Raw genomic sequence first — 58,756 nt, 5'->3', positions numbered from 1 at the left:
GGGCAGTCCTACCCAGCAGACTAGGTGGTAGAGGTGGGATCCTCAGAGTCAAGGCCACATTCCCTGGGACACATCTTAACATCTTTCTTATTTTTGGTTATTTTGCTATCTACCTCTTGCCATTTCCAGACTACAACAGTATATTTTTGTGTTCAATATAAACATTTGAAACATACCACAAATATCTGAAGCCTGTCTTGGCATTTCATTTAATACCAGCATCTCACAATAAGCAATACTGCTCAAGGCCAGAGGTTAACATTTCCTCTAGGAACTTAAGTACACACAGAGAGGTTAGTCCCTGCATAAGTGTCCTTTCAAGGCCATGGTCAGTTAAGACAAACCAAGGGCAGCCAGTAGGGTGGAGTTGGGGGCGGGGGGTGGGCAGTTACCATCTGTTTTGTGACACACGCCATTTCTGCAGTTTTCAGTGTGTCCAACCTGGGCACACAGAGGAGCCTTAGACAATACTTCCTTTCGGCTATTCCTTTTCAAAAGAACTTCCAAATTCAACTCTTGCCCCATTACTTTTAATTTGCACCAGATCACCATTTTTCTACCTAACTGCCACAAGCTTAGTCACTGCATCTGATCGTATCATCTACTGCCTCTGGGAGATCAGGAGAAAGGCTGAATTCAGATCTATTCACTACGATGCAAACTGATTTAGAGACCACCAAGGCTGTCATCAACACCATCCACCCATCCCATCTGACCTGAGGATAACTGAGGGTAAAGAACAGGCAGGGGCCCTGGATTGAGCAGAGGCCGGGAGGCCATGAGCACTGCCTTCAGCTGCCTGCTCTGCTCGGGTATTAATAGGCCTCACATTACAACCCCTTACAAAGAAGAAATCTTTAACTAGCCCACCACAGTCGCTAGGAAACAGTACACAGAGGCATTTATCGCAGTTACCCTCAAGGTTGGAAGCAAAAGTTTAGTAATCACCGTATAAAAACAAGAGAAACAAGTTCTGCAAAGAAGGCAAGGCTGGTGAAGGACAGCTGGGCAAAAAGCAAGAAGGGTGACGTAGGAAAGGAAGCCTAGAGTGTCCTGGGGGAACCGAGGACTGGGGTGGTGGCAGGAAAGGCTCCTCTACCTGCACACGTGATGTCCACTCTGGGCAGAGCCGTGAGCCCCAGAAAGGCGGTTTGCTGGCAGGCACCTAACTCTGGTTTCTCAGTAGCAAACACGTGAAGGTTCATGAGAACCCAGGAGACCAGGCAAATAGAACGCATCCAGCGAGGACAGCAGCCAGTCCCCGAGCTGCTCTCGGGGGAATTTAGGTCACGCTCTCCCACCCCTTGGTTTTGTCATAGCACTTGCCTGTCTTACTTCAGGTCTCATGTCCCCTTCCCCGGCAAGCTCCCCTTCCCACTCCCTTGGAAACAAAACCCTCCTGAGCAGAGGCTGGCAAAGGTTTCCATTCTGAACCCAGAGTTTGCCTCCTGTGAGGCAAAACCTTCTGGCCTCAAAAGCTCAGTACAAGAATGAGCTCCCAGGGTAAACACTGCTGGGCCTTCTCCCCACCCACTCCCACTCCAACCCAGGACACAAATTTGGAGTCATAACTCATACTCTGGATTCCAAGTGCTTCCACTCGCATCCTTTGCCTGCTTAGCACAGGACTTACACAATTGGGCCCAAACTCTTTTGTTACTCACCAAAAGAAAAAAACTTCAGCCAAAGTCAAATTCTTTAGTAAATTTAGAGAACTGTGTGCTTAAACCCAAATCCCAGATACATTCCAGCCTCCCAAGATCACAAACAAGTCAAATACACATTACATGTCTGCTATACTCCTTAGATTATTTCCTCCAAGCAAACAGGAATAAAAAACAATGCCATTTGGAAACAGAACCACGTAAAATTCCAGGATATTTACAAAGTACTCCCCCACCTTGACACTAACCATTTGCTCAGTGGTTTGACATCACAATTTGCACAACCATCATGAACTCCAGTGAGCAGAGCTTCCTCCCCACCTACCAGGTTGCAAACCATTCAGGATATACCAGTTCTGTTTGAGGTCACCATACCACTGAATGGGCTCAATTTGGAGCTACTGAAGAGTGAAACTAGACCTAAAATCTACAATATGAAGATACATTCAACTTCATTATGAAAGCAAATGAAATACGCAAATATGAAAAATATAACATAGCAATACAAACAATTCTAATGAGTTTAGAACTCAAACCTTTATTTGTGCTGGAAAGGGGAAGAAAAACAATTAGTAATCGTGTACATGATGCAACAGGACGGGTTCCAATCATACAGAGCAACACACGTACTTGTCTCACCTGCTTTTACAGTTTCAGTTTCACAACAGCATACCAGAACTATTTCCCCATACATGCATGACTCATGTCCTTTAAATTCCAATGACGTAATTATATCATGCGCAAGTCACCAGTTGAGAACTTAACTATTATGTCAACATTATTTTTTTAAACATTAAAAAGGACCCAGAAAACAGAAAAATCCCAAGGGCAAAATCTACTGGGCCTTTAAAATGTTCACATTGAAATTTAAGGGGAAGAGGGATGTGATAAATAGCCACTGGGATTCCTTCAACAGGCGCACCTCAGAAACAAGTATCATAAAGGGTTTTCAGATCTTTCCCTGAATTTCTACGGAACATATTAGTAAAACACATCCTCACCCCCGGTCTTGCTCTTATTTCCCAAACTGATTTTGGTTGATAGTTCCCCCTTTAGTACCAGGTCACTTAAAAAGCACAAACATTCAAATTAAAGATACAGTGGATTAACTGTAACCTTAGCAAGGGTACATGGATTGTTATCAAATATTACAGTAAATTTACAGTGATCAAAGTTATCAGGTTCTCCTTGTTACAATGACAATGAAAAGCTAATAGTAAAAACTTGTTACTAATACCCATCACAAAGACAAGATGGATTTATAAGGCCCAAAGTAACATACAAAATCCCTTTAGAAATCACTGAATTTTCACTTTGCTAAGTTTCAACTGCAAAACCCAGAAAAGTATATTTAATCTCAAGCGCACAGCAAAAACCTTAAATTTAAATACTTTAAAGCCCACAATTTGGGTATTTAGTGTCTTTTCCAAGATTGCTCCTGAATATTGCACACCTTTCAAGCTTCAGATAAACCACTTAATACTGAAAAGCAGTGAAGGCTGTTAACTTGCTGAGGTAAGTTTCTGACACCAATCTTTCAAGTGACTGATACTCAGGTTTTCAGTTACCTTCTCAGACTTCCCCATCTTGCAGCAAAGCAAAACAATTTTGCATTTTCCCCTGTACTTAGCAGAGTACTAAGCATTTTAGAAAATTCCCAAGCAACCTGTGTATCCGAGCAACACTTTAACTAGCATTAACAATTTACAACTAGTATTTCCTCTGCCCATTGAGCTCTATTCAATTCTCCAGAGCTCTGTGTACTGGTGATTCCCCACCAATCCCCACCCCCACCCCCTGAAACCCAACCACAACCCTCTCCCTTTTCTCACCCCAGCCCCTCCCAGCAGAAACAGCGCCAAGCTGTTTCCTCCCCCAACACACCCTCACCAAAGCCCTCCCACTTGAACACTAAGATTACTTTGAAATCTATGTAAAATCCAACCTAAAAAGCATTTAGGCACAAGATGAATCAAAGATCACTATCATCTGACCATTCCCTTTTCCTAGTAATCTGCAATCTAATGCAGAAGCTAGACCTGCCATTTCTATCACAACTTGGGCATGACCAACTTGTACCCTCCCAGACCGTAGCACAACACAATGACCCTTCAATTTGCCAGTCTGTTTCATCTAAAAATTGGCCTAAGACGTTTCAAACTTGAACACTTCCCAATACACAGGTTTTATCATCACACTAAGAATTCCTCCGACCAATGCACAGGCAGGCAGGCAGACAGGTAGGTGAGAGGGTCACTGGGCTCCATCTGCAAGCTCCATATACAAGGCATCACTCTGCGTTGCAGCATCAGCGTTAAAATGTTCTACTGCTTAAGAATCTTCTGGAAGCAAAGTTTGTAGCACAAAACTAGTAGTATGACAGGAGGCTCAATTTAGAAGATGCAGCATCTGAAAACCACCCCAGAACAGGAGGGATGCCTGCTGGCTTTGACGTGCCCATAGGTTGTTGCTCCCGGATCAAACATTCAAAGCAACACATCTGCTGATGGCCCCGGATGCACCTCATTTGGACTTTAAAGATTGCCCCTTCATAAGCCCATCTGAAAACCTTAAAGGCTCCTGAATAAAGGGCTTCCTGAGCAAGGCCTGGAACCATGACACTGGAGAACTTCCTCCTCCTAAGCCTCTGGAAATTCAATCTGCAGACATCAATTTAGGCGGGCTCTCTCCTCCAGGGTCTCCCCTCCTGCTCTGCTACGACTCACACTGGCCAGGGGTTCCATTTCTCCCGGTGCCATCTGATCGCCATGATGAACACTATAGTAACAAACCACGGTCTATGAGGCATTTTCGTAGCTTTCAGCTGGTAAAATGGCTGCGGGCCCACCCAAGGGTGCACATTCAATCCCCACCCTCTCCACGGGGAAGCAACACCAACCCGCCCACCCAAAGTCTCAGCAGGGGATGCCTTTCCTCCTTCAGGATTACCAACAATACCGACTCTGACAGGGACTTCAGCAGCTTTCCCAGGCTTACCAGATTACCAGAAGCAATGTTTTAAGCGAATGGATAACCTCGAGAGAATTAAAGGGAGGAGGGGCAGAGTGAGCTCACAGAAGAGGTTAGCACGGAACCTAGAGGAAAAGTCCAAAGGGAAGCACTGCCACCTGGAAAATAAAGTGTGGGTCAATTTTCTCCGCCTACAGCCCCCGCCTGTCAAACACGTGAGGCGCCACACTAATAACGCACCTTACCTCCTGATCACTCCCTAGACCACCCTCACCTCCGACCAGAGGTCTGGCCTCACACCCAGACCTGGGTTCCACCAGGCTGGGCCTGGCTGGACCCTGTCCCGGGCCAAGCCAGAATTACATACCGCCCTGGACCAGAGCTGTCAGCCCCACGAAGCTAAGTTCAGTTTCCACAACACCAGGCCTCATCCCCAGGCGGGCTCACAAACCCTTCGTCTGGAAAAAAAGGGGGCTGCTGGTATTAAGTTCAAGTTCCGCCCTCCCAGCCCACCTGCGGACCTGCACCCTACTGCCTTCCTTCCTGTTCATTTTCCGGGAACCGACTGTTCAGTTACGCCTCCAGCAAGGATGGCAAGACCCTCAGTCTCCTCCACTTCCTGTCTCCGTCTTCCTTCTTCCACACCAACCACACCTGCTTAGGCTGAGCGGCCCCCTCCCAGAGGTCAAATTCCCCTTCTCCAGTGGGCAGCAGCAACAGGCAGGCCTGGAGTGTTGTCCTCCCCCTGGGTTACTGCGGGTACCTCTGACACAGCTCTCCCCAGCAGTTTCCCAAAGATCTAGTCTCCCCATTAACCTTTCTCTTGGCACCCCCACTCAGTCTCATCTAACTCTGCCATCTCCCCCATCTGTCCCGAGAAGCCCTATCTGGCCACTCCTCCCCCACAACTAAACCCAAACCCGCAACCCTCCTTATAGCTAACTCCTGCGGGACAGGATACAACTTTGGCTTTTATAGCCCTGGTTCGCGTCACCAGGACATTGCTCAACGGGACGATTCCTCCACTGCCACCGGAAAAAGAGTCCCTCCCTGACCCTGCCCAAGGAGAGGACGCGCGGTGGTTCCCTGTCTTCCCGGGGTGTCCGCCCTCTTACATTCCCCGATTATTCCTGCTTCGCTTAGCAGTGCTTCCAGAGATTGAGGACAGAACTCAAGGTCACATCTGGGAGACGGATTCCAACGTGGGGTGGAGTAGAGGGGTGGAGAGAAGGTCTTTTCTCCTGGTCTTGGAGCCGGGGGTGGGTAGGCACCTTGTTCCCTGAGAGAAGGGGTGGGCTGGGAAGATGGGTTGGTCCGTTCTCCCGCGTGGGCGAAGGCAAACTGCGGGGGTCGCTTCAGGTCACTCCGCCCCAGGAAGTCTGAAAGAAGAGCCGGCAGAGCGTCTGGAAAATTCCAGGCGGCGGCGGAGAGATCTCTGCGGAGGGCGCATCACACCCCAGGCGCCAGCGGCCTTGGGGCGGGGCGGCAGCGCGTGACTCCTAGGGCGGTGGCTCGGCCTCGTGAGCGCCGGTGACGTCAGGGCCTAGGCGCGCGGGTGGGTTGGGGTGGGGGTGGGTGTGGTGTGATGGCCCGAGTTCCCGGGACTGCAGCCAGGATCCTCCTGAGGGGAGCGCGGACTGTCTGCATGTTGGCACTCAGGCAGCCCTTAGAGAGCTGTACCCAGAGCTGTGCTTAGTGTCTCTGATTAAGAAACGTGCTGTGGTTTATATTTTTTAAAAGTTGATTAAGAAGTTAAGCCCCCGTGTTGCCACCTGTTGGTAGCTGATGAGCATGACTCATGACTTTGTTATTCTCTGTTACCAGGGGCCTAGAGGTTTGAAGTATGTAATCAGAAAAGATGTCCATGCTGGGATAGACTTTTATGATTGTTCATTATGTATTAAATGGAAAAAAGCAGTTGCAAGGTAATGAAAAGCACATCTTGTTTGTGCAGGAAAAATACATGTAATTCCGTGACAAGAAAACTGAAGGGGTGTAGATACTAAACTCATTTTATTTTGGGGATTGGGAGGTGGGGGAAAAATTTTTTGGAAGGAAGAACAAATTTGTCCAGGCCTGTTTACAGCTTCTGGTGGGCTTCAGAGAGCCTGTTTGATGACTGCTGGGGGCACTGCCCACTGGCTGCCCACACGAAGCAGGCCCCCAACCTGGGTGTCCCAACAGCGAGAGAAAAGCAGGTGAACTCTTATCCCCTCCATCAAGGCCAGGCAGGAACTGTGTGCTTGCTGAGAATTTTGAAAAGGGTAGTTGGCATCTCCCTTGCCACTGTGGGACCAGAGTGAGGAGGAACCACAGCCCCAGACCCCCTGTGTGGCCTGGTCTCAGCCCTGGACCCCAGCAGCATGGGGTGTAAGGATGGTGATCAGAGTAACCATAACTGAGAATAGCTTCTTGTACCAACTCCCGCCAGGAAATCTCCCAGGGTAACCACCCACACTCCAAACAAAACCTCCTGTGACAGCAGGCCCCCTTGGTAACAAGGGGGAAACTAGGGAAGATTTTTTTCCCCCTGCCTCTGTGAGATGCCATCTGCGGGTGGGCCAGGCCCAGCTGCCGCACCCTCCCTGCGTTCTGGGAAAACTGATGACTCTCATGTGACCCTCATCCCAGAAGGGCGAGTCTGTGGCAAGCCCAGGCTTGTTCACAGGGCTGCTCAGCCGCCCCTCTTCTGCCACGGAAGGATTCTGGCAGCTCACTCTTCCCCAAGATCTGCCTCATCTGTCTTGTCCTGACAACATTTCCAGGGGTGGGTTGGGGAGACTTGGCCTGAAAAAACTGTGGAAAAAGGGAATTGCCTGTTAGAATGTTCTAGAAAGGCTAGGAGGTGTGTGTAATACTAAGTGAGTGCTTTTGCTGCTGCGTCACAGTACCAGGCCTTTATTTATCTACAAGGCGCCTGAGAGGAGGTTGTCCCTGCTGTCTGTCCTCTTCCTAGGCCCAACCTGATGTCCTAGTTTTCTATTTTCTACCTCTGGCTAATAATCTCCCTCATTTACACATGTCATTTCTAAATCCCAGAAACGAACTATCTTAGATTTTATTTTTCAAAAGAGCAGGAGTAGGTGGAATTAGCCACACACAAGGCATTAGGATTCTATAAAGCTTAGGACTCTCCAACGCAAAAGGAACTAAGGCCCTTCTTTGTGTCCCTGCGTCTGGTGTAGCCCGGCCGCACATTCCATTTTAAAGGACAAAGTCACCCAATTTCAGTGGGTCTTGGTTTAGAAGCTCTCCTGGCCTCAGAGTTCCACACAGCTAGTTTTCTCTGGAGATTTAATGTATTTGAGGGGAGATGAGGGTGGAAAACCACATCCTGCCATAGGGGAGCTGAGGCAGTGCTCACAGTAAGGTGGACTAATGTGGAACTTGGGTTCTGCCTCTTTCTCTGCAAATAAGGCTAAAAATAACTCCATCCTCACAGAGCGGGAGGGCAGGGTGGCCAGTGCGTCAGCAGATTTCTCTGGATCAAAACAAGCTGTTCCAGGAAACAGCAGTAAACAAGAGGACCTTGGGTCCCTGGGTGGGGCTGGGTGGTGATAGATCTGACCCACCCCCAGGTGGGTGGCCGAAGCCTGCTCTTTCCTGGGCAGCCCACTTAGGGCCTCAGAGTTGGAGGGGAAAGGACAGGAAGCCCCCCTTGGGCAACATCTGGATTTCAGGGGCAGGGCGGGGGCTCCAAGTCCTTTCTCACAGCCATGGTCGCCTCCCCATCTTGTTCTGAAGCCCACTTAGCTCTGTTGTTTCCAAACATGCACACCAGCGTGGGCAAGGACCCAAGAGGGAGAAGAGGGATGAGAAAGGGATGGACTTCAGGTTCAAGATGGGTAGTATGATGACAGTATTGTTGCCACCAGCGAATGTGCCAGAACCTGTGCCTATCCCCCACAGCTCCAGAGCCGTGGCTTCTGGGTCACCTTGGGCTCTCTGGTCACAGGAGACCTTCGGCTGGGGCCTTTTCCCTCTGAGCCCTGAGCCCCTGGTTTCAGGGCCTGGATGAGGAACTGTGCAGTCACGGTGTGCTGGCCCAGAGCCCTTCCTGCCCTGGCTGGTCTCACCGCAGCCCTGGCAGGAACAGCAGCCTGGAACTCCCCGCCCAGTCCCCACTGGCCTCCCCTGCCCTGGCAAGAAGCTAGCCTCAGCCTGGGCTCCGGCCTGGTCGCCCCCCACCCCATGACCCTTGGCAGGCCCTCAACCTCTCCCAGCCTGCTCTCCTCGTTCCCACTTCCTAATTCTGATAAAAACTCTTCTGCCTGGAAGTGCTTCACCCAGTGGCCACCTAGCTGAGCCCTCCCTCAGCTCCTTCCTGCCTCTGCCCAGAGGCCACCTTCTCTGTGAGCCCCCCACCCTGCCCTCTTGGGACTTTAGCTCCTGGAGGAAGGGTTTTCTGTCTGTTTTGTTCTTCACTGGATCTCTGCATCTGGCAGTCCCTGAAGTGGTCCTGGCGTGGAACAAACCTCGTTAAATGTGTTGACCAAACAGTTATGTTTTGTAAAGTTCACTGTCCACCTTGAGGCTCTCAGGAAATATTTGTGATGTTTGTGGACTGACTGAAGGAAGGAAATGAGTTCCCAGGTCAGCAGCAGGCTCACAAACTTGATGATAGGCCCAGTTCGGGGGCCTGTCCAACCCCATGCCCCCAGAAAGGGGGGCTGCTCGTACAGAGTGTGTGGTGCAGCTAAGGAAACCAGAGGAGCCTCTCTCAGTCGAAACTGGGAGAAGGCATTCGAGGGAGAGGGCATCAGGAGTGGCTACTCCCAGACCCTGGTTTATAAGGCAGAGAAGGATGTGGGCTGGGCCATCTGCATTTCATGCTCTCATTTTGGGGGCCCATGTGTGTTAAAAAGAGAGAGGGGGAACAAGGAGGGCATTCTAAGTTAGGAGAGAATTTCTCACACGTGGGATTTATGCCTCCTCTGGGGGTGGTAGGGCCTGTGGCTCTGGGTTCCTGAAGCCCTTCCCTGGCCATTGCCGGGCAGGTCCAACTGAGAGCCTCCCCACTCCTAGGGCCAGGCTTCAGGCCTCAGGTCTCGGGCCATGCCTCCAGGAAATAACTTTGATGGTGCCACTCTCCTGCATCCGGGTCTTTGGGACTTCCTGCCACATACAAGGCCTCTGGTGCCCCAGCCCTCCCCCCAGTACCCCCCCTTCCCTGAGCCTGCCTCCTCCCTGGAGCTCGCACAGCCCTTCTCCTGCCACCTCCTTACTGGCTCCTGGTAACATCCCTGTGTTCTGAAGCCCCAGCTCCTACGTGCTCACCAAACTTCCTTGTTCCCCACCCCCTCCATGCTGAGCACTTGTGTCCCTGCTCCCCAGGCCCCACCCGCCAGCAGAGGGAAGGCCTGTGGAACGAGGGACTCGGTCCCACAAGCCTTCTTGCCTCCTCTCCCATTGCTGCCCACCAGTGGCCCCCAGACCTCCTCAGCCAGGCCCGCTGTTGCTGACTAAGGAAGTCCCAGCTTTCGTAGGCCTGTGTCCATCTTACTAGCCTCACCCCAAGCCCCACCACCAGGAGTCTTGGTGATGGCTCCTTTGGGTCAGGAACCGGGCGGTGCTGACCCCCACCACCTCCCATGCCTGGGTCTGCACAGCCCCCCAAGAAACCCTCTCCCTTCTCCGGGGCCCGCGTGTAGCCCCTGATGCCCGAGTCCACTTCTGCTACCATCTCTGCTGACGGACCGTCTTCAGGCCGAAGCCTCCACTTGCCCCCACAGTGACCCCCACTGGACAACAACCAGTGGGTTGTTCAGACTGCCCTTGAACCTCTGAAGGAGACTTTTCTGTTCTGACCCTCCCTGTCCTGCCAGAGTGGCATCCGTGGGAGAGGCGTGTGTGGTGCCCGGCTTCTGTGGCAGAGCGAACCCCTCTGAGTGCTTCCTTCGGCCCCTGCAGGCTGCTGACCTTGATGCTGTGAGGGAGGCCTGGGCTCTTCCTGGCCCAGAGAGTCAGCAGTCACCACCCCCTCAACATCAAATGCCAAGATCAAAAGGGCAGGGGACACAGAAGTCCTGGGAAGAGCTGGGACTATTATTTTCCCGCTTGCAAATTATACCTATGACAAGTAGTTTAAAATAGCTGGAGGCCTCCGTGGTGGGGGAGGGGAGGTGTGAGAGAGGGCTGGACTGCTGGGAAGGGGAGGGGTGGGGGCCGTCAGCTTCCTTAGGCAAGGGGCGGGGCGGGGCAGGAGGGAGGGGACTAGCTCCGTGGTGTGCGCCCCTCACTTCCTGGATTCCCCCAAATAGCCTCAGTTTAAAATATTTTGACTCGGTTGTCATTTCACCAAAAAACAAAAGACATTCCAAAGCAGAATCCTGATCTTCGGAAAATATAGGTCCTCACACCAACTGGGGAACGCAAGGGGAGCTCTGTATCTGGTGCTCTTGGAGGTCCAGGACCCCAGATCATGCACCAGAGGAAGGTGGCGGCGGTCAGGAGCCAGCGCGCCGGTTCTGAGATCGGCTGGGCACGCAGCTTCAGACCCAAAGCCCCAGATTCTGCCCTGGTGCGTAGATCCACGCAGGAGGTCCCACTTCACCGCCTCTGCAGGGAGAGGAAGGGGCGGCCTCAACTGCCCCCTGCTGGCCACAGCCAGACCAGCAACGTAGGGCAGTGACCATGGCTGACTCCCCTCCAAACTGCCCCCAACCCTGAATTGTCAACTGGTTGGGGGCAAAAAAAGCAGCAGACCATGGGGCACCAGACTTGCTGCTTAAAACTGAAGTCCTAGGGCAGGTGGGGGTATAGCTCAGTGCATACCTCCATTGAAAAAAAAAAGAAACCAGCTCCTGGAGTAACGGAAATAAAAGCAAAAATAAACAAAATGGGATCTAATTAAACTTAAAAGCTTTTGCACAGCTAAGGATACCATCAGTAAAACGAAAAGACAACCTACAGAATGAGAGAAAATATTTGCAAATGATGCGACCAACAAGGGACTAATTTCCAAAATACACAAACAGCTCATACACCTTAATATCAAAAAAACAAGCAATCCTATCAAAAAATGGTCAAAAAGCCTAAATAGACATCTCTTCAAAGATAGACAGATGACCAACAAGCACTTGAAAAGATGCTCAATATCACTAATTGTTAGAGAAATGCAAATCAAAAACGACAATGAGGTATCACCTCACACCAGTCAGAATGGTCATCATTAAAAAGTCTACAAACTATAAATGCTGGAGAGGGTGTGGAGAAAAAGGAACCCTCCTACACTGTTGGTGGGAATGAAATTGGTGCAACCACTATAGAGGACAGTATGGAGGTTCCTTAAAAAACTAAAAATAGACTTACCATGTGATCCAGCAATCCCACACCTGGGCATATACCCAGAGAAAAATATAATTCAAAAAGACACATGCACCCCAGTGTTCACAGCAACACTATTTACAATAGCCAAGACATGGAAACAACCCAAATGTTCATCAATAGATGACTGGATAAAGAAGACACGGTATGCATATACAATGGAATACTAGTCAGCCATAAAAAAGAATAAAATAATGCCATTTGCAGCAACATGGATGGAACTGGATATTGTTGTTCTAAGTGAAGTAAGCCAGAAAGAGAAAGAAAAATGCCATATGATACCATTTACTTGTGGAATCTAGGAAAAAGACGCAAATGAACTTATTTGCAAAACAGAAAGAGATTCACAGACATAGAGAACAAACTTATGGTTACCAGGGGGTAAAGGGGGTGAAAGGGAAAATTGGGAATTCAAAATTTGCACCTCTTGGGGAGTGATGGAAATGTTCGCTATTTTGTGTGGTAGTGGTTTCATTGGTGTATACATTTATTAAAATTCATCAACTTGTACATTTAAAATACGTGTAATTTACTGTACAGGAGCCATACTACAATAAAGGTGTTAAAAAGAAAAAAAGCTGAAGTCCTGATCCAGGGTGGTCCCAACACCCCAGTTCTGGGTGGTGTTGGGTAACCTGATTGCCTTCTCCGAAGTGGGCTGATGTGGGCAGGGAGAAAGTGCCAGGTGACGCCAAAGCATCCTCTGGCTTGGAAGAAAGAGGAGCAGTGAGAATCCGTCAGGAGGTCTGCACTTCCTTGGCTCAGGGCTTTCAGTGCTCATCGTCACAGCCAGGCTTTGCTTGGCTCCCCTGCCCTGCCCCCTTGCCTTCTCACTTGGCTCCACTTGTCTCTATCCTAGAACCTTTCAGGCCCCCTCCTCCAGGAACCCTTCCTTGATCACTCACTTGCAGATGTGTGCAGAGCACTGTGTTCTGCCTTTGTGGGTGATGAGCATCATATTTCCCTCACTAGCCAGAAGAAGTAGGTCTTACCATCCCCATTTTAGAGATGAGGAAATGGAGGCCCAGAAAGGGGATCTAATTTGCCTAAGGCTGCACAGCAGGGATGGAGGAGAGTTAAACAATGAGTAGAGTCTTAGCCCTCCCGGAGTGACCGGGTGACCAGCCTGTTCCCAGGGGAACATTGACTTCCAGTCTCCTGGGCCAGGGCAAAGGGAATGTGGGCTGGGGTGTGTTGGGAAGCCAAGCTAGGGAGGCAGTTGGAGAGTGTGAGGAAAGGCCAGAGAAGGGAGATTGCAGGGTGCATTCTAGAAACCAGTGGAGCCAGTGTGCCTGGTGGGCAGGGACCAATCCAGGACTTGTGTAGCCTGAAGCTTAAATAAATGTAGGGGCCTCCTTTAAAAAAATAATTATTTAAGTCCTACTTTTTCAAATTTTACAAAACCATTGAACACACTGCTAGGCTCTCCCAGGGACTTGGAAGGAGCTCCTGCAAAGTGAGAGGGCGATGAAGCTGGAATTTCATTCATTCCAGTGACTCAGCCTTTGGGCAGGCCCCCGTCTGTGCGCAGAGGATTGGGGAGGGAGGCCTGGAGTTCAGGCTGCTACCCTCACTGCCCCATTAGACATTGCTGACCACCCTCTGGGAGCCTGGATTTGGGCCAGTGCTGCCTCACAGGGATGCATAAACCAGGGCCCCGACCTCAGGGTGGCTGTGGAAGAGGCAGTGGGAAAACATCCGCTTCACAGTCCAGGAAGCTGACTCTGAGCGGACCTTCCAGCAGCTACCTTGCTGGCCGTGCAGAGCCAGGTTCCCCACCAGGATCTGGTTCCCAGCGGGGCTCCCTCACCCGGCCCCTTTGACAAGCACCCAAGGGTGCCTGGAATTGGGATCACAGGCCCCAGGCCTTCATGGAACTGAGTGGCTTCCCCATCTTTGCAGCTGCAGGTCCTCCTCCAGGACACAAGGGGTGGTTTCCAGGGCTTGGCCTGTCTCTCGCCTGGAGCCCCAGGCTTGGCCAGCAGTCTGAGCAGTGGAGCCAGGAAGGCTGAACTAAGTCCAAGGGGAGGGGGCAGGTAGTGGGGAATGACACACAAGGAGATGGTCTGAGTGGGCAGTGCCCCCTTCTGTCCCTCTGCCAGGCTGGGTGGGCACAGGAGAGCACGAGGGCCATTCTGTGGAGGACAGCCCTCTGACCACGGAAATGCTGTGCACATGCGGGGCTGGGGAGACATGTCCTGAATTTCTGGACAGGCAGCTGCTCCGGCTCACTCAGCCGCCAGGTCACAGCTCAGGGAGGCCTGTTTAGAGACGGGCAGAGAGGAGGCAGCAGCACTGGCCGGGAGCACAGAGCAGGGGAGGCCGCGGCAGGAAGGGTGGCAGGGTTGGCAGAATGAGGCCCCCCAAGATGTCTGTGTCCAACCCCGGCAGAGCCTGTGGATGTTAGGTCACATGACTAGGGGAATTAACATTGCTAATCAGCTGACTTTAATAAGGAAATCATCCTAGATTATCTGCCTTGGCGCTGTGTAATCCCAAGGAAGAGGAAGGCAGAGACTCAGAGAAGAAGCGAGAGGGAAGGGCAGACAGTGTGCTGCAAGGACCCTTCACTGGCTCTGAAGATCAAGGAAGGGGCCACAAGCCAAGGAAATGGATTCTCCCCGGGAGCCTCCAGAGGAATGCAACCCTGCTGACACCTTGACCTCAGCCCAGTGAGACTCATTTCAGACCCTGATGTCCAGAACTGTCAGATCAGGAATGCAGGTCGTAGTCATTTGCTATGGTGGTCCTAGTAAACTGCCATGGGTGGCGAGGGCAGACGGGCCTGATGCGAGGAAGGGCCCCAGGCCTGCCAGGCCCGGGCAGTGGGTGCCCCCTGCCCCACCAGAGAGCGTGTCTGTGCCGTCGGCAGCGCCTGGCCTCTCAGGTGGATCCAGTTCTCCCGCCCAGCTTTCCGGGTACAGAACTTCTAGAGATGATGAAAAGAGCTAACACCTACTGAGTGCCTAGTCAACGCCAGACCGTAAAGCATCCCAGCGACCCTGGGAGGTGGGTACTATTATTATTCCCATCTTGAAGGTCAAGAAGTAGAGGCTCAAGGTTGGTGTCTCACATAAGTGCCCACGATCGTGGCATCCTGCTGCTTTCACCAGGGGAGGACCCCGTCCCTGTCACCAGTGCCCAAGGGGCGGGGCCCTAATCCTGGGACCTATTATCAGGACACATGGCTTGCTCCTTTCAGCTCCTGAAATGTTCAGAGTGAACCCCAACTCCCCTCTAGAGCTTTCCATCCAGGGCCAAAGCCCGCAGTTATCACTGCTGCTTCCTGTGGGGCTCCTGGTGCTCCGAAGGGTGGGTCTGATGCCTTCCTGCCCCCAACAGGGCCTGTGGGAAACAGATGGCCTCCTGGCCAGGCCCAGGGCACGAGATCTCAGGGCTGGCAGGAGAATCACCCAGGCTTTCTTGGTTCTCTGGCCTCCCTCCTGAGGCACTGGTGTCCAGACTGGGCCCTGGGCCCCAACCCCAGGGCATGTGGAGGAAACTGGTAGCACAGGGTCCAACAGCCCAGACCAGTTAGGTTCGAGGGAGAGGAACAAAGGCTCTACCCCACCCACTTCCAGCTCCTTGTACCCCTGTCTCCCTGCAGAGCCACCCCTTGGTTCCCACTGTGAACCTCAAAACCCCTCCTGGACCTTCCTGCTCTGGGAATCCCTGACTAACCACCAAGACTGAAAAACTTCATCTGGGTTCTTGTCTAGCTTGGCAAGCCCGGTGGGCTGCATCCCTTGATGCGTATTTAATAAAAAGCAAACACACAGCCTACAGTCGACCCCCAGGCTGTAAGGAACACACTCTTATTATTTCATATCATAAACCACCCCAAAGTTTGCTGGAAACTGATTTTATTAATAATAAGTCACATGATACAAAAGAATAAGAATATTCAAAAGGCATTTAGTAAAATACTGCTTTGTCCCAAAGAGCAGGCAGAAAAGGTTAAGGCACAATGGATGCTTAGAGAAAAGGAAAAAGAGGCTGAAGAGTCAACAAGTAATCTGTGTACGTGGACGGACAAACACACACACACACACTCCCTCAGGCCCCTTAACCCACCAGACAAGAATTCACCTGACATCAAAACAGTGAGTGGGATGACAGAGCCAGAGGGCTGGGAGCCAGTGAGGTTGAGGGACTCCAGGAGAGACAGGATGTCCTCTGGCTGGGACACTCCAGAAGACTGGAGACACCTATTTATTATGACAAAAAACAAAGTCCCTGCTGCCAGAAGGCAAGCCCACCTCAAAACATCTGGAGTGTTCAAGGGTCACCAGAGGGAGGAGGAGGTGAGGGAACTTGACATCTGGAGACAAGAGGTTCACATTTCTTCTCCCACATTCCCCGATCGGAAGGAAAGACAAAGCAAAGCCTGTGCTGAGCTGGCCCTGCCTCTCTCTTGTGGAAAGTCCCGGGAAGTGCCCACAAGAGCCAGGGACCCACCATGGAGGAGCCTGAGGGCTGGCAGGCCCTCTTCCAGGCTAGCTCTTCTGGGAAGAGGAGGAGGGTGCAGCTGGGGAAGAGCCACACCCCAGCCACATCCAGCCTCCCTACAAGGTCCCAGGGAAAAGAGGAGACCACTCCTGTCACTCGCTCGTGCCTGGGCCGGCCCCCAGGGTCAGGCCAGGTGAAACCTTGGTGCCATCTGGGAAGGAGAGTCAGCAGCTCCGAGGTCAGTAGGGGCATTCTCTTGAGTTGCCCCAGAGGTCACAGGCTTCATGGAACCAAAGCAGGTGAAAAAAGATCAAAACTAAAACCTGAAGGCCAAAGGGGCTTGGGATCTTCTCAGGGTATGGAGTATGGATCTGCTGGGCTTGCTGGTCCAAGGGACAGCCACCACCCAGCACAGTGACATTACCAAAGATTAACAAGCATACTTTCCTTCTGGACAGAATCTCTCCTGCCTGCAAGAGAGGCCTGAGTGAGGGGCATGGGAGGCCCTCCAGATCCAGCCAGCCAGGGAGGGCTTGGTGGGGGCTCGCCTTCTCTGTTTCTTGTGTGGTTCAACCCAGGGAGGCCCCTTCCTGCTCCCTACAGGGCCATGTCCCAGCCTGCCGGCGTGGGCTGGCATGCGGCAGAAGGAATGCGGGGACGTGGTCACCAAAGTCCCAGGAAAAGACCAAAGACACACTATTCCTGAGCGTCCCGAGCCCTGTTCCTCAGCCACCTGCGGCCACTGGGGACTTCTGAGCAGGGGATACTGTCCATCTTGAGAGGGGCACAAAGGTGAGTCCCTCGGTGGCAGGAGCTGAGTCAGACTGGTCCTGAGACAGCAGTGGGGCGCAGAGTCCAGGGGGAAGGCAGGCAGGCTGTAAGAGGGACCGGCGGCAGCCCCCAGCCAGCGCTGCACGGCCCAGCCCGGGTAGCGCCCCAGGCACAGAGGTCACCTCTCCACACACTGAGGCATCCTTCCCCCGCAACACTGCCCACTAGGGAGGATGGTGCTGGGCCAGGGCCGGGGCTTCCCCTGTGCCCTCCTGCCTGGCACAGCTGCCCTCAGCCCTGCTCCAGGCTGTCTGTGGGCCGCACCACGGTGTAGCTCCCCTGGCTCAGGGAGAGCTGCCGGCTGAAGAAGGACGTGGTGCGCTTGGGTTTCACCCGTTTGATCTGCTCGCCTGTCAGGGAACAAAAGTGATGCACTGAGGGGAGGGCCCCCACGAGGGACCAGCCCCAGGGGGAGCTGCCCCCTCCACTCCTGACAACTTTGTGAGCCTCAGTCCCCTCTCCAAGTCTTCCACCAGTGACAGGATGAGTGTGGCATGTGGCCAGCCTCCCAAATCGGAGGTGGTCAGGGTCTGTGTTTGATATTGGGCCTACTGCAGTGTCCAAATCTGTTCAGGAAGAGCCCAGAGAGGTACAAACTTCCAGCTATAAAATGAGTCACGGGGATGTAACATACAGCATTGGGAACGTGGTCGATAATATTGCAGTAACCCTGGATGGTGACAGATGGTAGCCAGATATCCTGGCGATCATTTTGGAACATATAAAAATATTAAATCACTATGTTGATGTGTCCAGTCACTATATATATTACAATGTATAAGATATTGTGTGTCAACTATAATTCAATTAAAAAAAAAAAAGAGCAGACTGAAACCACAAAAATACCTGTAACATGGACTACTGGCTAAAGGTGAGCCTCAATGAGGTAAGAGTTCTTTTGAGTTAAAAATTTCAAGCCACGTGATTAAGGTCAAAATCAACAGTCATAAATCATGTTGATAATGCACCTCTGATATGAGGTGATAAAAATGGAACTTTACTTCTGTGACCTTCCTCACAAAGACCCACAGTCCCATCTAAAAATGAGAAAAATGTTAAGACAAATTCCAATAAAGGGGCATCCTACAATACCCTGGGCCAGTGTTCCTCAAGACTGTCAAGGTCGTCAAAAACAAGGAAAGTCTGAGAAACTGTCACAGCCAGAAGGAGCCTAAGAAGACAGGACAACGACATGTAGTGTGGTGTCCTGGATGGGACCCTGGGACTGGAAACGGATGTTTGGTTAAAACTAAGGATGTTAGTTAATAACACTGTGTCACACTGGTTCATTAATTATAACAAGTATACCATATTTATGTAAGATGTTAATTTAAAAACTCAAGCTACAAAAGAAAAACAGGCAACAGAAAAGAATAGTAACACGTGAAGAAACTATAAGTGATCAAGCATGTAAAAATGGTCCAGCTTCACCAGTATCCAAACACCAACTGAAACAAATTCTCTCTCATCGTGGGTGAGGGTGCGGAAGGAAAGTGCCTTCTTCTCTCCTGGGAGGGGTAGGGTGGGCACACCCTTTGACCCAGCAACCCCATTTCTAGGGATTTATTTAGAGGAAACAGTTCAGATTCCAGGGAGGGATTTAGAGACAGGTATGTTGTTTGTAGTAGCTGAGAACTAGAAGCACATTGGCCTTGAACAATGAGGGGATTGGGGCGCCAACCCTCTGCGCAATCAAAAATCTGTGAGTAACTTATGGTTGGCCCTCCGTGTGCCCGGGCTTCCCCTGCGTCTGAAGATCAGGTAGTACTACAGTGTTCACTGTCGAAAAAGGTCCGCAGATAAGCGGGTCCGCACAGTTCAAACTGGTGCTGTTCAAGGGTGAACTGTAACCGTAACGTCCAACAACAGGGGGTCGGGGAATTGGGACTGAGCTCAAGGAAGATGGCAATGCTGGAAACAAGTATGTCAGAGAAAGATCATTTCGCTTTTTCTGATTATAAAAATGACGTGCTTGCTGTAAAAAATTTAAAGGCTACAAAGAAGCACAAAGGAAAAAAGTAAAAGTTACAGCATCCGTCCCCACACGGGGTCTCTCCCTGCTTGTGGACGTGGTCCCACGCTGCTGTCCTATTACCTGATTTTTCTACTTGGTGTTATTTTGTGAACATTTTGCTGTTTGGAAAAAAACAATTTTTTTAAAATTTTGGAATAATTCTAGATTCACAGTAAAGTTGCAAAGATAATACAAGGAGTTCCTGTGTATCCTCACGAGCTTCTCCTATGTTAGCATCGTCTATGACCACAGTCCGTTTGTCACAGCTAAGGAATGAACACTGGTTCGGCTTTATTAACTAAGCTGCAGACTTTGGGATTTCACCTGTTCATCCACATGTCTGCCGTCTCTTCTGGGACCTGATCCAAGACACCACACTGCATGAGGGTGTGGCAGCTTTACCAGTTGCACTGATTCCACAGGGTGTGGGCCTGTACCCACACAACAGTCATGGGTAGTTTCTCATTTTCCACACCTGGACACATCTGTGGATGCGGCAGTGAGAAGGGACAGAAAAGGGCTCTTACTACTGGGACCCCAAAGGCCTCCAACTCTCCTATCACAGAGCTCAGAAGATGTGACACTCGTGCCCAGCCCTCAGCCTCTCAGCCAGGTCCTGTCAGCTGGAGGTTAAACCACCAGGTTTGTAACTGCTGCTACCTCCCGACCCTCTGGAGCTCCCCGTGGCGTGTGGGTGTGCATGGAGATGCGTGTGTAATCACAAAGGAGTCACTCACCCTCCTCCACGTAGTCGATGGTGGAGAGATGCTGGATCCGACTGCACACCACGCTGCCCTGCCTCCGCAGCTGGGGGCGCTGAGTAGGGGATGGGGAGGGGCCAGGGGCCAAGGTGGGGCCAGACGCACTCTCTTGGGGGGCTGCGGGCTCCGTGGCAACCTGGTTCAGCTCGATGCAGTACTCAATGAGGCTGCTCATCAGTTCGGCCTGGGGAGGTGGAAGGGGCCGGCTTGAGGAGACCCGAGGGGTGAGCCACAGCCCAGGCCACCTCTCCACACCTGCTGCAGAGCGAGATGAACGCAGCCCCCTCACCTGCCCTCTGAGGTGACTTCAGAAGTCAGACACGGGTGGGAAAGGAACATTCTAGTTAGAGGGCACAGGCCAAGCGGGGAGCAGGAGGGAGGGGAGGGCCCAGGCAGAGCTCTCTGTGCTCTCAGGGCTGAGAGAAGAATCTGCAGGAGGCCACAGAGGAGGGGGTGGTGAGGTCACCGGGGTGAGATGGGTGGCTCCCTCTGAGCACATTCTCCATAAGTGACGCCTTCTCACCAGACTTGAAACATTATGCGTGCTGACATCAAAGCGGATGTGACTCAATGTCTGTGCACCACATGACAGGACGGCAGGGCAGGCACACCCACCAACAGAAAGCTGACAGCAGGGGGCGTCCCCAAGGCAGCACGCGTTCATTAGGTGCCGGCCCTGCTGCAGGCAGGGGACACAATGCCTGCCTCGTGTCCCCAAGAAGAAAATCCACTGGGGAGCAGGGTCAGAGTCCAAGGGGGTGGCCGGCGCCCACCCGCCCAATGGTGCGGCCTGAGTCTCTCCAGAGCAACATAACCCACCCTTACGGAAGGGGAGCGGGCAGGAAATGTGGGCCCAGGAGGGAGAGCCAGCATCCTGGGCTCCACGGCTGCCCCCTCTCCTCTCCGAGGGAATGCCACCAAGCTGTAAGGGCCCGTGGGCGGCCAGCAGGCAGGCAGTTGGGCAGCTGGTGGGGACGAGCCCTGAGCTACAGGCACAACAGGGAAGCCCTCTGAGTTCCGCTAACACCATCTGATGCTTCTGAGGTTCAGGGAGGCTTGTACCTTAACTGCATTTATCCATTCAGGATAAAACTCAGCAAACTAGAAACAGAAGGGAACTCCCTTAACCTGATGAAGGGCATCTATGAAAAATGCACAGCTAACACCACATTTAGAGCAAGACTGAATGAACACTTTTCCCTCACGTCAAGGATATCTGCTCACACCTACTCACCACTGTACGGGGTTCAGAAGGGACACTGTCAGGCAAGATACAGACTGGAAAGTTAGAATGCACCTGTCTCTATTTGGAGACAACATAGCTGTCCACAGAGAAAATCCCAAAGAATCCGCAAAAAACTACTAGAACTAGTGGGTTTAACAGGGTTACAGAAGATAAGGATATATGAATAACAAAATCAACTGCATTTCTATATACCACAGTGAACAACTGAAAATGGAAATTAAAAATAGTACCATCTCTGGTAGCACCTCCCCCCCCAAAGAAGGGATAAATGTAATAAAAGATGTACAAGATTTGTATGCTGAAAACCACAAAATGTTAGTGAAAGAAATCAAAGACAAATAAAATGGAGATAACAAATAAATGGAAGAGAAGACTTAAAACCATCTCTTCAAAAGACATTTTTAAGAAAATAAAAAGTAAAGTTACAGACTGAAAGAAACCATTTGCAAAAACACATATTTGATAAGAGATTGGTATGCAGAATGTATAATGAACTCCCACAGCTCCGTAAGAAAACAAATAACCCAATTAAGAAATTGGACAAATGATTTGAACAGCCATTCCATCAAAGAAGACCTATGGGTAGCAAATAAACATACAGAAGGATGATCAACACCATCAGTCATTATGAAAATGCAAATTGAAGCCACCACGACCTAGCATTACCCTGCAGTTATAGAATGGCAAACAAACAAAAACTGACAAGACCAGTGCTGGGCGAGGATGCAGAGCAACTGGAACTCTCAGTCTCTGCTGGTGGGACGGCAAAACGGCTCAGTCACTCTGGAAAACTGTGTGGTAGTTTCTAGAAAAGCTGATCATATGTTTATCAGACAGTCCAGCAATCCCACTCCTAGGTGTTTACACAAGAGAAATGAAGGCATGTGCCCACATGATAGATAAATGTTTAGAGCACCTTTATTCACAAATGGGAAACAACCCAAGCATGCTTCAGTGGGAGAAGAGCTGACCTGTAGTGCAGCCACACCATGGAACACTAGTCAACAATCAAAAGAACAAGCCGTCATACCATGAAATGTGGATGAATCTCAGACGCCCGAATCTTAGTGAAAGAGGTCAGGCTGCAAAGGCTGCATACAGTATATACGCTGTATGGCTGGACCAGTATCTATTTATCTACGCAACACTTGATGGACTTTTGGGTTGTTTCCAATTCTTTGCTCATGACAAATGAAGCTGCTATGAACATCTGAGTAGACGTCTGTGTGTAGACATATGTCTCCCTTTGTCTTGCATAAATATGATAAACGTGTTTACATGACATTCTAGAGCAAGCAAAACTCTAGGGATAGCTTGGGGGAGATGTTAAGTAGTAGGTGAAGAGATGAGCCTGAAGCCAGAAGAGACATGTACAAAACAATAAAAAAAAAAAAAGAAGAAGATAACCCCAAAGAAACAGCGCATACATACATAAAAGGGCTCCACCTCATTAGTCGGGAGGGGGAAATGCCAATTAAAACACACAGAGATTTGGGGGTGATGGAAATAATGCCAGTAAAAAAATGGGCAAAAGATGTGAACAGACATTTCGCCTCTAGGAAGATACATGGCGGCACATAAGCGGCTCCAAAGCTTGCGTTGGTGGCGGTCGTTAGGAGGGTGCGCGAACGTGTCAACATTCACTTTTGGGGGAGGGTGTAGCTCAGTGGCAGAGTGTGTGTGTAGCATGCATGAGGTCCTGGGTTCAATCCCCAGTACCTCCATCAAAAAATAATTAAATATACCTAATTATTCCCACCAAAAAAATAAAATTAAAATGCAGCAAAAAAAACAAAAAGAAAACAAAAAACTCACTCTTTAAATGGCTTCATTTTATCATAAATTATACCTCTTACTAAGCTGACAACAAAGTAAAGACATATGAGATACTCCCACTCGCCCACCAGAGTGGCTGAATGAAGACTGACACCACCAACCGTTGGGGAGGGTGTGGGGCAGCTAGCGCCCGTCCACCGCTGGCGAGCGCCCTGGTGCAAACTGGCAGCAGCCTAGCCGTGCCTGCCTGTGACCCAGCCTGTCCACTCCTGGGTAGGGACCCAGATGCGGGCACAGGGAACACGCAGGACCCTGATCACGCAGCATCGTCTGCCAGAGTCCTGAACTGGAGACCCAAGTGCCCGTCAGCAGTCAGCAATGAGTGCAAACGCCAAGACTGGCAAATTCACGGCAGTAACACCAGAGAGCCGCGTGAAAGTTCAAAGGGCTGCCACCCACAGTGGGGACAGAGCTCAGGGACACAGGGCTGAGCGGAGAAACCGGACGGAACAGAACATGCTGTGCGGAACAACTGGAACCGCTGCTGTAAGGCTCCAAACCCAGCAGAAGGTCTCTGGGTGACACAAGTCAGGATGGGGGCGCCCCTGACGGGACACAGGGCTGGGAGGGGCTTGAAGAGTCTTTCTTAATCTGAAGGGTGCTATGTGGGTTTCTTTGGGGGAAATTTGTTGAGCTATATGCTTAGGATTTGGGCACTTTCCTGAATGTATAATTCAATAAAAAGTTAACTTAAAAAAGAGGCCTAGACCAGTGATGTAAAACTTATGAAGTCACCAGCAGGGAAGTGGGGACAGCCAATTAGTCAAAGCCCAGAGGAAAGGAAGTGCTAAGACAGGGAGAGAACCCCCTGGGGAGGCCGGGGAAGGCAGCCAAGCGGTGGTGGGGGGAGGCAGGAGGAGTCACTGCAGGGCCAGGAGAGGGGTGTGCAGGAAGCTACAGAGGAGACAGGACAGGCACCCGTGCGCTGGGTGACAGAGCCCCAGGGGTTTGGGTTGGAGCAGCAGGTGTAGGGCTGGGGAGGGAGGCAGGAGAGAGCAAAGGACGAAGTGTGGCCACGGAGGGTCTAGGGGCCAAGGTGGTAGCAGAAGGGGATGGGTGCTTTCACAGGGAGTCCCTGGAGTGCATCTGCCTGCTCAGTGAGAGGGGGCGGGGGTGGAGGCTCGGGTGGGAAGATGGGGTGCTGAAGGGAAGGAGGGCGGAACAAAGGCACCAGGGGCCTCACCCCTTCCATGCCTGCTCATCACTGGGAGCCAGTGCAGGCTGGTCTCACAGCGCTGGCGCCCCTCCACCAGCCACTGTCCCACCTCCTGACCAGGCCTTCCAAACTCGCAGGGGTGGCTCCTGGTCAGCAGGAGTCAGGTTCCGGGTCCCGGGCCCTCAGCAGCCCTCTCACCTCCTTGCCAGCCAGCCTGGAGCCTCCAATTGTCTAGGACTCCCTGAGCCCACCCTCCCCCTCCCTCACCCCAACCCCTAGTGCAGCCAACACCCACACTACCTGCTTGGAATAGATCTTGAGAAGCTTGTTGACCGGTGTGCCCTCATTGTCCCCATCGAACTCCAGCCACAGGACAGACTCCTCCTCCTCGGGGGAGGTGTGGTCCCACGACAGCTCCTGGAAGCGCAGGCCCAGCAGGACATGCTGACCAGAGAGAGAGACAGAGCTTGGACTCCCCTGGGCAGAGGCCTGCTACCTGCCCCATCCCACTGGGGCATCACCGAGAAGAGACACCTGGCCAGGCTATTTACCTTCAAGGCTGAGCCTAAATTCATGTGTGAGTTTCTCTTGGGAGAGGAATCCCTGCTTCATTCAGACCCCTAAAGGGGGCTATGGTCCAGGGAGGCTGAGAACCCCTAACCCATAGCACTTCTCACCAGTGAGTCAAGCCCCTGACAGCTGGGGCAGTGACGGGGAAAGAGGCATGTAGGGAGCAGAGACCTTTCCCCTGAGATCAGCTGGGTAGCATCTCAGCAGGAGGCCAAGGTGAGCCCAGTATGTTGGGGTATGGCTGCCCAGGAATGGCTGGGATCCCTCTCTGGGACCAGAAGTCTCCCCAAAGTTTTCTGCTGGCTTAGGAGGGACTCCTGCCCGGGTGCAGAGAAGCTGCCCCGCAGGGTAGGCTGCTGACACCACTTCCACACAGCTGGTTGAGATAGCCAGCGCCAAGTACAGGAGGAGGAGGCGCAGGACTCAGACAGCCAGGAGGGCACCTGGTTGTGGGGCTTCTGGAAAACCACCAGCTAGTCTCCAGCCACTGGCTGGCCGAAGCAGCCAGGCCCTGCCAGATTCCCTCTACTAGCTGCAGCCTTCCCCTGTCCTGGCCACCCTCCTGCCTAGCATGCTGGGCAGAGAGGATGACACACAGCAGACCCGGGGAAGCCCCCAGGATGACAAGTGGAAGCCGAAGGGACATAGGAGGGAGGGAGGCCAGACAGACCACCCACCCTGCCCCAAGGCCAACCACAGGCCTGAGGGAGCCAGGAAGGCCTGGGTGAGAATCCCACTCCCTTCCTCTCCACTGAGCCCCCCTCACCCCCCTCCAGGTCCCAACCTGGAGGAGCTGGAGGTACCTTCTCCCTGCTGTCGATGACATGCACGCCCTCCAGACTGATGGCCACAGACACTGGCTTTCGACCACCCCGGTGCAAAAAGCCCTGGGCTGGCTTGTCAATCTCGCCGTGGAAGAAGGCACACCTGGGGAGGGAGACTGGCATTAGCCTGTCCCCTCCAGCACGAAGAACAGATAGCCCAGGTTCACCCTGCAGTGAATGCTCTGGCCAGGCCGTCCCAGGCACTGAGAAAATTAAGCTGTTTGAGTCACTGACGGTTAATTGGAAACCCACTCCAGGGAACGGAGAAACTGAGGGAGGCTTCGTGGAGATGGTGGCATCTGAGCTGATCAGTGGGATGGCAGGGTTTGAACAGACAGGAGGAAGAATGGGTAGCAGAGGAGGGTGGGAACTGCGGGCAGAGGGAAAAGCATGAACAGGTGTGGGACAGAGCAAGTCATGTTTGGGGAATGGCTAGGAGCCCACGGACTCAGGGGCTGAGGCTGCTGGAGGCTGTGAGAGCCTCACTGCCCGCTGTCCCCCAGGAGCTGCCCAGGCAGGGAAGCACTTGACATGGAGAAGGGGAAAGCGTGCAGCGGCCCTGGAACGTCCCCCCACTGAGCTGCCACCGTCTCCCTCCTGCCCCGCCACGTCCTCTTCCACGCCTCCCGCGGCCCGGGCCCCTCGCCCCCTTGCACTTGGCTAAGCCAGAGCCCTCGTTAAATCCTGCAGGCCCAAGGATGGGACTGAAACCAGCACGCCCCACCTTCAGTTTCTAAGAGCAGCAGTCCCCCTCCGGGGAGGCTCCCACAGGCTCAGGGCTGGGACTCCCACTCCACTGAGGAGACCGAAGAAACAGAAGAACGGCCACTCCCTGCCCTCACATCAGTTTTTCACTCTCTACTGGATCCTGGCTGTCCGCACACACGCACCTCGTCTGCCACAGAACCAGAGACCTCGTGCCGCCTGCAGCCACGCTGCTGCTCCTCCCTGGGCTCCATCTTACAGCACAGCTCCCTCAACAAGCTGGTGGCACCCACTGTCTCCGACCCTCTTTCTCTCTCTCCTTCACCCTCTGCCACCTCCATGATTCTGGAGCCAAGGTCAACTATCAGCCACACAGGACATGTTAAACTGGACCTTGAAACAGCAGCTCCTGAGGCTTGGTCACTCCCTCCTCCTCAACACCTCCCTTTGCTGGGCTGGTAGAGACCCTCTGGCCTTGCTGGCTGGGGTCCTGCTCTGTCTGGTCCACACTCACCTTCTTGGTCATCTCTTGGGGCTCCTAGTTTCAAACAGCACCCACATGCTAATGACTCACCAGCTACCCAACTCCAGACTCAGAAACCTACCTGGAATTACCACCTGGGTATCTGGCGAACGTCTCAAAATCCTCACATCCAAGGACAAGCCCTGGATCTTCCCCGACCTGCTGCACCGCACTGCTGGTCTCGGCTGATGCCAACGCCACCCTCCAGCTGCTCGGGCTGGAAACGCGGAGTCCTCTCCGCCTGCTCTCCTCCAGTTCTACCACACATCTAGCAAGCTCCTTCCACTCCCCCCTCAACAGCCCTGGAATCTGACCTTGTCTCCCCTCCTGCGTTACTGCCACCAGGCTGAGCCACAGCATCGTTTGGAGTATTGTCACTGTCCTCACGGGTCAGTCCTCTACTTCTATTGCTGTCTCTCTTGCCGCTAGAATGGTGGCTTCAGGGGCAGGGATGAGTCTCTTTTGCTCATTGAGGTGTCTCTGGCACCTAGAGTGCTGGCACATAGTAGGTACACAAGAGCTACTGGCTAGATATGCCTGCATAAGTGAGCGAGCTCACCAAAGAGGGGGTCCGTGGACCACATGGCCATGGCAGGAGGAAAGAGAGGACCTGTGGGGGTTCCTGGCCCGTGACAGGGGAGGGGGAAGATGAGTGTCTGGCTTGGGACCTGCGGGGCCAGAGGTGCTGGCATCTAGACACATCTCGCGTGAGGACAGAGCCCAGCGGGAGGCAGGCGCAGGGGAGGGACCGGGCACCCGGGGTCGTGGTTGCAGCCGGGGAGCTGCTCACCCGTAGAAGGGCAGCTCGTGGCACTTGAGGAGGTAGGCGCGGTAGTAGGGGCTCAGGGAAGCCTCGGGCTCGCTGTCCCCGCTAGCCGTTTCCTTCACCCGGCGGAAGGCGTCCAGCAGGCCCTGCTCGCCCGTCCCAGCCTTGGTGCTCCGGCCCCGGAGGGCGGCGAAGAGCCCGTGGCCCCGCTTACAGAGGTGGGCAGGGAGGAAGGAGTCCAGCTTCTCCCTGTGGAGGAAGGAAGGTGGGTGGCCTGGCATGAGGACGCGCCCATGCCTGTGGGCTGGCCAGAGGTGTCCAGGTCTCCAGGGCATGGAAAGGGCAGGGGAAGCCCTGGACATCCCAGCAATATGCCTGGTCGGCAAGAGGCCTGAAGTCAGGAGACCGAGAGAAGAGCCGAAACCAGACCCACCCCAGAACCAGTCTGGCTGGAGGGTTTCAGAGCAACGTTCATGTCCGAGTCAGGAAGGTCTGGATTTCTGAACTAGTGGAGATGTCACAACCAAAAACTGGTACAAGTGACCTAGAGCTATCAAAGCTTTGTTCTGCCAAACAGGGATATAAAACCCCACCAACCACCAACCCATCAGCCCAGGTTCATGAAGAAATGAGCATTTTCAATCACACACACACAGGGTAGGAAAGAACCTTGGTGTGACCACACTGTTTCTCCTCTCAGGCAGCCCAGTGACTACGTGGCCATGCACCAGCCCTTCCAGGTGAGCCGCAGCTGGAGTCCAGTCTACAAGCCATGAGCGCCCTCTCCAAGCCTCAGTTTCTCCATGTGTAAAATAAGGACACAAATCCCTACTCACGTGGAAGGGCACTAGTATGTGCCCGGTAGGTATGTGGTGGGCGCCAGGCAAATACCACCGAGCTTGTCATTTTCACTGAAGAAAGGAGGGGTCCCTGCCGGGGCTTCTGGAGGACCAACACCTCAGGTGGAGGGGAGACGTGGCCAGCCCTGTGGCAGGACTGATGCAGGGAAGGAGCCTGTGCTGGCCCAGAGAGGCCCAGCCACAGGGCAGCACAAGGAGGGGCGCACAGGGGTACCCTGGACATTTTCATCATTTGTCCTACACACCCCTGCTTCCAGCGACAGCTCCCAATCGTCATTTGGAAATCCCACCTTCCCACTCCAGTCCATGGGGTCCTTGCAGGCTCACGGCCCGAGGCCTCAGCCAATCAGCACCCTGGCCACTCTGCCTCCTTTGGGTGGACCTGGGCCCAGCCACCAGTGGTTAGATGAGTCTCAGGACTCTAGTCACATGAGTGATGAGGCCTCTCCTTACCAATGGGCAAATATTGTGGCCACCACGAGGCCAGAGCCTGCCTACGTGCGAGCTGGCACAGAGGGCACAGGATCTGGGGAGGGACCCAACACAACCACCCTAGACTTGTTCATTACTTGACAAAATCCCTCAAATCCAAACAGTCTGAGCTGGGTTTGCTTCACTTGCAATAGGAACAGATATGCCCATCACAAGAGCCAGGATTTCTACAGCCGCCAGCCTCACGCCAGCTCAGCTGGGAGCCCTCAGGCTCCCGAGCCCAGGATGGTGACTTGTCAGTCACCCGGCACAAGGCCCTGTCTCTGCGCATCCTTTCCCCCAGCACACCTGCACCTGGGAGGGACGGTTGGGGAGCCCTGGGTCCAGAAACAGGCTGTGCTGAGAGTTCATCCTCTTTGGAATTACCGCTAAGCCTCTGGATCATCGTCTGTGGAGGTCAGAGAAGGGCCTGGTCTGCTTCCAGAGCAGACTCAATCATCACGGCCCCAGGTTCTGCCAATCCACATAGCAAAGAGCACGGCTTCTCGAGAGAGGGGGTGGGAAGCGCAAAGCCGGCATGCTGGAGCATCCGGGAAATGGGGCCTTGTCCCTGGAGTTCAGGACTAAGCTAGACTATCACTGGCGACTGGGAGTTCATATTTGCTCAGTCCCTGGCTGTGACCCCCAAAAGAACAAGCCTAACTGCCTCTTAACCTCAGGCAGAGGCTGGGGATCCATGCTCACGCACAATGGGGGGTCCTTTCACAGGAGTCACTTCACCCGTCTCCCACTGCCCAGGCCCCTCAGCCCAGAGCAGATGAGGAAAAGGAGATTCAGAGAGCTGGGGTGACTCACCCAAAGTCACACAGCATCAGGGCCAGCCCTGGGCTCAGGCCTCCTGACTCCAGAGCCTGGCAAGACCACACGTAAGTAGAATTCTGGGGCAACCCTCCCCACCTCGGGCCCCTGCCTTGGGTCGCGCTGACCCTCACCTCAGGGCACAGGCCGTGGGCTGGCCAGGCTGGTAGGGCCCGAGCTGCACGCGGCACACCAGGGCGCCCAGGGCCTCGCAGTCCTCCACGTCGCACGGGTACCGAGCGGCCAGCACGTTGCCCTTGGCCTCCTCATAGAGCAGCCGCAGGACCTCCTCGTCACGGATCTACGGGCCGGTGTGGCAGGGAGGGGCTGCTCAGCTGAGTCGGGCACCAGTGTCCAGGGGCCGAGGGAGGAGGGAGGCTGGACACAGGGCACTAGACCTGGTGGTACTGCCTGGGGCTCACTCCTCACCTGGAGCTCCCTCCGTTTTGGGAAAAACACATTCCTTCGGAACTGCAGGGAGGGCTCATCTGGGGAGAGAGGAGGGAATCACTGCCTGGCCACCCTGTGCAGCCAGCTCTGCCCTCTCCCTGGACTGGCCCAGTCTCCAGTCCCCAAGCCTCCTCATCATGACTCAGAAAACCCGAGGGCTATCCAGAGGCTGGGAGTCCTGACCTATCTCCATGTGCCCGCTGCCTCCCCAGCCCACCTTCTCCTGGGCTCCCCTAAGGGATCACTTCCTCCCCTGGGGGAGATGCCGGGTCTGCTCCTCAGCCAGGGCAGCTCCACCTGCCAAGGGAGGCCTGGCTGGGCTGGGAGTCCACACTCTAGACCGTGGTGGGCCCTGGAGACAGCGACACACAGGTGGCAGCACTGACCCATGGCCACGTCGTCGTCCGGAGCGTCAGTGAATCGCAGCAGCAGTTCTGGCCACTGGCGGCCCAGCTTGTAGGGCTGGTGCTTGGGCTTCAGCTGCACCTCTGAGGGACGAGACAGGAAGTGGCCATGAAGCCCCTGACCAGTGCAAATGCCGCCCGCTGACAGCAGCAGCAACCACGGCAGCTGTAGCCAATGTTAGCTGAAGGAGGTCCAAAGCATTCAGACTACTTCAAATGGTTAATGGCATTTGCCCTGCAAGAACCTTACCCTCATTTCATCCACAGGGAAAAACAAGGCTCAGAGAGGTTAAGATGCTTGTCCAAAGTCACACAGCAAGTGAAAGGGGGTCAGGGTCGAGACAGAGCCAGCCTCTGACTATCCGCTACAGTGCCCGGGTGGGCTGGATGGAAGGTGCTGGGGGTTGCGGCACAGATGGTCCCAGTACTGCATTAGGAAGTAGAGCCCAAAACTGGTTACTGAGGCTCAAAGGCCCAAGGGACTGTTCACCCCTTCTTCTGGCATTGCCTGGGCCTCTCCCTTTCCAGCCCCCACCCCAGCATCTCCCCTGGGGACTCCAGCTGACCTCCAAGCTCTCTGCCTCCATGGCCTCCAGGCCCCATGCCATCCGGCTGCTCCACTGTATTTCCTTCTCACTCCCTCTCCCACTCTGCTCCTGCCATGCCAGCCCTCTTCAATTGCTTGAACAGTCCCTGCTAGTTTGTGCCTCAGGGCCTTTGCACAGGCAGTTACTCCTGCCTCCAACAGCCTTCCCCAGATCCTCATACGGCTGGCTAGCTTCAGGGATCACATTCCCCCGACCCCTAACTAAGGCAGCCCCTTCCTGTCACTTATCACAACAACTGCACCCTCTTTTTGGTTGCTGTTACAGCGTTTACCACTATCTGATGTCACCTCACTGTCTCTGCCCCCACTAGACAGTGAGAGCCAGGACTGAGTGCACCACTTGCAGCCCCTCGTCTCTGGGCTGTCAGCCAGCCCCAGACTCAACACCTTAGGCCAGGAACAAGAAAGTGGTTTCATCTCAAGGACCAGTGCCCCTGGTCTTTGAGAGTCTGAGACCAATTCCAAGCCCATCAGGTGATGAATGAGGATAGCTGCTGGGGGTGCAGGAGGGGGGAAGGCAATATCCACGCCTTGTACCAGCTACACCTACCCCCTTACCCCTGCCATCAGAGGGACAAGCCCTTCGTCCTGCCAGCCTGATGCCAATGGTCCTCATCTCTGTTTTTTGAGCTTCCATTTGGACTCTGACCTTAGCCCAAAACAGTAGCCACAGCCTCCAAACTGGCCTTCCTCCCTGCCTATTGCCTCTTCCATCCAACCCCGGCATTCATCTTCCTCACACCCCTTTCTTCCATCATTTTTCTGATCCATATTTCCCAGTAGTCCTCATTTCTAACCAAGATCCTTGGCCACCACCTGCCACCCTCCTTGCCTAACCACTCCCAGGAGGGGACACTGCCATTTGTGCGCTCTCTCCATCTGGACACTCACAGGACTCCAGGGTTGGGAGGGTGTGAGGATCACCCACTTTACAGATGGGAAAACAAAGCCCAAAAAGGGACAGTGCCTGAGGCCACCAGAATCACTGGCTCCGCCTGCCGAGTCTCCCGACTCTCGTACCACACTAGACCTCGAGTCCTCTGAGGGCAGGGACACCAGTCTCGTTCCCCACCAGACCCCTAGCATCTGGATCTCTGCCCAGCACAAGGCGGGGGTGCTCTGCACATACTGGTGAGATGAATGAGGTAACTGGCTAGCTGGGACCCCTGGGACACTGTAGGGGAGGCGGGTGTGGGACAAGTGTTCCTTCCTTCTGCCAATGGCCCAGCCCCAACCAGCCTTAAACCCTGGGTCCCAGCAGCTTAGAGGACTCCCGTTGTCAGGACGGGATTACGCTGACCCTGCAGTCCCACACTTCCAGACAGGGCCTTCCTGCCTGGAAGCTGCCACCCAAACGAGACTGACAATCCTGGGAGCCCTGTTCCATGTAGAGCAACAATGGCACTGAGAAGGTCAAACTTTCCCGAACACCCAGCTTGAAGGGCGGCTCCAGCAGACGGTACCCCCTCCCTGCCTCACGGCCCCAGGGCATCTGTCACTGCTTCACCCACTCTGGGGGTGGTGTGGGGCCAAGAGTTCCAAGTCAAAGCTGAAGTGGCCTTTCAGCCTCCTGAACCCGGCCTGGGAACAAAGTGGGTGCTGACTCTGTGCTGGGGCCTCCTGGACAGCGCAGTGCCCCAGGGTGACCCACCGGCCACACAGGCAACCCATTCATATTCTTGCAAAGGGGGAGCAGGAATGTGACGAGTAGGGAGTGGGAGAAGAAACAAGCTGCCCAACTGCAAGGACAGGGAGCCTGAGGTAGGGCAGGGGCCGGACACATGAAACCACCCCACCCCACCTCACCCCCTCGGCCAGCTTTCCCAAGAACAAGCCAAGGGGCCGACAGTCCTGACCAACAGCCAGAAGGGGTAAGGAGGGGCAGCTGAGCTGGGTGGGGAGCGGCCAAAAGAGACCGGTCAGCAGGAAGCGGGTGGGCAAGAACAGCAGCTGGGCAGGAAGCTCCCACTGGTGGGTGGGGGTGGGGAGACAGGCAAGCCTCTCCCACCAAGCCAGCTACTCCCTTCTTGCCCTATTCCTCTATAAGGGAGGAGACTATTTAGGCTCAGAAAACATGCCTGGCCCCCGCACGAGCTGAGGCATCCTCTCCCCTGGCCCCCTCCCTGTCCAAGCTAGCAAGCTAATGGCTCTGAGATCCCAGGGAGCACCTCGCCCTCCCTGTCCCCCAGGTCTGAGATTCTGCAGACCCCCCTCCACTGCCTTGACTCCCATGCCACCCCTGCCTTGGGATCTCAGCCTGAAAGGGCATGGCAGGGTGATCACTGGCCAGAAACCAGGCAGGGCTGGAGGCGCCCTGCAGAGAAGTTGGGTTTCCAATTATCCTGCCCTCCCCACCCTCAGGGAGAGTCTCATCCTCAGGGGAGGCTGCTTCCTGGGCCAGGTCCCACCTTCCTCCGTGGCCCGACAGAGCAGGACACAGTTCAAAGAGGCTGGTTGGGGGCCACCCAGGCTGCCCTTCTGATTTTGGTCCTACCACTCACTGGTCCCACCACTCCAAACCTCAATTTCTTCATCTGAAAACCAGGCTGGGCCATGAGGATAAGGTAAAGTTCTGCTTGTAAAATGTCAGCTCAGGCTGTGGCACAGAACACGTGTTCAGTGAACATGGTCCCCTTCCCTGCTCCTCCTGACACTCAGGTCCAGGAGCACTGAGGCTGAGGGGCAGGCTCAGCCCCTCCTCTGTCTCACCAGAAAGAAAGGAGGTGGGAGCAACGGGCCAGGCACCCTCTCAGGTCTCTGGGTCCTGAAAGCCATGGATGGCTCCTGGATATACACAAGTTCCCCCTTTCCCTAATGTATAGTGGCCAGAGGTTCTGGTAGCTGTCCCATCTTTCCCACTGGTCAGAGCCCTTCCAACCCTCCGGCCTAGGCTTCTCACTGCTAAGCCTTACCCAGCAGCGGCGAGGCGAGCCAGAGGGCGAAGGCATCCAGGGCGATGTCCGGGAGCTGCAGGACCTCACGGACAGCACGATGCAGCTCGTGGGCACTGAGTGAGGGCAGGTTCTCCACAGCCAGGGGCACCATCTTGTCATCCGCCAGGTACACCAGCACATCAGCTGCTGCAGTGGAGGCCAGGCAGGGTCAGCTGGGCCCACTGCCCAGGCACAGGCATGCCAACAAGGCACCCTCCACTACCCAACCCTACACCCCTTGGGGTGACCAAGGCTACATGCCAAAGGCAGAGCCCCAGCATCCCCAAAGGATCCTGTGAAAAGTGCTGTCTGTTAGGACTTACTGGAGACCCTCAAATCACCCAGAAGCCCAGCAACTCTGGCCCAGGGAGCAGCCTAGCCCCACCTTAATCCCACAGGTTCAAATTAGGGCTGGCCACTGCCCCTCTACACAGTCCCCTGGCAGCCCCAAGGACTCTGGTGTGTTTCTCCCCTGAAGGAGAACATACCACAGGAGGGACTGAGGCAGAGACAGGCTGAACCTATCCTGAGGTCACAGCAGTTAGTATATCAAGCAGGGAGTGGGGGAGGGCTAGTAATCCACTGTTATCCTTCGGTAGGCCGCTGTCTCTCTCTGGCCCAAGCTAACATGGGAACAGTGGATTCTCAAAGCCACCCTAGGGTAAAACAAGTTCCAGGGCTCAGCTTCCTTAGGACTCCTCAAGCTTCAGGACTCACACTATGGCCTTTCAGGACAGCCTTGAACAGGTAGGAGAAATACAACCCAGAAAGTTGAGTGTTCCATTGTGACAGCCTGTGAGGTGCCTGTCTGAAGCCTAGAGCCAAAGGGAGACCCTTGGAAGAGCAGCCAGATTCAAATCTCTATCGCTGGGCCTGCAGGTACAGGGGGGGAGCACTGAGCCTGGAGGTGGATATGCTCGGGTCCCAATCCGAGCCTGGCCTATCTAGTTGACTTCAGCAAGTCAGTGTGTCAGTTGCCTCACGTGCAGAGTAGGGCTAATACCCCTCTCCTCACAGAGTGGCTGTGAATCAAATGAGGTGAAGCCTATGAAAAGCAAAGGCATAGTTTATTATTCATATAGGTAAACGCGCTTTGGGAGATCCCTAGACTGTTCTGCTCTAAGAGCTACTTTCTTCAGAGATCATAAAATAATATCCTAGAGGCTGAAATTCAGATTCACTTTTCAGGCAGGGAAATCTGGGGCAGTGAAGTCTCCAGTATCCTATGACTTAACCTCTCTAGGGCCCAGTTTCCTTCCTATAAAATGTAGATGATGATCCTTGTTTTCAAAAGGCCACTTAACAAACAAAGAAAGTGAATGTATCCTCTTTCATTCAGGAGATTTCGCTTGAATTTCATGGTTAGGTAAAATTTTACAAGTGAGGAAACAAGTTAGATTGAAGAAAAGTACTCAACTTGCAGTGACAGATCCCAGGTCCTGATTGACCTGTCACTTTTCCACACCTCAAAATACTTTGTTAACTAATAAATAAGATTCTCTTTAATTAAAGAGATGACAAGCCAGGGCCACTTCCTTAGGGCTTGGGCCCTAGAAGGGAATGGCAAGGAGGGGACTGGGGACAGGGACTCACCTCGGGCTCCTACGGAAGACACACTGCTTCTATGGGATCGATCAGCGGGGGCAGGCTGCCCAGCATTGCCTTCTGTCCCGTCCATCTGTAGAGGGAAAGAGAAAAAGCAGTTACTGGAGGGTCCAGGGATGGGGGTGCTGGAGCCCTTCAAGCTCTCACTGAGGAAGGGAGGGGTCCCGAGTTGATCTGTGAAGGTGAACAACCAGGGCTGGCGGCACTGGTGTGCAGACTAGCGGGGTGGGGGGCTGAGGGTTCTCAGCCTACTGGAGGTCAGGGCTGGAGGAGCGGGTAGGGCCGTGGTGGTCAGGAGAGGGGTCAAGCTCCGCTCGCTGGGATGCTCAGGCACCGCACGGCGCACCCCCGTCCCGGGCGGGGGCCCGCATAGGGCTTCGCGGCGCTCACAGGGACACAGTGCTTGCAGCCTCAGCCCAGGTTCCTGCCCTGACCTTGGCCCCGGGCTGCCGCTCCCGCCCCACAGCCAACCGGGACTAGGGATCCTGCTCGGGTTCCAGCTCCGGGGTCTGCGACGCGGAAGCTGAGGCGGAGGAAGCGGGGCGCGCACGGCCACGCCTCCCCGGCCCGCGGGTGCCAATTGGAGCCCTGGACTGCCGCGCACGCGCGCTGCCTGGAGCCCGCGCACTTGACTCCATCCCCGCGGGCCCGCGCATGACCGTGACGTCCTGGCCTCACGCTTCCCGCTTCTGGCTGCTGCATTACAAAACCGTCCAGCCACCTATCCGAGTGACCGGGGACGAATGACCCAAATACACAGGCCCCAGCTGTTGGCCTGTAACGGGGTGTGGCGAGGGTTCAAGGCAATCGGGGAGAGGGGCGCGAGCTCTGGCGTTCACACGCGTGTGACTTTGGGATGGTCCCCTCACCTGTGAAAGGGAGATGCTTCTTGGGGGCGTGTCAGGGGTCCACACTGGGTTGGGCTCTGGGTGAAGGTGACGTAGGCAGCCGCCTGTACTGCAGGGCCTCGAGACCGAGAGGGGTGATGGGCTTTCCGCGGTGATCAAGAGACATGGTGCCTGTCCGGACTCATCCTAGACAAGCCCCTTCCCCTCGAGGCCTCAGTTGCCATCTGCAAAATGAGGAGGTTAGACTCGATGACCTCCAAAGATCCTCAAGTTATATGTCAGAATCCAGGCTAGGCACACTTGTTATTCCAGGAAGCAGTCACATGAGCCTTTACTATCTTAGACACACAGCCCTGGACACCTTGCGGCATTCCCAGGCTGGGGAGAGGCGTTGGGGCCCCGAAGAGGCAGGTGTGAAAGCGCTTATCCCCAGGGTCATGTCACCAACATGTCCTGGCAAGGCTAGCCTATGTGTGCCTGAGGGGTAGGTCTCAGGGAGAAAAACAGGTCCATGGGGTGCCTTCCTGAGCTAGAGGAGCCAGAGGTTGTTTGAAGTGACAATGGGCTGGGTGATCAGGAAGGTGGGGGAGGGGTGGGGCAGTGGACTCTCCCTGCCCCGATTCCCCAGCGTTGGAAGGCAGCTCCGGCTCCTAACCCAGTCCAAGTTTTCTCAGTATTTGAAACAGCTCTTTGCTTGCCCTCCAGGACCCACACTGCCCCATAATTGGCCCATTACAACATGTCTTTCTTCCTAGCAAGACCTAGGGACTCAAGGAAGCTCAGATGCAAGCAGTGGGAACAGACATCTCCCTCCAGGTTCCCCACTCTGGGACCAGATGGGAGGCTTGGTGTCCTCCCTAAACCAGCTGGCAGCCCGGCAGCTGGCCCTGGGTCTCCAGTTCTCTCTCTCCATCTCCAAAGGGCCCCAAAGAACGTAAAGTTCCCCAAATACCCTCAGCCTGCCCCTCCAGATCTCATTGCTGCTTTTAAGTTTCCCATCAGATGCCCACGTAAAGTGTTCAGGGGTCCTTGAGAGTCACGGCCCTGCCCTCAGGAAGTTTATGTTCTGGTTTCATTGGGCACTGGAGGGAAAGAGGAGAAAGAAACCCAGGAGAAATGCATGTTTAAAGCTACATAATGTGTCAGAATTGCCTTAAGAGCTATCAAATGCCACAACAGGAAGAGCAGGGTCCTCAGTTCCTAAGCACCTACTATGTGCTACGCCCTTTCCCACGTGTTTCCCTGTGTCGTCCTCAGGGACCCTGTGAGTGGAAGTGAAAGTAACAGTAGCTGCCATTTGTGGAGCATGTGCAGTGTCCAGACCCTAAGTGCTTTAGTCCTGGCAACATTAAGAGGTAAGTATTACCTCTCCATTTTACGACGAGAAAACAAGATCAGAAAGGTTCAATAACAAAACTGACATGTGGCAGTGTGTGTGGTGATGGTGAGGAGCCTGGAACCCAGGTCCAGTGAGAAGGGGCACTGGGAGAGATTCCTGAAGCCATTCCAGGTCTCGGGAGCTGCAGGAGCACTGTTAGGACACGAGGGAAACCCTGGGCACTCAGAGCACAGCAGGTGGGAAGGTGGGTGGCACCCACGGCAGGGGGAGGGCGCATGAACACCAGGCGGAGAGGGGTGTGGTGGGTTTGGCAGGCACTGAGGACATTTTGGAGGCTGTGAGCTAGAGAGTGACAAGATCAGAGCTCTACTCTGCCAGGTAGAGGGTTAACCTGGTGAAACTTGCAGGAGGATTGGAGAAGAGCTGGCCCAGGGTGGGGCTGCCCTCCTGCAAGGCTGGGAGTGGCAGTGGGTTTCCCTTGAACTCAGGAGGTGTGATGGGACTAGAGAGGAGCGTGGGGCCCATTCTGAAGTGACAGGGCAGACTGAAGGCCTTTAGAGCCAAGAGGCCTCAGACCCAGCACCTGCTGGGCTGGCCCCTGCTGCAAACATTAAAGGCCCACAGAAGGGCTCGCCCGGCATCACTCAGGGGAAAACAGCACTGGGACGGTAGCCTAGCCCTCTGTGAGAGACCAGGCTCAGGAAGGTCTTCAAGGCAGCTCCAGGGGGAGGGAGTCAGAGATGAACCCTGCTTCTTAGAGCCTGTCCACCCACGAGTGGGTGGGTGTGTGCTGCTTTGGCAGCAGTGGGAGAGAAGGATCAGCAGGACTCGTCGTTGGGCATCTGATGGGAAACTTAAAAGCAGCAATGAGATCTGGAGGGGCAGGCTGGGGTATTTGGGGAACTTCATGTTCTTTGGGGCCCTTTGGAGATGGGGAAAGAGAACTGGAGACCCAGGGACAGCTGCCGGGTGGCCCACTAATGCTGCTCCCTGACTCGTCCACTCATTCATTCCTTCAGTGAGTATCCATTGAGTGCCTACTCTGTGCCACATGCTATTCTAAGCCTTCAAAATAACATCAGTGAACAAAACAGCCAGAGATCCCTGCCCAGACAACATTAATTGCACAATGTGTCAGAAGTTGATGAGTGAAAGACAAGGTTGGGCCAGGGAAGGGGCACCAGCAATGCTGGGCGGGTGGGGCAGATGGCAAAATTCAGTGAGCCTGTTAGGGCGGGCTCACTGCGTGGGTGACGTTGGAGCCCAGGCCAGAGGAGGCCACCAGCAGGCAGGAAGAAGAGAAGGAGGTCAGAGGCTACGGGGACACCTCGAGGGCACCAGAGCCTAGGAAGGCTTTGGTTTTGACTCTAAACAGGATTGCAGGGTGTGGAGTAGGGAAGAGAGAGGGTCTGACTTACATTTCAACCGCATCGTCTGGTTGCTGTGGAGAACAGACCGGAAGATGGCAGAGAGGCAGGGAGGCCAGCTGGGGACAGGAATCCAAGTGGAGGTGACAGTGGCTTTGGGTCAGGACAGTAGCAGTGGAGGAAGTGAGGAGGGGGCGGACTCAGGATCTGTCTTGAAAGTAATAGTAACACGGGCTGGACCTCATGGAATGGTGAGGTGGAGGGAAGGAAGGGATCAAGGTGACTCCAGGGGTTGGCACCAAGTCTGGGGCTTTCACAGCTTTCTCTGGGCAATGGCGCCTGAGCCCTGGATCTCCCTGCCCTTAAAAGAAGAACCTCTCCTTCTCAACCCCCACCGCCAAGCCCCCACTTCCCAGCATTCCTGAGAATAGAAATCTGACAGTATATTTATGGCTGTTGATGTCAAGAACGGGTTACATCTGTGCCACCAGGCTCTCCTAATGCCCCCTTCCTCCTTGTTTGCAGCCCACCTTGCAGTCGGCACTTTGTCTGCAGCCACAGGTCTGCTTCCATGCTCTGCCCCACCTTCTGGTAGCATGAGTGCAGCCTAGCCTGCCTCCACGTCCCCACTGCTGCCGTCCTTTGGGCCTTACCTCAAAGGAATCCACATGAGTTTAACAGAAAAAGTCAGAAATGTGGCCCTGGAGGATGTGATCCTGAACGTGGACACTGATTAAAGAAATTTTCACATATTGAGGTATGGGGAAGTCATTCTGGCTTATACATGAGTTAATTTGAATTTTATGCTAACTAGAACAGCCTATCAAACATATATTGTACATCTGCTTTAATTATTACAAAAAAGGGTGCACTGACCAGAAGTAAAGAATCTCTACATTGCAAATAAAGACCAAATGCCTCCCTTCCTGGGACGCCAATGCCAGTGCCCCTTTGGTGATAAGACTCTCCTCCCAGGTACCAAGGCCACACTAACTCACAGTGTACATGCTGATCTGTTTTTCTTTAAACTTGAAGGAATGTATTCTTGACTTGTTTGATGTTCTTTGTTCTGACAAGATATAAAACTGTGCTGAAAACCTTGCTTCTCCAGAGCAGTTCCACAGTTATCTGAGAGGCTGTCTTCCAGGGTACAGTCTCAGTTTGGCTCAAATAAAACTTGTTTTTATCTCTATGATAGAATGTTTGTTGATTGCTTTCGTCGACAACATCAACACCTGGAAACCTCCTCTGATGACCTCCCGAACCTCCCAAATAATGTGAAAGCAAAGAGCCTCAGAAAGCGCGGGCCTGGCCGCAGATCACACAGCTGGCCGAGGCAGAGCTGAGATGGAGCCTGGTTTAGACGAGGCCAAAGCCCACGCTGTTTCCATTCCATGTACACTGGCCCCTCTGAGGCAGGGAGAAAGAGATGACAGAGTAGGAAAAATGAAAGTACCAGACACTTGTGCAACACACAACACATGAGCAAAGTCTGATTTATAAAAAGATGTAACAAACTTTCAAATGATACAAAATATCATTTTCAAAACAAAGGGTGAGTGTACTTAACCGTCCTCTGCTCAGAACAGAGCAAGAGGGTAAGTGGAATAACCATTCATGCTATAGCAGGTTTAATGGGCTGGCAGCAGCGACAGTTGGTCGAAGGAAGCAGAGAGGAAGAGAGCGGTTCGGGTCCCTGCCCCGTCAGCTTGGGTTGTTGTCCAAAGAGAAACGAGCAGTCATAGCCCGGTCACCCCGCAGCAGAGACACACCACCCTTTATACACCAAGTCCCAGCTTTCCCCTGGGAAAGAGGCAAGGAGAGGAGGAGGCAGAAAAAGAGGCTGTTTATGACAGGCGCGGGAGAGTCAGTCATAAACAACCCCGGGAGAAGACGAGCTTCCGGCCCTGGTGAGTCACTCCTCTCCTCTTCTTCCTTCTTCCCATCCCAGGCCTGGGCGCCTGGCTGCGCCTGGCTGCCTCGGGCTGGACCTGCCCCCTGATGGCCGGGCCCAACCTCCGCTGGCCTTGCAGCCGTCCTGGGGTGAGGGGGCTGCCTGCCCCTGCCCGTGTGGTGCTGTGGGGACGAATGGGAGCTTGGGCCGGGCAGGCAGGGCCTGGCCCTGAGTAGGCTCCTTCAACCCTTGCTGACTGAAGAAGCCCTGGAGGGGCCCGACCGGGGCCTGGGCCCAGCTGTGGCCCTGGTCACGCTGCAAGGCTGTTGCTGGCTGGCGGGGGGGGTCAGGCCACCGTGGGCCACCCTCCCTGCCCCTTGAGATTTCATACTCTGCAGGTCTCCAGCCCACCAGGCCACTTAAGTTGACTGATTCTGTGTCCTGGTGCCCGAGGCCTTGGCACCGGGCCTTCACCCAGGGTTAAACATTAGTAGCAGATTATCAGTCCCGGGGCTGTAGGGGGGGGGGTGGAATTACACTTTCACCAGCGTCTCCTCTGCTGGAGCCACCAGCGCCCGCCTCTGCCAGACAATGCCTGTGGAGGAGTTTGTGGCCGGCTGGATCTCCGGTGAGACATTTTTCTTCCTTCTGTCACATCAACCCCAATTAGGGATCACTTCCTGGAGAAGGTGGGTGACAAAGGAGAAGCTGAAGCTAAAGTCCCGGTGGCCCTGGACCTCCCAGAGCCTCCTGGGAGTTGCCTGTGGGGAGGAAAGGAAGGTGCGGGTGGGTGGGTGCTACTGCCCAGAGTGGAGCCAAGGTGAGCACCCACCCAGGCCCACCTGCAGCGCCTGCACCGCCAGCGCCACTCTCTGCAGCTCGGACAGGAAGTTCACCTTTGACCTCACCTGCTGTCCTGCCTTCCCCTTTGGGACTGTGCCCTAGCTGGCAATGGGCTGCATGCCCTGAGGCGGTTGTGCTGTGGACCCAGCTCAACTTCTGGGTGACATTTCTCTTTGGGGAAAGAGACACTCCCAACCTGCTTCCCAGGGCTGTGACCTCACCCAAAGCTTCAGGACCAGCATCTGCTGTGTAGGGCAAGACCAGGAGGTGGGCCCTCCTCCCCTGGGGCCAGTGAGACTCCCCTGAGGGCCCCCAGCTCTGCACGGCCGGCTGCGGGGCAGAGCACGAGGAGGGCAGCGCCTGGATGGAAGCCCTGCGCAGCAGCTGTGAGCTGAAGGTAGGAAGGAGAAGAGCAGGCCAGGAGCAGGAGCACTAGGGCCACACGGTTAGATAAGTCAGCAAGATGCTCAGGTATCAGGTCCCGGCGCGGACACGGTGCTTCTGTGGTTGGCTCCTCCTCTCTGCATGTGCGTCCTCCAGGGAGGGCCAGGGCTCTCTCCACTGACTCCTTGTTCCCACACCTCCTTAGCCTGGCCTGGAGGAGCCTGCAAGGGGATCAGCTGGCATTTCTTTGGAGCCTGGCAGGAAGGCCCCCCTTCCTCCTACCTGAATCCCGCTCCCCTCTGGGCAGATTTGCTTCCTTAGACTGGCCTGAGGAGCCTCACTCATGGTACCTTTTTGTCACCACAGGAGCTCTGGGCTTGGTCCTGGGACACCCCTTTGACACTGTAAAGGTGAGTCTAGGGGAGGCACCCAAGGAATGAAACGCGTTGCCTGAACCAGACATCAGAGTGCCCTGAGGGCAGGGCCTGGCTGACAGAGGCTCTTCCCATGTCTATTTCTTGGCTGGCATCCCACTCAGGGGGGCAGAGGGATGAGCTGGCTGGATGCCTAGCCTACCACCCTGCTCTGTCCTCCCTGTCCAGGTGCGGCTGCAGACCCAGACCACATACCAGGGCATCATTGATTGTATGGTCAAGACTTACCGCCATGAGTCGGTAGGTGGCCTGCTTCTTCAGGGTTTTGGCGTGGGAGGCCTCTGGGCAGTTGGTGCCAGCTTTCTTCTTCCACGGCAAGGCTCTGCCCTGGAAGAGAGAAAGGAGACCCAAGTCTGAGCCACTGGGGGGCTGAGTGGTAGCTTAGTGCCCCAAAGGTGGAGTTGAGGCCGTCCCCAGCCTTAGCCTGCCTCCACCTCCCTGCAGCCAGAGTGATTTCCAGCCAGCAGAGGCCCTGCCAGGCCTGGAAAGGGCAAAGGTGAGGCCCCTAAATCCCCCATCCCCTTGCCTAGCATCCCCTTGTCTCTCTGCAGCTCCTGGGCTTCTTCAAGGGAATGAGCTTCCCCATCGTGAGCATAGCTGTGGTCAACTCCATCCTGTTCGGGGTCTACAGCAATGCCCTGCTGGTCCTGACAGCAACCTCCCACCAGGAGCGGAGGGCCCAGCCACCCAGTTACACACACGTCTTCATAGCAGGCTGCACTGGGGGGTTCCTGCAGGTGAGGGGGTGTCGTGGGGGCACGAGCACACAGGGGCAAGTGTGCAGCGTGCACACACACACACACACACAGGCGCAGTGATGGTCAGTTCACTCCTTTCCCTCCCAGCCCCCTGTGGCAACCCACAGATGCAGACCCCAGGCCCTGCTAAGGGGAACACGGGGAGCTGTGGGGAAATGGCCTGCTCCCTGTGACCTGGCCTGGCTGAATCTGGATGGGACAGTCATGGAGAACAGAGTGGGCAAAAGGTAGGGAGACCTGGGATGGGGGGGAGACAGTGCCAAGGGGACACCATGGAGAAGCTGTCGGTGCCCCAGTCTGGGGCGACAGGGCTTGCCCACCTTTGGAGGGGTCTGCCAGCCTCCAGCTGTGGGAAGACCTCTCTCCAAGATGACCTTTCACCCTGGAGAACAGACAGTCCCCACAGTCCAGCCCCTCCCGTCCTGCCATGTTCCTGTCCCCTCCCCCAGCCCTGCCCCGCTCAGCCCCTCTGCCTGGTGGCTGCGATCTATAAGCGTCACCCAGAGGGCCAGGGGCCCATCCACAGATACTGCTGGTAGAGGTCCAGGGTGTTAATCATTAAGTGACTCTAATCATTGGGTTTTGGTCTTTGTTCTCAGCACTTAAGTACCAGGCTTTCGAGGAGGGAGTGGAGGAAAGAGGGGCCTCCGGGCAGCAGGACCAGCTTCGGCTAAGTGGGAGGCCTGAGCATAGAGGCAGAGGGCGTGCACCCGGTTCCTCCCCACACCCTAGCCAGGGCCTTAGGTCACCGTCTACTCGACACCTGCCCGGATGCTCCTAACACTTCCCAGGGCTGAGAGCGAGGACACGGGACAGGGTCAGGGGTTAACTGAGTGAATTAATGATTCATGAGACCCGAAGTCCTAGCTTTTTTCCTACCCCTTGTGCGGGGTTCATGCTTGCATGTTTCCCAAGCCCTGAGACATGCACCCCCAAAAAACAAAGAAGAGGATGAGCCCCCAGGCCAAGTGGCCTGATTTAGGCTCAGCCAGGCCCAGCTCCTCAGCCTCTCCCCTCCAGCTCTTCGGAAAGCAGAACAGATGACAGAACTGGGATTACTCACTAATGGGGATGGGGTCCAGGGACCAACTGGAGCCCAGGTTTGCCATCACGCCCGTGGCTCTGGTTAACCGGGTCTTGGAGTAGAAAATGTATTTGAGTGTGGAGATGAGGAGGAAGAAGTGGGGAGTGACCCTGGTTAGCGCTGGGCAGGGAATGGCAACCTCAAATGTGCACAAAAGTTACTTTTGACTAGGCTAAGGCTGCCACTGTCAAACTAAGCAGCAATGTCTGAGGTCTCCACTGCCCTGTGGGCACAGGATGGGGAGGGGAGGGGCCCTAGCCCACCCCTGCCTGCCCCTGCCTTTGGCCCAGCCACTTCCACACCCCCAGGAGCCCAGGGCTTAGGACCCCACCCCCTGGATAAGCCCTCAGCTCAGCATTGCTCTGGAGGGTGACATTAGGGTGAAATCTCACAGGGAGGGACCCCAGCCCCCTGGCCTTCCTGCAAGGGAGGAAGTAAGCAAACTGTCACCCTCTAAATATCATTGCCAGAGCCAGCCGCAAGACTTTTCTGCCATCAGCCATCTCCAGGGCTGAGGAATTGAGCTTGTGTACCTCCCATGAAAGAACGAAACAAACAAAAAACATAAGCCTGTAAATGATACGCCAACCTCAGTTTGGACCTCAATTCTCACCTGAACTTTCATAGCTGATCTTGACCTAGCTACATCCCTGACCCACACTCTAGCCCCTCCCCTCAACCTCCCTCCACATCTCCCAGCACCAATATGACCCCAAATCCCTGTCCCCCTGGCCTCAGCCAAGTGATAAGAGTTCGAGGACCCGCAGATCCCACGCTGTCACCCACCTTCTGTTGGGACAATAGTACTCGGGGTTTGCAAGGTGCACTTCCCTACCCAGGGGCCTCTGAGAGGTGTCCTGCAGGAGGTGAGGGAGGGAGAATCTATAAAGTTGAGTCCCCAGCACAATCGAGGTGACCTCCTTAACCCTGGGGAGGGTCAGTTCTCTGCTGTTTTGTGGGCACAGACTGAATCCTTTCTTCAAGGCAACGTGTCCATGTGAGTACCCTTAAGTTCAGCTGAAGGGTGGGGCGGTGCCGCTGGCTGTCAGGGGCCTGATGCTAAGGGAGGGGCCCCGGCCCATTCCCACTGCGAGTGCAGGAGACTGAGAGCTGGCAGTGCGAGCCAGCAAGGTCCTGAAGGAAGACGCTGCCCTCCCTGCCCCTGACCTCCTCCTGTCAAAATGAGAGGAAGGGACTGTTCCTGCCGAAGCCCCACCTGAGTCCTTCCTGCTTCCTTCCCTACAGGCCTACTGCTTGGCCCCTTTTGACCTCATCAAAGTCCGGCTACAAAACCAGACAGAACCAAGGGCTCAGCCAGGGAGCCCCCCACCCCGGTACCAGGGCCCCGTGCACTGTGCAGCCTCCATCTTCCAGGCTGAGGGTCCCCGGGGACTGTTCCGGGGAGCCTGGGCCCTGACACTGAGGGACACCCCCACCCTGGGAATCTATTTTGTCACCTACGAATGGCTCTGTCGCCAATCCACACCAGATGGCCAGAACCCCAGTAAGTGAAGTGGCGTGAGAGGGTAGAGGACCGAGAGGAGTCGGGGAGGGGAGCTGGCCTGTGTTCGGAGGGAGGGGAGGGAGACTATGGATGGGGAAGGTTGCTTTGTTCCTCAGTGTGACTCCCGCCCTGGGCTTCCTCTACCCCAGGCTCAGCCACAGTGCTGGTGGCTGGGGGTTTTGCTGGCATCACCTCCTGGGTCACAGCCACCCCCTTAGATGTGATCAAGTCCCGGATGCAGATGGCCGGGCTGGAGCAGAGGGCGTACCGGGGGCTGCTGGACTGCGTGGTAAGCAGCGTCCGGCAGGAAGGACTGGGGGTCTTCTTCCGAGGGCTCACCATCAACAGTGCCCGTGCCTTTCCGGTCAACGCTGTCACCTTCCTCAGCTACGAGTACCTCCTCCACTCCTGGGGATGAGCCTGGGCAGGCCAGCTGGCAGCCCCCCAGCGAGACCACCGCCCAACTAACTGCCCAGACTGGAAGCCAAGTTGAAAGCACCAGCTTGTGATGCTGATTCAAGAAGCTGTACTTTCTTTACCAAGGCCCCTCCAACTCACAGACAGGGCTGGGGAGACAGCGTGGGGAGCAGTAGGCCAGGGGTCCTGGACTCTGCCCAGAATCTAAGGCTGGCCTTGGCCTCCCAGTTACACACACCTTGATTCTTTTGCTTCCTGAGTCTGTGAAGTAAACTTACAGCCAGTGGTGCTGGTGACATTCCATCCCCACCCCTGTGACTCCACCCCTGTAAGAGCTCTCAGCGCCTCCACTTGGCTGCCTGAGCTAACCACCTCCCTGGATTCCAGTGATGACATCCTCACCTGCGCCCCACCTCACCTCCTTTCAAGCTTCTCCCCTCAGGACTTGAGAGTAGCCCTTAGTCTCCTCTCATCCAGAATCTTCTTCAGTAGCTCCCATCACTTTCAGGAAAAAGTCCAAACTCCCCTCCTCCCAGGCCCTCCTTACCCACCAGCTTTCCTCTTCCTGGGTCCCTAGCGGCAGCCCAGTCCTGCTTGAGGTCCACAGTGGGCAGGGCCTGCAGGGTGACTCCATCACCCGGCAGGCTGAGCCCGCTCCGACCCAGGCTGAGTGCTGTCTCCTGAAGTCCTCCCTCTGCTGCCTCCGCCTGCCTGGAACTGACTTTGGGGTTTGCAGACCTCTCTGCTCTCCCGTGTGCCTTGATCATAGCCTTCGCCTGGGCTTAATCGTGGTTGTGTGTTTGCTTCTCAGCTCCCCAGTTAGACTGGGCACTCCTTGAGGTCAGGGGTCATGTCGTACTTCTGACTGTTTCCCAGCACTGAGCCTGATGCTTGAAGCAACTCAACAAGTGCCCGTCAAGTGAAGCGCACTCCAGACCTCTGCCCCCGACTCCGACCTCCACACCTGCTTCCTTGGTCCTGACCGCCACCCCTCCCTGAGCTGTCTGCTGCCCTGGCCCCTCCCGGGTGGTCTCCAGTGGAGCAGTGTCTGCCTCACCCACTCCCATCTCTGGTACTGGTTTTCTTTACCCATCTCAGTCACTAAGTGGGAATTGAAACCTGGCTGAAAGGGTTCACTTAATTGGTAATAAAGTGAGCAGATTTGTATCCACTAATGTCCTGATTTGGTCTGAGATCAACCCGGGTCCCCTCATGGTGACCTGATCCCTGGAATTCCTGCCACTTTCTGGGGCTCCCTACAGAAACAAGCACAGTATTATCACAGTTTACAGAGGAGGTGGCCTTGGCTCAGGGACAGTATGTAACCCGTCCCAGGTCACACGGCTGGTATCCCACAGCTTGTCTGGGCACATCCGAGCCTCCGCCTCCAGAGCCAGTTACTCTGCCACTCCTGCTGTACCTGGGGCTTGTGACAGTCTCCCATGAGTCACCTAAGTGCACACTCACCTCAGCTCGACCTATGGTACCAGATTCCCCCTGTGCTCCTTGGAGCTCTTGTTTACTGGGTGGTGTGCCACAGATGGCAGGTGGTACCCTAAATCCTTCTCCCCTCCTCCATCGTCATAGCGTGGCTGCAGGGCACCTTGGTCACTGAGCAAGGCTATGTTCCCCTCGATGGGGACTTGCGCTTGGGTTCTTGCTAGAGAAATGTGAGCAGAAGTGATGTGTGCAAATTGTCCATCACTTGCTTAAAAGAAGATTCCTCACTGTTGGCTGAAAATGGTGGCCCTGGGGGTCATCGCTGAGGATACAGGAGGCGTCTGGAACCTAGGGACTCTGGGAGCACAGCCCACCTGCCCACCTGCTGGACATTCTGACATCTCTTTAGCTTTCACCCAAAATAACATTGTAGGTAAGGGTCTGCATGTTTCGAGGTCAGGGGCGACCCCAGCGTGGTCCGTGGAGCAGCAGGAGCATTAGTACTTCCTGGAGGGGGTCAAAAATGCAGGATCCCAGGCCTCCCCCTAGACTGACAGAATCAAAATCCCTGAGGGTGGGGCCCAGGAATCTGTGTCGTACAAAGCTCTCCCTGTGACATTTATACACACTAAAGTTTAAGAACTGTGTTCTGGATGCTTCTAATAGCAGAAATGCACTGCCTGTTCAAGCTCAGAAAGTTGTGAATCTGGTGGCAGTGACTTGAACTTCTAGTTCTGTGGCCTCCACTCCTGCAGATTCAGGAAGCCTGTGTTCCTGGTGTGGAAAAGCAGAGTCTGTCTGAGACAGTCATTGCCATTTCTGTGCCCCAGTTTCTGCTGAGATCCCTTCCTACTGGTCAGTCTGGGAGCCCCAGTGGCAAGTCCAGGGCCACCACAGTGCCAGAGATTTTCAGGCAGGACACAGCAGTGTCAGGAAGCAGTCACTGGAACCCCTGAGGTTGGGGGAGTCAGTGGCTGGCTCAAAGGGAGTAAACAATGTGCATGTGAAAGAGGAGGCGGTTCTAATAAACAGGGCAAGGAAAGAGCAGGAGGTCAGAGTGGTCCTCTGTAGTTTGTCATTTCTCACCATATCACCAGTTAACAAGGGAATAAAATTAAAAAGTCTGTTTATGGTTTTGTTTTAATGAAATCCTTTTTGGGGGCAGTAATTATGCCTGTCAACCTGCCTTTGCACAGCTGCACATGGGTTTCTGTTTCCTGCTCCACATTAGAACCAGAAAGAGAGGCAGGCCTCCCTCGGGCCCCGCAGTCCCAGCTCAGGGTTCCTTCCATTGGCCCACAGCCAGGGCTGCTAGCTGGGCCGGGAGTATGGTGCTGCAGTGAGGTGAGGGTTAAGCACGGCGTGGTTAGTGAGAAAACAACTCACTCCTCTTGGAAAGGAGGGTGGAAAGAAAAACAAAGATCAGGCAGGAAATGGCTGAAGATATTTTAAAAAGCCAGATGTTTTTATGTCACAGGGTCTCAGAAAATGCATGTTAAATTCCTTAGGGAATTAACAGATGTTATTAGAGGTCGTCATTATTTGAGACTTATTTAGATAAAAGGAGTCCCTAAGAACTAGGAGAGATAGATGAACCTGCTTTGAGGTTAAAAACGGGGATGGTGTCTGAGAGTCACATGTAAAGGGTTTATAAGTTGGGCAGACATGTTAACTAGTGTCTCATTGGACTCGCGTTGTCAAATGTCATACCTATGTTTACAGCACTGATCACAGTCAGAGAAATAGCAAGAGACTAGTTTATGTGTATAGTGACACTCCAGCTACATGTGCAGGTAAAGGGGGAAATGCCATCACCTTGGATGATTCTGGCTTAAATCACTTTTGCCAAACTCACTAAACCAAGAGGACTCACTCTATTTTTTTTTAGCTTATTATTTTAAAAAATTGTAGTATAGTCAGTTTACAATGTTGTAAATAAATTTCTGTCATTTGGGGTTTTTTGGGGGGAGTAGGGGGGTGGAGGAGTCACTTTTAATTTGTATCTCTGGTCTGACCCCTTCCTGAGCTCCAGGCCCACACCACCAGTGTCCCTGATCACGGATCCTTGAGAATCCCAAAGAATCCCCAAGTCTCCCTGAGGCCAGCCGTCTCAGAGTAGCCCTTCTCTCTTGCTCCCACTTCAGCAGGAGTCCCCAGCACCTGTTAATCCTGCTTCTAAAGTTTTCTAGGACTTACTCTCTCTTTTCCAATCCTAATATCACAGCCGTGGTCCTGTCCGGAATCCCGACAAATAACTCAACTTTTCAAATGCAATCTGATCAGGTCACTTTCTTCCTCTTGTTCCCCTCGATGGCTTCCCACTGCTCTGAGGAATCAGGGCAGTTTCCTTCCCACAGCCTCCAAAGTGCTTGGACACTCTTAGAACCTCTCTTGGTTCCTTAAATGTATCAGCCCCCAACACCCCACAGGACATTTGCACATGTTATTCTCACTGCCTGTGTGCCTCCTATCTCTCAGTTCATCACTTCCTTAGTGAAACTTTCCTTAGCCCCTCTGTCTAGGTCCGGTTCCTTTGACTTATGCCAGTGATTTAGAATCACCTGGAGGGCTTGCTAAAATACAGATTCTTGGGCCCCACTTCAGCTTCTCATTCAGTAGGTTTGGGAAAGGTCTCAGAACCTGTATTTCAGTACATTCCCAGATGCTGCTGGTGCCGGCCACAGTCCAAGAACCACTGGCTTGTGCTTTCATGTCATTTCCCCCTTCCAGTCTGTAATCACATCCGTTCATCTGTGTGACTCTTTGATTATAATTGTCTCTCTAAACTATGGGCTCCATGAAGCAGAGACCTTGGCTCTTTTGCTCATCAAAACTCTAGCTGGCGTACAGAAGCACTCAATAAATAGTTGTTGAAAGAAAGAAAGAAAGAAAGAAAGAAAGAAAGAAAGAAAGAAAGAAAGAAAGAAAGAAAGAAAGAAAGAAAGAAAGAAAGAAAACAAACTAGTCTTCCCGACTTCCCCACTGGCAGGCTGGTGCTCTAGATTTTTTCTGTTTTAATGGAGGTACTGAGGATTGAACCCAGGACCTCGTGCATGTTAAGCATGCACTACCACCCCTGGGCTCTAGATTTTACGTAGAGCCCTCCCTATGATAAAGCAACTTGATCCCAGATCTATTATAACAAACATGACTTTGAAACCATTGCTAACTTTGCAAGAAGTAAGGGAATTTCCCAAAGACACCTTCAAAACAAGGACATGAATGTAAAGCATGTGTTGGAATTGTGCTGCCGTTGGGGCAAATGCTAACACTGCAACCTTGAAAATTAAGGAAACACACAGAAGACTAGACTTTGGCATAGTCAGGGAGCAGAACTCATAAATTAAGTCAAGATCCTAGAAGGGGCTACCCCTTAGTGAAAGAGTAGACCAGAAAGCCTCCACCCACCAGTAAAGAGAACCTGCAAAGAAACCTGCCTCTCCTGTGGGGGTAAAAATTAAGAATAAGATGAGCCCACTGTGAACCAGGAACCATGGTACCTGCTGCTAGACTATCCTTCAGGTCTCGGACACCTTGTTTCCAGAAATTGATTTATCATGATGGTAGTGCCCCCTTGTGCCTAGCTGGAATAACTACAGGTTCTTCTAGAGGAGAGGCCCCAAACCAGGATCTTCAGGTTTTCCAGGGATTAAATGTAACCAATAAAAAAATTCCCAAGACAAAGATTACCAGACCCACAAGGAAAAAAGCCACCATGAATTAAGGCATCAAGAGAAACAAAAGCAACAGATTTAGCGCCCCAAAGAATTTCAGAAACTAGATTTATCAGGTACAGAATATAAAATAACCATGCATGAAATGTCTAAATATACAAAGGAGTTAAAAGAGAAGAAACAAGAGAGTATAAAAATGATTATGTATATTTGGGGAAAAAAAAGAATTGTCACAGATGAAGAGAACTGGAAGGTGGATGGGGAGAAATTACTCAGAGAGCAATGCAGGGATATAAGAAGATGCGGAACCAACCTTTCTGCCTTGGGCCCTCTGCGTCCTGTTCACCATCTCTTCAAGATTGATGCTTATGATGAATATAACAACAACAATACTAACAATATCTAACATACATACGTAGTGCTTAAAATAGTACCTGACAAGTAGTGAACATTTTATAAACATTCATTTGTTTAATCCTCACAACTGACCTGTATTGCTTCTCCTGCTAGTTTGTGAGCATTTTAGGAACAGGGACTGCGTCTAATTCATCTTTGCTGCCCTGGAGCCTCCTATGCCTCCTGGACAGAGAGGCTTGTAAATAAACTGAAATAATGCACATAGTTTCTTTGCGCCCCCCCCCCCATTACTTTGCATGTGGCAACACTTGCAAACTCAGATAGGACTGCCTGACCTTGACACAAAATTAGGTCTGTCGGGAATAGCAGACGTCCTCTTTGCTACATCTCACTCCTTCACACCTTACGGCCCACCCATGAGGAAGTCGCACCAACCACAGTAGCTTCCTAACTTACTTAGTTTTCCGGTTTATACCTTTGCTCCTCATCTCCCTGTATGTTCTTCACACAGCAACTAGGATTCGATTTTTAAAACATAAAACATATCACGTTCCTCCTTTGTCTACATATCTCCCCCCTCCCCTCCCTCCAAAAGAAATTTCCTGTCTCGCTTACAATGAAATTTAAATCCTGCCCAGTCAAAGGCCCCTACCCACCTCTCTACCCTCCTCCTCTGCTTGAGCTTCTCTCATTTTCTGTTTCTTAAACCTGTCAAGCTGTTTCTAACCTTAGATATTTGTACCTACTGTTCCCTTTGCAGAGAACACTCTTCCTTTGGAAGAATGGGTGTTTCCTTCTTAGCAGTCACAATTCTGCCCAAAGGGTACTTCCCTGACTCCCCTCTCCCAGTCACTCTCTGGGACATCGTTATTTTATTTTCATCTTTGAGATGATTGCTATCTAAAATGACTCCTTGTGTGTTTACTTGTCTCTTCTTTATCTCCTCTACCAGAAAGGTAGGGCTTAGCAAGGAGGATCCCCTCTGCCTCGTTCAGCACTAGCTTCAGGGTCCCAGAGCAGGGCCCGCCCCAGAAGCAAAGCGTTCAGTAAATACTGCTTGAATGAGCACGAGAAGTCACCTAAGAGGCCAAGTATGATACATGATATCAGTGCAAGACAGGAAGATAAATAAAAAAAGAGAAATAAAAACAGCTCTGGAGAGAAGTCAGCACTGAAACCCTACACTCCCCCGGGCTACCCCACCGGAAGCGCGCCACTTGGGCCAGGGCTCAGCTGCCCTCCACTGGCCCTCGTTGCTTTGGCCAGGACTTTAGAGCCTGTATACTTTTGGGCTTAAAAAGAGATATGTCAGCACGGAATGATTTCGGAAAAAAAGACAATTTAAATGAATATAGGTAGGGAAATAGAATCTGTTGGGGAAAGGCTAAATGATTTGGGATCTTAGGTGAGAAATGGAAAGCCAGCAGGCGGCTTCAAGAACTGTTCAAAAGTGAGTCAACAATGACACACCTGTCTCATTGCTGGGCTGCCAGGTGTTGGGGGCGGTCAGTGAGGACAACGAGCTAAACTGAAAGAACAGCCGGTCTTTATTCACTATGACAGTGGCAGAGGCAGAGAGGCACCAGCTCCCCAGTGGTCCATTTTCCCCAACAGAACAGCACCAGTGAGGGTCAGATCACATGTTGCAGATGGGAACTGTCCCCAGTAAAAGGCTCCTGCCTCTTTGTGGACTGTGGGGATGGGTGGGAGCACAGGAGAGAGCGCAGGGCTAGCAGTGAAAGGCACTGCATCTAAGTGGAGAAGGTATCTCAGTCAACGCCCCCACTCAGGAAGTCCTGGCAGAAGCACCCGGGAAATGCCTGAGCTGAGGTCCCAGAGGGAGGTGCCTGGCTAGAAACAGCCCAGCCGGCCTGGGTGGCCTTCAATGCAATGCCCCCCAGAAAGCCACATTGCCCTGTGATTCCTGCGGTTGGCCTGAAAAGCCACATGTAGGATTCTGGCCTGGACCTGGACTCCTCACCAGCCAGAGTTGGTCTGCGTCCAGGGTAACCAACCTCTTCCCCTCCTGCGCCCATGAGCTGGCACAGGCTTCACCATCTCTCACTGGGACCAGTGGGAGTCTCCTACCTCTATGTCTCATATCCATTTTTTTTGAGGTTCTTTTTTTATTATTATGATTGAGGTATAGCTGATATACCATATTATATAAGTTACGGGTGTTACAACATACAGGTTAGGTTTCACATCTTTGACCCACACTCTGAGTTTCAGTTTTCAAGAAGCTGACAAATGGCCTGTCCCCACCCTGACCAAAACCCCATGGGGGTGCCCCACTACCAAGCTTGGGGGTCTACAGGCCCCTCCTGCTCCCTGGGCCTCTCCATGCACTCTCTTGGGACTGTGGCCTCCACACCTATGCCCCTTGGCCAGGACTATCCTTCCCACTCTGTCTGTCTGTCCTTCAAGCTGCAGCTCAAAACTCACCTTGTGCAGTGTCGCCAGGCTTTCCAGGGCCACAGCACTGGGCACTTGCCTTTATGATGACCCTTAGTCACATTCCAACATCACTGTCTGAAAGGTCCTGCCCAGCAGGGACACCATCTTTGCAACCTCATCACACAGGAGGCCTTGCTGAAGAGATGTTGTGAAATGATCAATGAATGAAAAAAAAAAAAAAGAATGAATGACTATTCCAAATTCTGGCTCCTTTTTTTTTCCCCTAGAATGTCCCTAGCCTGCCCCACTCCTTCCTCAGACACCACCCCCACCACCACAATCTGAGAAGGAAATTATCAGAGCAGAAGCAAGTCGTGGGCAATACTTGGAATCTGTCTGTTAGCCCATGAGGAGTCCCCATTCCCTGGGAGTCGTTCCTGCTAGAATTCCAGAAGAGGATCAGTGCTGGTCATCCACACACAGATCCAGACAGCTGCACTGCAGCAACCCTCAACAATCAACTTAAAAACTCTGGATTAATTGTTTCTCACCCTTCTCCCATGAAATTAATACCCTGGTCTCTTTTCTGATTAAAAACTTTATTTCCAGAAGCAGAATTGTTTTTAACACAGAGTTCAAGGGATTGGCCTGTCTGTAAAGCTCAAATTCCACCTTCCCAAGTCCCCACATCCAGAGAGGCTCAGAAACTATGCAGCCTCACTTCACTGCCCTGATGCCTTTTCTCCTAGACCTTCTCGGGGCTTGGACAACTTTCGCTCACAGCTTAGACTTGGTCTCCCAACTTGTCTCCCTTCAAAACCTCTCACAAAAGCTCCATTTCCATGGGAAAGAGACCGGCCCTCAATCTGCTGTCTAGAGAGGGCGTTTCCATGGGAAACAGGAGAGGAGGGGGCTCCGGCAGGAAGGGCCCTTCACAGGCAGCAGAGCCTCTCCACCTCCTCCTCACAGGCATAGAAATTCTCAAATAACTCAGGGGAAGTGCCATTGCACTCAAACCACCTCCTCAGTGTGCCCAGGGCCCGGAGGGCATCAGCTTTGCTGGGCGGAGGGTCAAAGCCATCCCCTCCGACCTTCTCCTCGTCTCCAGTGCCCATCTCTTCTTTGCACACTCCAGACACAGGCTCCTCGCCCTCCAGGTCCACAAAGCGGGAAAACTCCTCAGGGCTCAGCCCACCAGGGACTGGCGGCATCTCAGAGGCTTTGTCCCGGGCCAGCGGCGTTTTGCCAGGAGCCAGCCCTTCCTGAACGAAGCTGCTTACAATAAGCTGGAGAGGCACCTTGGCCCAGGCCGCAGCTGCTATGTGCAGAGCATCCAGCACTGTGATGTCTGCCCCAGCCTCCACCAGTGAGGTGCCAACCCTCTCGTTCTGGGCAGCAGCCAGCTTGCCCAACAGACGGTACCGGTAATGGGCCTTGAAGGCCCGGACCACGGAGCTGGGCAGGGAAGGCGTGGTGCCAGCAGCTGACAGAGGTAAGAGCCTCACGTGGCAGAGCCCGGGAAGGCCTGCCAACTCCTCCACCACTTGGGCAGCCAGCAGCAAGGCTACCTGTCGGCCCTGCCGCCCCATGTCCCGGTCAAACTGTGCCAACCACTGTGACCAGGGGATGCCCAGGTCAGGGTGGTAGGAGGCAGGCAGAGCCTCGCTGTTGACCCCAAAGAAGCACCTTGGGGCAGCCTGGCGCCCACTGACCAACACCCGCCGTTTCTCTGTGCCCCTGCTGTTGGCACACAGCAGAACCTGCACACGATCACAGGCACCCACTCTGCCGGGCACTGCCCGATAGAGCAAGGGCACTTCTGCACAGCCAAAGATGTCCTCTGGGGAGAAATCTTTAAGGGAAAGAGGCAGCTGGGCCTGGGATGTGGGAGCTGGGGGAGGCGGCTCAGAGGGGAACGGAGGCACCAGTACATTGCGGGCCCCGAAGCCCACATTGTTTCGGCGTTTCCAGCGGACCAGCCAGCCGATGCTGGGCACAAAATCTTGACCCATGATGTCGGCCAGCTCCTTGGCTTTGTGGAGCAGCATGGGCCCCGTCACGTCCCAGGCCTTGGCCCGGGCAATGTGGTACCAGCAGAGCAGTGCCTCGTCGATCCCACTGTACTTGGACTCCCGCTTGCGTTTGCGCTCCCGGTTGGCTGTGCCGCTGCACCAGTCCGCTAGCAGCTTCTCCTTATTCTTGCAGATGCGTGAGATCTGGGGCTGGGAGACCTGGAAGCGCCGGGCCACCTCCGACTGGGACATCTTGGACTCATCCAGGAGTTCCAGCACCTGGATCTTCTCAGCCAGGGACAGGGCATGAAGCTTCTTCTTGCTGCACAGTTCCATGGCGCCGCCTCAGCACCTGTCAGGGAAGGACTATTGAAGGGGGACAGACGGCTGGGGCCAGATGGGTTGGGAGAGGAGCGCAGTCAGGAAAAGAGAATGTGTGCGGCAGGGAAACAGGCTGGTGTAGGGGAGAGACCAAGGAAGACTGGACCAGCTGGAAGAGGGTGAGGGCACACTGGGTAGGAGGTGAGAGGGCTGGGCTGAAAGGAAGGGAAATGGCCAGGCTGGGTGAGCAGTTGGCCAGGCTCTGATCCTGAGGAACACCAGAACAGAGCTGGGGAGAGGGCGGCCCCCTTGTCAGAGGGAGAAGGGAGTCTGAGCTGGGGTTTGGGGGAGAAGGATGAATAGAGCAGAGGGGACAGCTGCAGAGACAACAAAGAAGCGCGGTTGGGGGAGGACAGGGGGCTAGGGCTGAGTAGGGCCGGTGTAGGGGATAATCAGAGCTGGCAGGAGGACTCCCTGGAGGGGGAGAGGGATGATGGCCTAGGCTGGATTTAGATGGAGATGTTGGGGGCAGGATGGTGGAGTGAATGAAGAGTTGAGATGACAGGTGTACACATGACAAAGAGGGACGGATTGGGGGCTGAAGGAGCAAGTCTAATTTGGTGCTGCGTCCTGAGCAGGTAAGGCTGGGCCGGGATCTCGCCTGGAGGGGGAGTGGGAGACAAGGCCCAAAGGGCAGGTGCACAGGCGACAAAGGGCAACAGGGGTTATGAGGCCGCGGGCAGAGAGGCGGGGTGTCCTCGGCGGGGAGGGTCGTGGCCTGGGAGGGGTACCACCGCGCGGGGACGGGAGTCCTGGACCCTGGTAGGCCGGAAGCCAGGTTCGGCAACCTGGACGGCCTCTTCCCACCGTGACCCGGGGTCCGTCGGCGGGGCGGACCCAGTCATCCGCCCGCCCGGCCTCCCAGCCTCCCAGCCTCCAGCTCCGCACCCACCTCAGGCGCTCGTCCCGCGGTTCTCGCCCCAGCCCCGGCCCGGCTCCCAAGCCCCTGTCCCGGCGGCGACCGGAGGGCAGGGGAGAGACGCGCGGAGCGGACCGAGGGGCTGCGCGGGCGTCGAGCAGCGGGAGCGTGCACAGCAGGACCCGGTGCGCGCCGCCCGCGCCGGCCTCTCTCAGGGCTGGGAAGACCGCGGTCAGCCGCTCAGCTCCCACCGCCGCAGCCCCGCCCCGGCACAATCAGATTGGCTCTCAGTGGCGTCCTGTTCCGCCCCCGGCTAAGTCTCATTGGACGTCACGAAAGTGGCGGGTCCTTGGGTCCTCCCGCGGACCAAGCTTCCAGCTCCAGGGGACTGCGAGGCGGAGCCCGGGCGGAGCAGGAGTCCTAGAGGCGCCGCCGGCCTCAGAGGACCTGGCTCTCGGGAAAGGGCCTGTCGACCCTCGAGGGCAGCGTGGAGGCCGGAGAGCAGACTACGCGCCCCAGGGTCTTCCTGGCCGTGTCCCTAGGCAGCCTCAGCTTCCTCATCTACCAAGAAGTACTAATACTTCTCACCTAGTGGTTTCGAAAAAATGGATGCAAGTTTTAAGCTACACAAAAGATGTTACCATGGACAGCACTGGCCTCACGTCGATCAGCCCTGCTACAATAAACTACTTACTTCTGATTTAGGGCGAATAAAGACTACTTTTTATTAATTTTGGTAGGCAGTTTGGCAAGATTCAAGTTCCTACACTCAAGAGCTATTATCATTCCCTTTCTTGGTAACCTTCAAGTTCTTTGCGATCAAATGTGGACTTCTCAGCCTGGGGTCTAGTGCTTCCCATCCTCAACTCCAGCCTACTTTTCTCCTCCCCTCACAGCTCTGATTGGAAGGCTGGAGCCCCACATTAGTTCCCTTTCTCTTAGGCTTCCCTCCCCATCCCAGTTCTACCAGGTAA

At 54.0% G+C, this 58,756-nt stretch overlaps 3 protein-coding genes and 2 long non-coding RNA genes across 10 annotated transcripts; 2 read left to right on the top strand and 3 right to left on the bottom strand.

Moving 5' to 3' along the window:
• Nucleotides 1-2,182: 2,182 nt before the first annotated feature.
• LOC140698824 (uncharacterized) lies at nt 2,183-5,740 on the bottom strand. Its single transcript, XR_012076800.1, has 2 exons — nt 4,662-5,740; nt 2,183-4,442 (listed from the first exon to the last, which is right to left on the bottom strand). It is a non-coding gene; the product is annotated as an uncharacterized lncRNA (long non-coding RNA).
• Nucleotides 5,741-15,806: 10,066 nt separating this feature from the next.
• FRMD8 (FERM domain containing 8) lies at nt 15,807-36,362 on the bottom strand. 3 transcript variants are annotated; one of them, XM_072970283.1, is made up of 11 exons: nt 36,225-36,362; nt 35,779-35,863; nt 34,165-34,332; nt 30,628-30,729; nt 30,221-30,279; nt 29,926-30,092; nt 27,666-27,890; nt 25,627-25,750; nt 24,554-24,697; nt 19,992-20,199; nt 15,807-17,590 (listed from the first exon to the last, which is right to left on the bottom strand). In XM_072970283.1, the coding sequence occupies exons 2-11, from the start codon at nt 35,861-35,863 to the stop codon at nt 17,472-17,474; spliced, it is 1,401 nt and encodes a 466-aa protein (XP_072826384.1). In that variant the 5' UTR covers nt 36,225-36,362; the 3' UTR covers nt 15,807-17,471. The 3 variants fall into 3 exon arrangements, with proteins under 3 accessions (XP_072826384.1, XP_072826385.1, XP_072826386.1); XM_072970284.1 differs by having other exon boundaries at nt 36,181-36,305; XM_072970285.1 differs by lacking the exon at nt 36,225-36,362 and adding an exon at nt 36,043-36,163.
• A 134-nt stretch (nt 36,363-36,496) lies between these two features.
• Nucleotides 36,497-40,530, top strand: LOC140698823 (uncharacterized). Its single transcript, XR_012076799.1, has 3 exons — nt 36,497-36,575; nt 37,896-37,993; nt 39,870-40,530. It is a non-coding gene; the product is annotated as an uncharacterized lncRNA (long non-coding RNA).
• Nucleotides 40,531-40,841: 311 nt separating this feature from the next.
• On the top strand, nt 40,842-47,833 carry SLC25A45 (solute carrier family 25 member 45). Of its 4 annotated transcripts, none has more exons than XM_072970282.1 (7): nt 40,842-41,254; nt 42,832-42,875; nt 43,068-43,139; nt 43,451-43,636; nt 45,987-46,245; nt 46,395-46,534; nt 47,539-47,833. In XM_072970282.1, exons 1-7 carry the CDS (start codon nt 41,194-41,196, stop codon nt 47,542-47,544), a joined length of 768 nt encoding a protein of 255 aa, XP_072826383.1. In that variant the 5' UTR covers nt 40,842-41,193; the 3' UTR covers nt 47,545-47,833. The 4 variants fall into 4 exon arrangements, with proteins under 4 accessions (XP_072826383.1, XP_015105410.1, XP_015105407.1 ...); XM_015249924.3 differs by having other exon boundaries at nt 47,474-47,833; XM_015249921.3 differs by having other exon boundaries at nt 40,849-41,254; nt 46,395-47,833.
• A 7,330-nt stretch (nt 47,834-55,163) lies between these two features.
• Nucleotides 55,164-58,007, bottom strand: TIGD3 (tigger transposable element derived 3). Its single transcript, XM_006216702.4, has 2 exons — nt 57,816-58,007; nt 55,164-56,894 (listed from the first exon to the last, which is right to left on the bottom strand). The coding sequence occupies exon 2, from the start codon at nt 56,876-56,878 to the stop codon at nt 55,463-55,465; it is 1,416 nt and encodes a 471-aa protein (XP_006216764.1). The 5' UTR covers nt 56,879-56,894; nt 57,816-58,007; the 3' UTR covers nt 55,164-55,462.
• Between the last annotated feature and the right edge of the window lie 749 nt (nt 58,008-58,756).

The sequence above is a fragment of the Vicugna pacos genome, chromosome 10 (assembly GCF_048564905.1).
Source record: "Vicugna pacos chromosome 10, VicPac4, whole genome shotgun sequence".
In the NCBI taxonomy this organism is placed as follows: Eukaryota; Metazoa; Chordata; class Mammalia; order Artiodactyla; family Camelidae; genus Vicugna; species Vicugna pacos.
Note: the sequence above shows the minus strand (reverse complement) of the source record. Positions and strands in the feature narration are given on the sequence as shown.

Coding starts and splice junctions, on each gene's coding strand:
- SLC25A45 (XM_015249921.3), top strand. CDS start 41,194: ATGACAGGCGCGGGAGAGTCAGTCATAAACAACCCCGGGAGAAGACGA. Junction 41,255..42,831: donor AAGACGAGCTTCCGGCCCTG/GTGAGTCACTCC, acceptor TTGTCACCACAG/GAGCTCTGGGCTTGGTCCTG. Junction 42,876..43,067: donor ACCCCTTTGACACTGTAAAG/GTGAGTCTAGGG, acceptor CTCCCTGTCCAG/GTGCGGCTGCAGACCCAGAC.
- FRMD8 (XM_072970283.1), bottom strand. CDS start 35,863: ATGGACGGGACAGAAGGCAATGCTGGGCAGCCTGCCCCCGCTGATCGA. Junction 30,730..34,164: donor GCTCGCCTCGCCGCTGCTGG/GTAAGGCTTAGC, acceptor CTCGTCCCTCAG/AGGTGCAGCTGAAGCCCAAG. Junction 30,093..30,220: donor CAAAACGGAGGGAGCTCCAG/GTGAGGAGTGAG, acceptor ACCGGCCCGTAG/ATCCGTGACGAGGAGGTCCT.
- TIGD3 (XM_006216702.4), bottom strand. CDS start 56,878: ATGGAACTGTGCAGCAAGAAGAAGCTTCATGCCCTGTCCCTGGCTGAG.